Below are 72,089 nucleotides of genomic sequence, written 5' to 3' on the forward strand. Positions count from 1 at the left end.
CCAAACATATCAGCCAGGGATATCTCAATAAAAGTAACACAGAAGTAGAGATTAGGGACAGAATTACTAACTCCGGGAGCTATGGGGGGAAGTGACTTAATTTCAAGCGTTAATGTCTCTGATATGTAGGCTCAGGTGCCCACCTCAGCACTGGATATGAAGATGCCTACCACAATTAATCAGGTCCCAACAGTTCATTTCTAACTGCAGTCTCCCTGAACCTCACTGCGGGTACTTCTGTAGCGTAGCTCTCCATACAAGGCAGGTCTCCGGTAACTGCCTTCTCTGGTTCTTCAGAAAACAGCATGACCTGGCTACACATACTCCTGAAGAAGTTCAAGCGTCTTCTGGAAAAACATAAAATAGAAACTGCCAGCCGAAGTCAAAGTGAGACAATGTCTCAAGCCACACTAAAATGGACTATAAAAAATACAGAGATCTAGAAACTACCTCTAAACGACGCCAGCACCAGACACACCTCACCATGTAGCCAACACTCTTGGCCGGGATACACGGATACACCCGTGTCTACAGCATGCAACCCTGCCATGTAGCGGACAGACACTGACCAAGCTGGGTCTTGTACAGCCTCTGCCACGGGGACAGAAAGGCCCAGAGAAGGGCGCTGAGTCGCTTAAACCCACCAGTGTGGGAAGAAGCACCACGTCCACCCATTGAGAAGGCCACCCCTATTTGCCTTGACTCTTTCTCTTCCTGTTAAAAATTATCCGACTTTCACCAAAAGAATACACAACACTAACTTTCTGCAAACTCCTGCCCCTGTGGGGAACGGCATTCCTGGAGACAAAAAAGCTGGAATCAGTAACCAAGGTTCTAATTCAAATCCGGTCTAATTCAAATCCATTAACCCCTGTGATCCGTTGCCGATCTACAAAAAGAGCCTAACAGCACATTAGTCGTTTGACCAGCCAGCGTCCAGCCCTTTTTCTGGTAATAAAAGCCCACAAATTCCCTCAGAGTAGGTACCTCTCCCCGCCTCTCAGTCAGCGTGGCTCCGGTGGGCTCGACTCCGCCAAAGAGCCACGGGTGACACGTGACCAGAACTGGCCAATCCCAGTCTCACAGCCTCAAACAGCGATTGGCTCCAGGTCAGACATGTGACCCCATAAGAGCCAATGAGACATCATGAGACTTTTGCTGAGGCTTCTGGGAAAGAGACAGGCGCTCTTTCCGGCTGAATCTAAACGCTGACAGGCTACAGGGGGTGAATATGCTACAGCCAAGTTTCTAACATACAGTTCCGACAACTGAAGTCCATACAGGAAAAGGCAGAGTTGACTCGTGGGGAGAACCTGAGTCCTGATGACTTTACTTGAGCCCTGAATCCAGCTAGCTGTGCCTGACTTTGCAGTTAGGTGAGCCTAACTCAAATTTCTTTCCAGCTTAAGCCAATTTAGGTTGATATTTCAGGCAGCTGAAGCGAACTGATGTATATGTGTATATCTGATTAGTACCTCACAGGATGTGAAAAATGGAATGAACTGATAGCTGGCTTGTAAAACAGTGTATATATACATGATTATTAAAAACACTGGTCACAGGTATTGATTAATAATAACAAGTGCCAAGAGAAAAAAGTGGGCATGGGAGAGAAATGACTTAGTGTGATATGTGGTTATCCTGACTCTTGAAAATATTCCAAAACATTTGTTTAAACAATTTTATCATAAAGCTATTTCAGCAATAAGAATAAGAATAATAACAAGAGCCATTTGCTGAATGCTTCCTGCGGGCCAGAGGCCGTTGAAATGACTATATTATGTAATCTGCTTGAGTCCTCATAATGACCTTACAAGGTGGATGTTATTAGTATCATTCCCACTAACAGACAAGGAAACTGAAGCACAGACAAGTTAAGTTACTCACCCACAGTTACACTGTAAATAAAAGGCAGGATTCAAATGCAGACATTCTGATGCAGCTCGTGCTTTTAGCCATGACACTGAATCTGAACCTACACTCAGAGTTCTAATGCTGTTCCAGTGAAGCAGAAACTCAAACTCAGGCACTCCCCAAAGCATCAAATGGGAATGTAATATACCACTATTTTAACCCTGGAAGAGTCTTAAGGACTAATTCCTACATAGTTCTGCATTATGAAAGTATACATATTTAACCACATTAGTGATCATCATTTTTTTAAAAAGTGTGAAAACCCTCACAAACCTCAACCAATTGCATTCTTTGGTTAAACAAAAGTCCTAGATGTTCCCAAGACTAAGAGGTATATTAATTAGTACTACCTTTCCAGAAAATAACATTTGCACCTTCCACAAAGTCAACTTTATGAGGACATTCCCATCACTAAGTTACTTTTCACCACTTTTATAGAACAGAAACTTATTTTAAAATCTACCCATCTTAGTATAATATAAAAAAGAAAAAAATTTATGACTGGACTTTCTCAAAATTAAACCTTTTTCCTCTTTGGAAGACACTATTATGTTAGAAGGATACGAAGCCAAGCTAAAGACTGAGAAAAAACCAACGGCAAATCACATACCTGAAAAAGGATTTGTATCCAAATATATAAAGAATTCTCAAAACTCAACAGTAAGAAAACAACCCAATTAAAAGCTAGGCAAAAGATTTCAATGGCACTCCACCAAGAGGATCTAATGATGGCAAATAAGCACATGAAAAGATGTCCAATGGCATTAGTCATCAGAGAAATGCAAATTAAAACCATGATAAGATACTACCACATACCTATTAGAATGGCTAAATTAAAATCACTGATAGTGTCAGTGATGTGGAATAGGTGGAATTCTCGTACATTGCTAGTGGGAGAGTATAAAATGGTACAGACACTCTGGAAAAAGGGTTGACAGTTTCTTATAAAGTTAAAAATATACTCACTATACCATCCAGCAATCCCCTCTCCCCAGAGACAGCTACCCTAGAGATAGAGAAATGAAAACTATGTTTGCACAAAAGTCTGTACACAAATGTTTACAGCAGCTCTATTCCTAAATGTTAAAAATTGGAAACAACGCAAATGTCCTTTAATGAGTGACAATGGAAAACTACTCAGTAATAAAAAGGAATAAACTTTCAATACATGCAATAACTTAGATGAATCTCAAAGACAGAGTAAAAGAACCCAGTCTCAAAAGCTTACATGTATGATTCCATGTATAGGACATTCTCAAAAAGACAAAACTATAGGGATGGAGAAAAGGTCAGAGGTTGCAGAGGTTATAGGATGGGGACAGTTAACTATAAAAGGATAGCATCAGGGAATTCTGGGGGGTGATAATATTATTCTGTATTCTGATTGTAGTGATGGTTGCACAAACTACACGTGTTAAATTAACAGGATAAAAGAAAAAAGTTAGTTTTACTGTATGATAATTTTAAGAATAAAATTTTAAAATTATGTTTAAATATGAATCTCAATGTCACAATGGACACGGTTTTTAAAAACTGGAAAGAAATAAAGAAGGATAAGTTTGTTAATAAAAGGTAAACCTGGGCTTCCCTGGTGGCGCAGTGGTTGAGAGTCTGCCTGCCGATGGGGGGGACACGGGTTCGAGACCTGGAATGGGAGGATCCCACATGCCACGGGGCAACTGGGCCCGTGAGCCACAACTACTGAGCATGCGCATCTAGAGCCTGTGCTCCGCAACAAGAGGGGCCACGGCAGTGAGAGGCCCACGCACCATGATGAGGAGTGGCCCCCGCTCGCCACAACTAGAGAAGGCCCTTGCACAGAAACGAAGACCCAACACAGACAAAAATAAATAAAAAATAAATAAAAATAAATACATTGAAAAGGAGAACCTATACATTTCCCTTTCTGCAAATGTAGGTTTTCGAGGCAAGAGTAGAGCCTCAGAAAGAATGTCTGCAAACAGAACAATCACTAGTTCAACTAAGTACAAAATGTAGGATACTTATGAAGAATCCCATCACAGCTAGATAATTGGTCCAGGACCAAAAGTAAATACTGGAAGAAAAATGAAATCAACAGTGTTCCACAGAGGTGGTAGGCAGACTGGCCTGGACTAAGACATGTTCAGTAATAGATAATAAGGGTGCTGATTTGTAAGCATCATTCTCGTCCCACTGTGGACTTCCTTCTGCGACAGTATAAGGATACCACCAGATCATCTTGAAATCAAGTCATGAAATGTACTTTTATGTTTTTAAAAATCAATTCTTGTCCTTAAATTAACTTTTCTTATTAGTTTAGTCATGGTCCTCTATTACTTCTAAAACATTAAATCTTATTTGATTAGAGACAGACTTCAAAAAATAAAAATAAACTGTGATCAAATAGCAGGAACAAAGAGTAGTAACTAAAATTTCTTCAATCTAAACTGAAGATGATTTCTGTATCTCTGTCTTTTACATTTGTCTCCATTAAGGGAAAAAAATGATGTACCTCATAATTAACTTGGCTGGAATGAATCAGACTGCATTTGCAAAGGTTTCAGAAGACCAATGAGCTGTGCTAAACAGTACCACTATCCACCTGAGCAGAAATTACTATCCATAAGTTTCTTTACATAACTAACGAAACAAAAATTTAAACAAAAGAAGAACTACTAGAAAAATATTAGAGATTCATTTTTTAAGTCAATAATTTGCCTCACACATTATTATTTTCCCTGTGGAAACCCAATTATTACCCTGAAAACAAGACCACGTTAGAAAGTAAATGCATTGTGACAAAAGAAAGAAAAGGCAGATTGATACGTTATTAAAATAACTCACACGCCATACCCTGAGGAGTAAGGAAGCCATGGCAGAGCAGGCCCCCTTCTCCTCAATGGACAGCACAGCTGTGGGGAAGACATTGCAGCTAGCACAAGCGTGTCACACTTCCTCAGGGAGGAAGCAAGTTACACACCACTCTAGAGAGGGCGCCCATAAACTGACGGCCACGCTCATTACCCAACGTCCAGGCCACCCACAGGCTGACTGCAACCCAACTTTCCCACCATTCCCACACAGGCCCCAGGAACCGTCAGGCCTCTGAGGCTCTGCCAATGCCCTTCCCTCTACCCAAATATCCTTTCCCTCCTCTCTCCGGACCTCAATCCTGCCCAGCTCTAAATGAACACTTCAAGGCCTATTTCCCTAAGAATGCCTCTCTCAAAACCAAAATTACTTCCTAGACAATGATCTGCCTCTTACTCATCCATTATCTTGGATTAAATACATCATGTAAGATGCCTTATCTGACCAACACAACTATTTTATAAATAGGAGTCATGTTTTATATCATCTATGACATGACATGACAACCAATCAGCTCACTAAAACCATTCAATAAATACTCTAATTGAATTTCCCAAAGAGTTGACCTAAAATAACCTAAATGCTAAGCAGTTCAAGAACTGTCCTGAACCAAATTCACTTCTCATTTGAATGCCAATGTCATAGACAGGGATGTTGTATTGTCTTTAAATGTACTTGCCTTTATCCAAAACTAGAATCTCTGATGAATCTATGGGACACACATGTAAAATATTCTGCAAAGGAAAAAAGCTTTATTTAGTGTACTGTGCTTAATATTCAGCCAGACTTGCATTTTTCTCTAAAACTTATACAATTACTGAGTATGCAAGAAGCATTAGAAGAGAGACTAAGTCTATTGAGAAGAAAACTGGAAGCGAAGGTCATCAATCATTTTCTACTTTGAATCATCTCTTTCATAAAGAGGTAAATTCTCCTAAATTCCAGAATGAATGGAATTCAATACAGCAAAGTAAAATGCTTTAAATACATAAAATAAATATCTTGATGGACCTTCCACCATCTGTTTTAGTAACTTAAATTATAAAAAAGAACCCTAACTTTAAGAAAAGTTATATCAAGAGCTAAAATTGAGATTGTTTTTCCATCTATTACTTTGATTTTCCTGACCCATTTTTGAGAACTGTCAGCATTCTGGATCAATAATTCCAAATTATTTCTTGAAGAGAGTGAGATTCCTCCCAAGTCATTTACTATGCTTACTAATCAATAAAGATATGAAAAAACAAAAAATCCATATTTATGAGGCAAGCAAATTATATTAAAAGACTGACTTTGAGAAAAGGTTGCTGCTTGCCAAGAAAATTTTATTATTATAAAATATTTTCTGTCATTTGTATTTCTTCATTTTCCCTTCCAGATTATCTGTGTAGCCTTGTAAACACATCATAATCCAAAGCAGTGGAGCTTTACCAATAAAATGTAAATCAACACAAGAGAGCCAACTGCATAATTAAAACAAAAGTGTACCGGGCTTCCCTGGTGGCGCAGTGGTTGAGAGTCTGCCTGCCGATGCAGGGGACACGGGTTCGTGCCCCAGTCCGGGAAGATCCCACATGCCGTGGAGCGGCTGGGCCCGTGAGCCATGGCCATTGAGCCTGCGCGTCCGGCGCCTGTGCTCCACAACAGGAGAGGCCACAACAGTGAGAGGCCCGCGTACCGCAAAAAAATAAAAAATGGGCTTCCCTGGTGGCGCAGTGGTTGAGAGTCCGCCTGCCGATGCAGGGGACACGGGTTTGTGTCCCGGTTCAGGAAGATACCACATGCCGCAGAGTGGCTGGGCCCATGAGCCATGGCTGCTGTGCCTGCGCGTCCGGAGTCTGTGCTGCGCAACGGGAGAGGCCACAACAGTGAGAGGCCCGCGTACCGCAAAAAAAAAAAAAAAAAGAAAAAAAACCAGAAGGTGCAAAACTGTTTCCTATCCCAGACTCCTATCTTCCGTCTTACAATACTGTAACTGACACTTCAGAGAATCAAAGTCCACACCGTGTAGGACTTTTCCCACCAGTACAAAACACTGGCTCAAGGGCAAGTTCGAACTGGCTATTAATTCAGTTCAGCAAACATTTCCTGAGGCCAGGCCCTGTGTTAGCAGCACTAAACGCAAAGAGGAAGCATGCCATCACTGCTTTCAAAAAACTCAGACTCTAGCAAGACAGGCAAAGCACAAATGAAAAATAGCAAGAAATACCTTCCATCTGCCGAAAGGCATGAGCTGCCCTCAAAAGAAGAACACAAGTTCACTGTGCAGAGATGATAGGGAGAGCACAGGGGAGTTTATCAGAGAGAATGCACAAGAAGTCACCAAGACAAGAAAAAGCACATGATACACTCCAGGTGTGTCAGAGAAAGAGGGAAAGGAGCTAAGAATGCCCTCCAGTGCCACAGGAAGTGAGGGCTTTATTCCATAGCAATGGAGCATGATGGGAGGTGTTTAAATAAAGGAGGAACCTATCGGGCAGTGCAGTGGTTGGGACTCCGCGCTTCCTCCACGGCGGAAAGGGGCGGGGAGAGGGTTTGATCCCTAGTCGGGGAACTAAGATCCCGCAGGCGGCATGGTGTGGTCAAAAAAAAAAAAAGAAGGAACCTATCATGTAGAAGTCCTGTGAACAACTGGTGATAAGCAGGCATTGCCATTAAGAACAGACCACTAAGCAGTCCAAGTAATAGAGATTGAGAATTCAAGCGCAGCCTCTCCTGAGCTATACCACTCATAATGCAGGGAGCAGCAATCCTGGGCAAAGAAGACCTAAGATCCTCTGACCTGACAGTCACAACATTGCTCCGGCGGACCACGCTTGCAGACCTCCCACCACCATCTCTGTTGGTTCCGAGACTGCTCTTCTTGCCTCTTCCCACCCTCGCTCACTCTCCCCACTTTCTACCTCACCAAACGGCCCCAAGGTACAGGTCTCCTCCATCCTTCCAAAGCTCAATTTATGCCACTTCGCTTTTAAGAAAGACCCACGTTAGCGCCTGTTTTCCCAACCAAAAGAAATCCAAAGAGGTATCTATTTTCACAAAAAAGGGGGGAAAATGAGAACAGTGCCCGGCACGTGTTGTGCAGCAGCCCGTACAGAGGCAATTCGCACTGTGCGCTGCAAAAGCGGGTGCAAGGGGCACCACCCAGCTCCTTCCTGGGAACCACACTCAGCACCTCAGCATCAAGCCACCATAGCTTTGAACTGTCACTGAGCTTCCGTACTTTAGCTCAATTTATTCTGTGCATCCGTTAGCAAGATGTGTCCTATGGTCACTGCTTCTTCGCTTTACGCCACTTCGGCTTATGAAAGGTTTCATGGGAACGCTCTGCTTTCAGTCATTGGGGGAAACCCATACTTATTGTCCTCCCGCCTCCCTCCAGCCTACGCATCCACTCTCGGCCTGGCCTTTCCAGCTTTGAAAAGACAACCTGGCTCCGCCCTCTACCGCCTATATACTGCAGTGAAAGATGAGGGGAGAAGCTGACAGGCAGACAAAAGGCAGCAGCAGTGAGTGAGGCCTGACGACAGACAACGGAAGAGTTCCAGGCCCCTTCAACTTTTGAGATGTTTGGTATAATAAACAATGTAGAAACACCTAAGGGATGGGATGAGAAAGAGCTCAAAATGGACTTCAGTATTTGTTAGCATTTGTTAAATATGGGTGGTACATACACGGGGTACAATGTAAGATTCTCCACTTTTCTCAGTATGAAATTTTTAATTAAAAATATACCAAAACACGGTTTTAAAAATTACAGGATATTTAAAATGTTTATACATTTGACAAGTTAATACAACACAAAAAATGAATTCTAATTGTGTAATTCACAAGGTAATCCAACAAATATTTAGAGTATTGTATCCTCAGGCATTACATGGCCTCCCTTTAAACTTCCTCAGCTCTCCCTCAGTGGGCTATAATTCCCAGTTTACTTTAAGGGAACTTCAATATTTAAGTTATGGTTGGTGTTTATGTCCCTTATACAAACATGCATTCATTTGGGGAAATCAATTATCAAACAAACATCAAAAGTAATCATTTCTACATTACTAATGTGACTTTGCCCGTTAGAGATCAGAATGGCATTACAAGATCATCAGTCACTTATTCTATAGGCCAGAGTTGATGCTATTGACATTTTGGGCTGAACAATTCTTTGTTGCGGAAGGCTGTCCTGTGCTTCATAAATGTTTCAGCAGCATCCTGGCCTCTGACCACTAGGTGCCAGGAGCACGTCTCCTGACTTACGACAACTAAAGATGTCTGTCTCCAGACATCAGCAAATGTCCCCTGGGGGGCAAAATCATTCCTGGTTGACACCTACTGATCTAAACAAGCATAGAGTGTTTGCTTGCCAAATAACAGCAACAGAAGATGGATAAATCCATGGATTCCAAAGGTCCTAGAATTAGCAAATCTTCTCTATAAAACTCCTAGCCCACATCTAGAAAATATTACAAAAAGAAGCAAAATGAAAAGAAAAACTAACAACACATGAGCTAAAATCTTTACTAGGGACAGAACACAGCATAGTGATCCAAAGCACAGGCTTGGAGCCAGAGGACTTACATTCAGAACTCACCAGCTGTCACTCACCAACTGTGTCACTCACCAGCTGTGTGACCTGGAGCAAATGACTTAGCCTCAAGTATCTCAACTTGCTCACCTCTAAAATGGCAAGGAGACAACTAATACCTACCTCCTATGGTTATTTATTTTCACTTAAGAATTAAGCGAAATAATACGTGTAAAGTGCTTAAAAGAATGCCTGGCATACAGTGAGTGCTCAGTAAGTGTTAGCTATTGTTATTTCACTAAAATTCCATATTTTCAATTTATACAAAGTGGAAATCACTTTACAGATTTCAACATACAACACTCTATTTTTAGAAAATAAAATACCATGCTATGTAACTACTTTATCTACTTGACAGAGGAATTATTTTCACCCATTTTCACCATCTCGGTAAAATAATAATGGTTATGATTATGCAATCATAAGAGTGATTATGCTCTCCAATAGCCATTGGAGAAACAAGTGTACTTGTACATCACTGACAAACACAAGCTAACCCCTAAAACTGGCTCTGAGGGGAGATCACAAAGCCTACCATCAACATTAATCACCAAACATATCAGCCAGGGATATCTCAATAAAAGTAACACAGAAGTAGAGATTAGGGACAGAATTACTAACTCCGGGAGCTATGGGGGGAACTGACTTAATTTCAAGAGTTAATGTCTCTGATATGTAGGCTCAGGTGCCCACCTCAGCACTGGATATGAAGATGCCTACCACAATTAATCAGGTCCCAACAGTTCATTTCTAACTGCGGTCTCCCTGAACCTCACTGCGGGTACTTCTGTAGCGTAGCTCTCCATACAAGGCAGGTCTCTGGTAACTGCCTTCTCTGGTTCTTCAGAAAACAGCATGACCTGGCTACACATACTCCTGAAGAAGTTCAAGCGTCTTCTTGAAAAACATAAAATAGAAACTGCCAGCCGAAGTCAAAGTGAGACAATGTCTCAAGCCACACTAAAATGGACTATAAAAAATACAGAGATCTAGGGCTTCCCTGGTGGCGCAGTGGTTGAGAGTCCGCCTGCCGATGTAGGGGACACGGATTCGTGCCCCGGTCCGGGAAGATCCCACAAGCCGCGGAGCGGCTGGGCCCGTGAGCGATGGCTGCTGGGCCTGCGCGTCCGGAGCCTGTGCTCCGCAACGGGAGAGGCCACAACAGTGAGAGGCCCGCGTATCACAAAAAAAAAAAAAAAAATACAGAGATCTAGAAACTACCTCTAAACGACGCCAGCACCAGACACACCTCACCATGTAGCCAACACTCTTGGCCGGGATACACGGATACACCCGTGTCTACAGCATGCAACCCTGCCATGTAGCGGACAGACACTGACCAAGCTGGGTCTTGTACAGCCTCTGCCACGGGGACAGAAAGGCCCGGAGAAGGGCGCTGAGTCGCTTAAACCCACCAGTGTGGGAAGAAGCACCACGTCCACCCATTGAGAAGGCCACCCCTATTTGCCTTGACTCTTTCTCTTCCTGTTAAAAATTATCCGACTTTCACCAAAAGAATACACAACACTAACTTTCTGCAAACTCCTGCCCCTGTGGGGAACGGCATTCCTGGAGACAAAAAAGCTGGAATCAGTAACCAAGGTTCTAATTCAAATCCGGTCTAATTCAAATCCATTAACCCCTGTGATCCGTTGCCGATCTACAAAAAGAGCCTAACAGCACATTAGTCGTTTGACCAGCCAGCGTCCAGCCCTTTTTCTGGTAATAAAAGCCCACAAATTCCCTCAGAGTAGGTACCTCTCCCCGCCTCTCAGTCAGCGTGGCTCCGGTGGGCTCGACTCCGCCAAAGAGCCACGGGTGACACGTGACCAGAACTGGCCAATCCCAGTCTCACAGCCTCAAACAGCGATTGGCTCCAGGTCAGACATGTGACCCCATAAGAGCCAATGAGACATCATGAGACTTTTGCTGAGGCTTCTGGGAAAGAGACAGGCGCTCTTTCCGGCTGAATCTAAACGCTGACAGGCTACAGGGGGTGAATATGCTACAGCCAAGTTTCTAACATACAGTTCCGACAACTGAAGTCCATACAGGAAAAGGCAGAGTTGACTCGTGGGGAGAACCTGAGTCCTGATGACTTTACTTGAGCCCTGAATCCAGCTAGCTGTGCCTGACTTTGCAGTTAGGTGAGCCTAACTCAAATTTCTTTCCAGCTTAAGCCAATTTAGGTTGATATTTCAGGCAGCTGAAGCGAACTGATGTATATGTGTATATCTGATTAGTACCTCACAGGATGTGAAAAATGGAATGAACTGATAGCTGGCTTGTAAAACAGTGTATATATACATGATTATTAAAAACACTGGTCACAGGTATTGATTAATAATAACAAGTGCCAAGAGAAAAAAGTGGGCATGGGAGAGAAATGACTTAGTGTGATATGTGGTTATCCTGACTCTTGAAAATATTCCAAAACATTTGTTTAAACAATTTTATCATAAAGCTATTTCAGCAATAAGAATAAGAATAATAACAAGAGCCATTTGCTGAATGCTTCCTGCGGGCCAGAGGCCGTTGAAATGACTATATTATGTAATCTGCTTGAGTCCTCATAATGACCTTACAAGGTGGATGTTATTAGTATCATTCCCACTAACAGACAAGGAAACTGAAGCACAGACAAGTTAAGTTACTCACCCACAGTTACACTGTAAATAAAAGGCAGGATTCAAATGCAGACATTCTGATGCAGCTCGTGCTTTTAGCCATGACACTGAATCTGAACCTACACTCAGAGTTCTAATGCTGTTCCAGTGAAGCAGAAACTCAAACTCAGGCACTCCCCAAAGCATCAAATGGGAATGTAATATACCACTATTTTAACCCTGGAAGAGTCTTAAGGACTAATTCCTACATAGTTCTGCATTATGAAAGTATACATATTTAACCACATTAGTGATCATCATTTTTTTAAAAAGTGTGAAAACCCTCACAAACCTCAACCAATTGCATTCTTTGGTTAACCAAAAGTCCTAGATGTTCCCAAGACTAAGAGGTATATTAATTAGTACTACCTTTCCAGAAAATAACATTTGCACCTTCCACAAAGTCAACTTTATGAGGACATTCCCATCACTAAGTTACTTTTCACCACTTTTATAGAACAGAAACTTATTTTAAAATCTACCCATCTTAGTATAATATAAAAAAGAAAAAAATTTATGACTGGACTTTCTCAAAATTAAACCTTTTTCCTCTTTGGAAGACACTATTATGTTAGAAGGATACGAAGCCAAGCTAAAGACTGAGAAAAAACCAACGGCAAATCACATACCTGAAAAAGGATTTGTATCCAAATATATAAAGAATTCTCAAAACTCAACAGTAAGAAAACAACCCAATTAAAAGCTAGGCAAAGATTTCAATGGCACTCCACCAAGAGGATCTAATGATGGCAAATAAGCACATGAAAAGATGTCCAATGGCATTAGTCATCAGAGAAATGCAAATTAAAACCATGATAAGATACTACCACATACCTATTAGAATGGCTAAATTAAAATCACTGATAGTGTCAGTGATGTGGAATAGGTGGAATTCTCGTACATTGCTAGTGGGAGAGTATAAAATGGTACAGACACTCTCGAAAAAGGGTTGACAGTTTCTTATAAAGTTAAAAATATACTCACTATACCATCCAGCAATCCCCTCTCCCCAGAGACAGCTACCCTAGAGATAGAGAAATGAAAACTATGTTTGCACAAAAGTCTGTACACAAATGTTTACAGCAGCTCTATTCCTAAATGTTAAAAATTGGAAACAACGCAAATGTCCTTTAATGAGTGACAATGGAAAACTACTCAGTAATAAAAAGGAATAAACTTTCAATACATGCAATAACTTAGATGAATCTCAAAGACAGAGTAAAAGAACCCAGTCTCAAAAGCTTACATGTATGATTCCATGTATAGGACATTCTCAAAAAGACAAAACTATAGGGATGGAGAAAAGGTCAGAGGTTGCAGAGGTTATAGGATGGGGACAGTTAACTATAAAAGGATAGCATCAGGGAATTCTGGGGGGTGATAATATTATTCTGTATTCTGATTGTAGTGATGGTTGCACAAACTACACGTGTTAAATTAACAGGATAAAAGAAAAAAGTTACTTTTACTGTATGATAATTTTAAGAATAAAATTTTAAAATTATGTTTAAATATGAATCTCAATGTCACAATGGACACGGTTTTTAAAAACTGGAAAGAAATAAAGAAGGATAAGTTTGTTAATAAAAGGTAAACCTGGGCTTCCCTGGTGGCGCAGTGGTTGAGAGTCTGCCTGCCGATGGGGGGGGCACGGGTTCGAGACCTGGAATGGGAGGATCCCACATGCCACGGGGCAACTGGGCCCGTGAGCCACAACTACTGAGCATGCGCATCTAGAGCCTGTGCTCCGCAACAAGAGGGGCCACGGCAGTGAGAGGCCCACGCACCATGATGAGGAGTGGCCCCCGCTCGCCACAACTAGAGAAGGCCCTTGCACAGAAACGAAGACCCAACACAGACAAAAATAAATAAAAAATAAATAAAAATAAATACATTGAAAAGGAGAACCTATACATTTCCCTTTCTGCAAATGTAGGTTTTCGAGGCAAGAGTAGAGCCTCAGAAAGAATGTCTGCAAACAGAACAATCACTAGTTCAACTAAGTACAAAATGTAGGATACTTATGAAGAATCCCATCACAGCTAGATAATTGGTCCAGGACCAAAAGTAAATACTGGAAGAAAAATGAAATCAACAGTGTTCCACAGAGGTGGTAGGCAGACTGGCCTGGACTAAGACATGTTCAGTAATAGATAATAAGGGTGCTGATTTGTAAGCATCATTCTCGTCCCACTGTGGACTTCCTTCTGCGACAGTATAAGGATACCACCAGATCATCTTGAAATCAAGTCATGAAATGTACTTTTATGTTTTTAAAAATCAATTCTTGTCCTTAAATTAACTTTTCTTATTAGTTTAGTCATGGTCCTCTATTACTTCTAAAACATTAAATCTTATTTGATTAGAGACAGACTTCAAAAAATAAAAATAAACTGTGATCAAATAGCAGGAACAAAGAGTAGTAACTAAAATTTCTTCAATCTAAACTGAAGATGATTTCTGTATCTCTGTCTTTTACATTTGTCTCCATTAAGGGAAAAAAATGATGTACCTCATAATTAACTTGGCTGGAATGAATCAGACTGCATTTGCAAAGGTTTCAGAAGACCAATGAGCTGTGCTAAACAGTACCACTATCCACCTGAGCAGAAATTACTATCCATAAGTTTCTTTACATAACTAACGAAACAAAAATTTAAACAAAAGAAGAACTACTAGAAAAATATTAGAGATTCATTTTTTAAGTCAATAATTTGCCTCACACATTATTATTTTCCCTGTGGAAACCCAATTATTACCCTGAAAACAAGACCACGTTAGAAAGTAAATGCATTGTGACAAAAGAAAGAAAAGGCAGATTGATACGTTATTAAAATAACTCACACGCCATACCCTGAGGAGTAAGGAAGCCATGGCAGAGCAGGCCCCCTTCTCCTCAATGGACAGCACAGCTGTGGGGAAGACATTGCAGCTAGCACAAGCGTGTCACACTTCCTCAGGGAGGAAGCAAGTTACACACCACTCTAGAGAGGGCGCCCATAAACTGACGGCCACGCTCATTACCCAACGTCCAGGCCACCCACAGGCTGACTGCAACCCAACTTTCCCACCATTCCCACACAGGCCCCAGGAACCGTCAGGCCTCTGAGGCTCTGCCAATGCCCTTCCCTCTACCCAAATATCCTTTCCCTCCTCTCTCCGGACCTCAATCCTGCCCAGCTCTAAATGAACACTTCAAGGCCTATTTCCCTAAGAATGCCTCTCTCAAAACCAAAATTACTTCCTAGACAATGATCTGCCTCTTACTCATCCATTATCTTGGATTAAATACATCATGTAAGATGCCTTATCTGACCAACACAACTATTTTATAAATAGGAGTCATGTTTTATATCATCTATGACATGACATGACAACCAATCAGCTCACTAAAACCATTCAATAAATACTCTAATTGAATTTCCCAAAGAGTTGACCTAAAATAACCTAAATGCTAAGCAGTTCAAGAACTGTCCTGAACCAAATTCACTTCTCATTTGAATGCCAATGTCAAAGACAGGGATGTTGTATTGTCTTTAAATGTACTTGCCTTTATCCAAAACTAGAATCTCTGATGAATCTATGGGACACACATGTAAAATATTCTGCAAAGGAAAAAAGCTTTATTTAGTGTACTGTGCTTAATATTCAGCCAGACTTGCATTTTTCTCTAAAACTTATACAATTACTGAGTATGCAAGAAGCATTAGAAGAGAGACTAAGTCTATTGAGAAGAAAACTGGAAGCGAAGGTCATCAATCATTTTCTACTTTGAATCATCTCTTTCATAAAGAGGTAAATTCTCCTAAATTCCAGAATGAATGGAATTCAATACAGCAAAGTAAAATGCTTTAAATACATAAAATAAATATCTTGATGGACCTTCCACCATCTGTTTTAGTAACTTAAATTATAAAAAAGAACCCTAACTTTAAGAAAAGTTATATCAAGAGCTAAAATTGAGATTGTTTTTCCATCTATTACTTTGATTTTCCTGACCCATTTTTGAGAACTGTCAGCATTCTGGATCAATAATTCCAAATTATTTCTTGAAGAGAGTGAGATTCCTCCCAAGTCATTTACTATGCTTACTAATCAATAAAGATATGAAAAAACAAAAAATCCATATTTATGAGGCAAGCAAATTATATTAAAAGACTGACTTTGAGAAAAGGTTGCTGCTTGCCAAGAAAATTTTATTATTATAAAATATTTTCTGTCATTTGTATTTCTTCATTTTCCCTTCCAGATTATCTGTGTAGCCTTGTAAACACATCATAATCCAAAGCAGTGGAGCTTTACCAATAAAATGTAAATCAACACAAGAGAGCCAACTGCATAATTAAAACAAAAGTGTACCGGGCTTCCCTGGTGGCGCAGTGGTTGAGAGTCTGCCTGCCGATGCAGGGGACACGGGTTCGTGCCCCAGTCCGGGAAGATCCCACATGCCGTGGAGCGGCTGGGCCCGTGAGCCATGGCCATTGAGCCTGCGCGTCCGGCGCCTGTGCTCCACAACAGGAGAGGCCACAACAGTGAGAGGCCCGCGTACCGCAAAAAAATAAAAAATGGGCTTCCCTGGTGGCGCAGTGGTTGAGAGTCCGCCTGCCGATGCAGGGGACACGGGTTTGTGTCCCGGTTCAGGAAGATACCACATGCCGCAGAGTGGCTGGGCCCATGAGCCATGGCTGCTGTGCCTGCGCGTCCGGAGTCTGTGCTGCGCAACGGGAGAGGCCACAACAGTGAGAGGCCCGCGTACCGCAAAAAAAAAAAAAAAAACAAAAAAAACCAGAAGGTGCAAAACTGTTTCCTATCCCAGACTCCTATCTTCCGTCTTACAATACTGTAACTGACACTTCAGAGAATCAAAGTCCACACCGTGTAGGACTTTTCCCACCAGTACAAAACACTGGCTCAAGGGCAAGTTCGAACTGGCTATTAATTCAGTTCAGCAAACATTTCCTGAGGCCAGGCCCTGTGTTAGCAGCACTAAACGCAAAGAGGAAGCATGCCATCACTGCTTTCAAAAAACTCAGACTCTAGCAAGACAGGCAAAGCACAAATGAAAAATAGCAAGAAATACCTTCCATCTGCCGAAAGGCATGAGCTGCCCTCAAAAGAAGAACACAAGTTCACTGTGCAGAGATGATAGGGAGAGCACAGGGGAGTTTATCAGAGAGAATGCACAAGAAGTCACCAAGACAAGAAAAAGCACATGATACACTCCAGGTGTGTCAGAGAAAGAGGGAAAGGAGCTAAGAATGCCCTCCAGTGCCACAGGAAGTGAGGGCTTTATTCCATAGCAATGGAGCATGATGGGAGGTGTTTAAATAAAGGAGGAACCTATCGGGCAGTGCAGTGGTTGGGACTCCGCGCTTCCTCCACGGCGGAAAGGGGCGGGGAGAGGGTTTGATCCCTAGTCGGGGAACTAAGATCCCGCAGGCGGCATGGTGTGGTCAAAAAAAAAAAAAAAAAAAAAAAAAGAAGGAACCTATCATGTAGAAGTCCTGTGAACAACTGGTGATAAGCAGGCATTGCCATTAAGAACAGACCACTAAGCAGTCCAAGTAATAGAGATTGAGAATTCAAGCGCAGCCTCTCCTGAGCTATACCACTCATAATGCAGGGAGCAGCAATCCTGGGCAAAGAAGACCTAAGATCCTCTGACCTGACAGTCACAACATTGCTCCGGCGGACCACGCTTGCAGACCTCCCACCACCATCTCTGTTGGTTCCGAGACTGCTCTTCTTGCCTCTTCCCACCCTCGCTCACTCTCCCCACTTTCTACCTCACCAAACGGCCCCAAGGTACAGGTCTCCTCCATCCTTCCAAAGCTCAATTTATGCCACTTCGCTTTTAAGAAAGACCCACGTTAGCGCCTGTTTTCCCAACCAAAAGAAATCCAAAGAGGTATCTATTTTCACAAAAAAGGGGGGAAAATGAGAACAGTGCCCGGCACGTGTTGTGCAGCAGCCCGTACAGAGGCAATTCGCACTGTGCGCTGCAAAAGCGGGTGCAAGGGGCACCACCCAGCTCCTTCCTGGGAACCACACTCAGCACCTCAGCATCAAGCCACCATAGCTTTGAACTGTCACTGAGCTTCCGTACTTTAGCTCAATTTATTCTGTGCATCCGTTAGCAAGATGTGTCCTATGGTCACTGCTTCTTCGCTTTACGCCACTTCGGCTTATGAAAGGTTTCATGGGAACGCTCTGCTTTCAGTCATTGGGGGAAACCCATACTTATTGTCCTCCCGCCTCCCTCCAGCCTACGCATCCACTCTCGGCCTGGCCTTTCCAGCTTTGAAAAGACAACCTGGCTCCGCCCTCTACCGCCTATATACTGCAGTGAAAGATGAGGGGAGAAGCTGACAGGCAGACAAAAGGCAGCAGCAGTGAGTGAGGCCTGACGACAGACAACGGAAGAGTTCCAGGCCCCTTCAACTTTTGAGATGTTTGGTATAATAAAAAATGTAGAAACACCTAAGGGATGGGATGAGAAAGAGCTCAAAATGGACTTCAGTATTTGTTAGCATTTGTTAAATATGGGTGGTACATACACGGGGTACAATGTAAGATTCTCCACTTTTCTCAGTATGAAATTTTTAATTAAAAATATACCAAAACACGGTTTTAAAAATTACAGGATATTTAAAATGTTTATACATTTGACAAGTTAATACAACACAAAAAATGAATTCTAATTGTGTAATTCACAAGGTAATCCAACAAATATTTAGAGTATTGTATCCTCAGGCATTACATGGCCTCCCTTTAAACTTCCTCAGCTCTCCCTCAGTGGGCTATAATTCCCAGTTTACTTTAAGGGAACTTCAATATTTAAGTTATGGTTGGTGTTTATGTCCCTTATACAAACATGCATTCATTTGGGGAAATCAATTATCAAACAAACATCAAAAGTAATCATTTCTACATTACTAATGTGACTTTGCCCGTTAGAGATCAGAATGGCATTACAAGATCATCAGTCACTTATTCTATAGGCCAGAGTTGATGCTATTGACATTTTGGGCTGAACAATTCTTTGTTGCGGAAGGCTGTCCTGTGCTTCATAAATGTTTCAGCAGCATCCTGGCCTCTGACCACTAGGTGCCAGGAGCACGTCTCCTGACTTACGACAACTAAAGATGTCTGTCTCCAGACATCAGCAAATGTCCCCTGGGGGGCAAAATCATTCCTGGTTGACACCTACTGATCTAAACAAGCATAGAGTGTTTGCTTGCCAAATAACAGCAACAGAAGATGGATAAATCCATGGATTCCAAAGGTCCTAGAATTAGCAAATCTTCTCTATAAAACTCCTAGCCCACATCTAGAAAATATTACAAAAAGAAGCAAAATGAAAAGAAAAACTAACAACACATGAGCTAAAATCTTTACTAGGGACAGAACACAGCATAGTGATCCAAAGCACAGGCTTGGAGCCAGAGGACTTACATTCAGAACTCACCAGCTGTCACTCACCAACTGTGTCACTCACCAGCTGTGTGACCTGGAGCAAATGACTTAGCCTCAAGTATCTCAACTTGCTCACCTCTAAAATGGCAAGGAGACAACTAATACCTACCTCCTATGGTTATTTATTTTCACTTAAGAATTAAGCGAAATAATACGTGTAAAGTGCTTAAAAGAATGCCTGGCATACAGTGAGTGCTCAGTAAGTGTTAGCTATTGTTATTTCACTAAAATTCCATATTTTCAATTTATACAAAGTGGAAATCACTTTACAGATTTCAACATACAACACTCTATTTTTAGAAAATAAAATACCATGCTATGTAACTACTTTATCTACTTGACAGAGGAATTATTTTCACCCATTTTCACCATCTCGGTAAAATAATAATGGTTATGATTATGCAATCATAAGAGTGATTATGCTCTCCAATAGCCATTGGAGAAACAAGTGTACTTGTACATCACTGACAAACACAAGCTAACCCCTAAAACTGGCTCTGAGGGGAGATCACAAAGCCTACCATCAACATTAATCACCAAACATATCAGCCAGGGATATCTCAATAAAAGTAACACAGAAGTAGAGATTAGGGACAGAATTACTAACTCCGGGAGCTATGGGGGGAACTGACTTAATTTCAAGAGTTAATGTCTCTGATATGTAGGCTCAGGTGCCCACCTCAGCACTGGATATGAAGATGCCTACCACAATTAATCAGGTCCCAACAGTTCATTTCTAACTGCGGTCTCCCTGAACCTCACTGCGGGTACTTCTGTAGCGTAGCTCTCCATACAAGGCAGGTCTCTGGTAACTGCCTTCTCTGGTTCTTCAGAAAACAGCATGACCTGGCTACACATACTCCTGAAGAAGTTCAAGCGTCTTCTTGAAAAACATAAAATAGAAACTGCCAGCCGAAGTCAAAGTGAGACAATGTCTCAAGCCACACTAAAATGGACTATAAAAAATACAGAGATCTAGGGCTTCCCTGGTGGCGCAGTGGTTGAGAGTCCGCCTGCCGATGTAGGGGACACGGATTCGTGCCCCGGTCCGGGAAGATCCCACAAGCCGCGGAGCGGCTGGGCCCGTGAGCGATGGCTGCTGGGCCTGCGCGTCCGGAGCCTGTGCTCCGCAACGGGAGAGGCCACAACAGTGAGAGGCCCGCGTATCACAAAAAAAAAAAAAAAAAAAAAAAAAAATACAGAGATCTAGAAACTACCTCTAAACGACGCCAGCACCAGACACACCTCACCATGTAGCCAACACTCTTGGCCGGGATACACGGATACACCCGTGTCTACAGCATGCAACCCTGCCATGTAGCGGACAGACACTGACCAAGCTGGGTCTTGTACAGCCTCTGCCACGGGGACAGAAAGGCCCGGAGAAGGGCGCTGAGTCGCTTAAACCCACCAGTGTGGGAAGAAGCACCACGTCCACCCATTGAGAAGGCCACCCCTATTTGCCTTGACTCTTTCTCTTCCTGTTAAAAATTATCCGACTTTCACCAAAAGAATACACAACACTAACTTTCTGCAAACTCCTGCCCCTGTGGGGAACGGCATTCCTGGAGACAAAAAAGCTGGAATCAGTAACCAAGGTTCTAATTCAAATCCGGTCTAATTCAAATCCATTAACCCCTGTGATCCGTTGCCGATCTACAAAAAGAGCCTAACAGCACATTAGTCGTTTGACCAGCCAGCGTCCAGCCCTTTTTCTGGTAATAAAAGCCCACAAAGTCCCTCAGAGTAGGTACCTCTCCCCGCCTCTCAGTCAGCGTGGCTCCGGTGGGCTCGACTCCGCCAAAGAGCCACGGGTGACACGTGACCAGAACTGGCCAATCCCAGTCTCACAGCCTCAAACAGCGATTGGCTCCAGGTCAGACATGTGACCCCATAAGAGCCAATGAGACATCATGAGACTTTTGCTGAGGCTTCTGGGAAAGAGACAGGCGCTCTTTCCGGCTGAATCTAAACGCTGACAGGCTACAGGCGGTGAATATGCTACAGCCAAGTTTCTAACATACAGTTCCGACAACTGAAGTCCATACAGGAAAAGGCAGAGTTGACTCGTGGGGAGAACCTGAGTCCTGATGACTTTACTTGAGCCCTGAATCCAGCTAGCTGTGCCTGACTTTGCAGTTAGGTGAGCCTAACTCAAATTTCTTTCCAGCTTAAGCCAATTTAGGTTGATATTTCAGGCAGCTGAAGCGAACTGATGTATATGTGTATATCTGATTAGTACCTCACAGGATGTGAAAAATGGAATGAACTGATAGCTGGCTTGTAAAACAGTGTATATATACATGATTATTAGAAACACTGGTCACAGGTATTGATTAATAATAACAAGTGCCAAGAGAAAAAAGTGGGCATGGGAGAGAAATGACTTAGTGTGATATGTGGTTATCCTGACTCTTGAAAATATTCCAAAACATTTGTTTAAACAATTTTATCATAAAGCTATTTCAGCAATAAGAATAAGAATAATAACAAGAGCCATTTGCTGAATGCTTCCTGCGGGCCAGAGGCCGTTGAAATGACTATATTATGTAATCTGCTTGAGTCCTCATAATGACCTTACAAGGTGGATGTTATTAGTATCATTCCCACTAACAGACAAGGAAACTGAAGCACAGACAAGTTAAGTTACTCACCCACAGTTACACTGTAAATAAAAGGCAGGATTCAAATGCAGACATTCTGATGCAGCTCGTGCTTTTAGCCATGACACTGAATCTGAACCTACACTCAGAGTTCTAATGCTGTTCCAGTGAAGCAGAAACTCAAACTCAGGCACTCCCCAAAGCATCAAATGGGAATGTAATATACCACTATTTTAACCCTGGAAGAGTCTTAAGGACTAATTCCTACATAGTTCTGCATTATGAAAGTATACATATTTAACCACATTAGTGATCATCATTTTTTTAAAAAGTGTGAAAACCCTCACAAACCTCAACCAATTGCATTCTTTGGTTAAACAAAAGTCCTAGATGTTCCCAAGACTAAGAGGTATATTAATTAGTACTACCTTTCCAGAAAATAACATTTGCACCTTCCACAAAGTCAACTTTATGAGGACATTCCCATCACTAAGTTACTTTTCACCACTTTTATAGAACAGAAACTTATTTTAAAATCTACCCATCTTAGTATAATATAAAAAAGAAAAAAATTTATGACTGGACTTTCTCAAAATTAAACCTTTTTCCTCTTTGGAAGACACTATTATGTTAGAAGGATACGAAGCCAAGCTAAAGACTGAGAAAAAACCAACGGCAAATCACATACCTGAAAAAGGATTTGTATCCAAATATATAAAGAATTCTCAAAACTCAACAGTAAGAAAACAACCCAATTAAAAGCTAGGCAAAAGATTTCAATGGCACTCCACCAAGAGGATCTAATGATGGCAAATAAGCACATGAAAAGATGTCCAATGGCATTAGTCATCAGAGAAATGCAAATTAAAACCATGATAAGATACTACCACATACCTATTAGAATGGCTAAATTAAAATCACTGATAGTGTCAGTGATGTGGAATAGGTGGAATTCTCGTACATTGCTAGTGGGAGAGTATAAAATGGTACAGACACTCTGGAAAAAGGGTTGACAGTTTCTTATAAAGTTAAAAATATACTCACTATACCATCCAGCAATCCCCTCTCCCCAGAGACAGCTACCCTAGAGATAGAGAAATGAAAACTATGTTTGCACAAAAGTCTGTACACAAATGTTTACAGCAGCTCTATTCCTAAATGTTAAAAACTGGAAACAACGCAAATGTCCTTTAATGAGTGACAATGGAAAACTACTCAGTAATAAAAAGGAATAAACTTTCAATACATGCAATAACTTAGATGAATCTCAAAGACAGAGTAAAAGAACCCAGTCTCAAAAGCTTACATGTATGATTCCATGTATAGGACATTCTCAAAAAGACAAAACTATAGGGATGGAGAAAAGGTCAGAGGTTGCAGAGGTTATAGGATGGGGACAGTTAACTATAAAAGGATAGCATCAGGGAATTCTGGGGGGTGATAATATTATTCTGTATTCTGATTGTAGTGATGGTTGCACAAACTACACGTGTTAAATTAACAGGATAAAAGAAAAAAGTTAGTTTTACTGTATGATAATTTTAAGAATAAAATTTTAAAATTATGTTTAAATATGAATCTCAATGTCACAATGGACACGGTTTTTAAAAACTGGAAAGAAATAAAGAAGGATAAGTTTGTTAATAAAAGGTAAACCTGGGCTTCCCTGGTGGCGCAGTGGTTGAGAGTCTGCCTGCCGATGGGGGGGACACGGGTTCGAGACCTGGAATGGGAGGATCCCACATGCCACGGGGCAACTGGGCCCGTGAGCCACAACTACTGAGCATGCGCATCTAGAGCCTGTGCTCCGCAACAAGAGGGGCCACGGCAGTGAGAGGCCCACGCACCATGATGAGGAGTGGCCCCCGCTCGCCACAACTAGAGAAGGCCCTTGCACAGAAACGAAGACCCAACACAGACAAAAATAAATAAAAAATAAATAAAAATAAATACATTGAAAAGGAGAACCTATACATTTCCCTTTCTGCAAATGTAGGTTTTCGAGGCAAGAGTAGAGCCTCAGAAAGAATGTCTGCAAACAGAACAATCACTAGTTCAACTAAGTACAAAATGTAGGATACTTATGAAGAATCCCATCACAGCTAGATAATTGGTCCAGGACCAAAAGTAAATACTGGAAGAAAAATGAAATCAACAGTGTTCCACAGAGGTGGTAGGCAGACTGGCCTGGACTAAGACATGTTCAGTAATAGATAATAAGGGTGCTGATTTGTAAGCATCATTCTCGTCCCACTGTGGACTTCCTTCTGCGACAGTATAAGGATACCACCAGATCATCTTGAAATCAAGTCATGAAATGTACTTTTATGTTTTTAAAAATCAATTCTTGTCCTTAAATTAACTTTTCTTATTAGTTTAGTCATGGTCCTCTATTACTTCTAAAACATTAAATCTTATTTGATTAGAGACAGACTTCAAAAAATAAAAATAAACTGTGATCAAATAGCAGGAACAAAGAGTAGTAACTAAAATTTCTTCAATCTAAACTGAAGATGATTTCTGTATCTCTGTCTTTTACATTTGTCTCCATTAAGGGAAAAAAATGATGTACCTCATAATTAACTTGGCTGGAATGAATCAGACTGCATTTGCAAAGGTTTCAGAAGACCAATGAGCTGTGCTAAACAGTACCACTATCCACCTGAGCAGAAATTACTATCCATAAGTTTCTTTACATAACTAACGAAACAAAAATTTAAACAAAAGAAGAACTACTAGAAAAATATTAGAGATTCATTTTTTAAGTCAATAATTTGCCTCACACATTATTATTTTCCCTGTGGAAACCCAATTATTACCCTGAAAACAAGACCACGTTAGAAAGTAAATGCATTGTGACAAAAGAAAGAAAAGGCAGATTGATACGTTATTAAAATAACTCACACGCCATACCCTGAGGAGTAAGGAAGCCATGGCAGAGCAGGCCCCCTTCTCCTCAATGGACAGCACAGCTGTGGGGAAGACATTGCAGCTAGCACAAGCGTGTCACACTTCCTCAGGGAGGAAGCAAGTTACACACCACTCTAGAGAGGGCGCCCATAAACTGACGGCCACGCTCATTACCCAACGTCCAGGCCACCCACAGGCTGACTGCAACCCAACTTTCCCACCATTCCCACACAGGCCCCAGGAACCGTCAGGCCTCTGAGGCTCTGCCAATGCCCTTCCCTCTACCCAAATATCCTTTCCCTCCTCTCTCCGGACCTCAATCCTGCCCAGCTCTAAATGAACACTTCAAGGCCTATTTCCCTAAGAATGCCTCTCTCAAAACCAAAATTACTTCCTAGACAATGATCTGCCTCTTACTCATCCATTATCTTGGATTAAATACATCATGTAAGATGCCTTATCTGACCAACACAACTATTTTATAAATAGGAGTCATGTTTTATATCATCTATGACATGACATGACAACCAATCAGCTCACTAAAACCATTCAATAAATACTCTAATTGAATTTCCCAAAGAGTTGACCTAAAATAACCTAAATGCTAAGCAGTTCAAGAACTGTCCTGAACCAAATTCACTTCTCATTTGAATGCCAATGTCATAGACAGGGATGTTGTATTGTCTTTAAATGTACTTGCCTTTATCCAAAACTAGAATCTCTGATGAATCTATGGGACACACATGTAAAATATTCTGCAAAGGAAAAAAGCTTTATTTAGTGTACTGTGCTTAATATTCAGCCAGACTTGCATTTTTCTCTAAAACTTATACAATTACTGAGTATGCAAGAAGCATTAGAAGAGAGACTAAGTCTATTGAGAAGAAAACTGGAAGCGAAGGTCAGCAATCATTTTCTACTTTGAATCATCTCTTTCATAAAGAGGTAAATTCTCCTAAATTCCAGAATGAATGGAATTCAATACAGCAAAGTAAAATGCTTTAAATACATAAAATAAATATCTTGATGGACCTTCCACCATCTGTTTTAGTAACTTAAATTATAAAAAAGAACCCTAACTTTAAGAAAAGTTATATCAAGAGCTAAAATTGAGATTGTTTTTCCATCTATTACTTTGATTTTCCTGACCCATTTTTGAGAACTGTCAGCATTCTGGATCAATAATTCCAAATTATTTCTTGAAGAGAGTGAGATTCCTCCCAAGTCATTTACTATGCTTACTAATCAATAAAGATATGAAAAAACAAAAAATCCATATTTATGAGGCAAGCAAATTATATTAAAAGACTGACTTTGAGAAAAGGTTGCTGCTTGCCAAGAAAATTTTATTATTATAAAATATTTTCTGTCATTTGTATTTCTTCATTTTCCCTTCCAGATTATCTGTGTAGCCTTGTAAACACATCATAATCCAAAGCAGTGGAGCTTTACCAATAAAATGTAAATCAACACAAGAGAGCCAACTGCATAATTAAAACAAAAGTGTACCGGGCTTCCCTGGTGGCGCAGTGGTTGAGAGTCTGCCTGCCGATGCAGGGGACACGGGTTCGTGCCCCAGTCCGGGAAGATCCCACATGCCGTGGAGCGGCTGGGCCCGTGAGCCATGGCCATTGAGCCTGCGCGTCCGGCGCCTGTGCTCCACAACAGGAGAGGCCACAACAGTGAGAGGCCCGCGTACCGCAAAAAAATAAAAAATGGGCTTCCCTGGTGGCGCAGTGGTTGAGAGTCCGCCTGCCGATGCAGGGGACACGGGTTTGTGTCCCGGTTCAGGAAGATACCACATGCCGCAGAGTGGCTGGGCCCATGAGCCATGGCTGCTGTGCCTGCGCGTCCGGAGTCTGTGCTGCGCAACGGGAGAGGCCACAACAGTGAGAGGCCCGCGTACCGCAAAAAAAAAAAAAAAACAAAAAAAACCAGAAGGTGCAAAACTGTTTCCTATCCCAGACTCCTATCTTCCGTCTTACAATACTGTAACTGACACTTCAGAGAATCAAAGTCCACACCGTGTAGGATTTTTCCCACCAGTACAAAACACTGGCTAAAGGGCAAGTTCGAACTGGCTATTAATTCAGTTCAGCAAACATTTCCTGAGGCCAGGCCCTGTGTTAGCAGCACTAAACGCAAAGAGGAAGCATGCCATCACTGCTTTCAAAAAACTCAGACTCTAGCAAGACAGGCAAAGCACAAATGAAAAATAGCAAGAAATACCTTCCATCTGCCGAAAGGCATGAGCTGCCCTCAAAAGAAGAACACAAGTTCACTGTGCAGAGATGATAGGGAGAGCACAGGGGAGTTTATCAGAGAGAATGCACAAGAAGTCACCAAGACAAGAAAAAGCACATGATACACTCCAGGTGTGTCAGAGAAAGAGGGAAAGGAGCTAAGAATGCCCTCCAGTGCCACAGGAAGTGAGGGCTTTATTCCATAGCAATGGAGCATGATGGGAGGTGTTTAAATAAAGGAGGAACCTATCGGGCAGTGCAGTGGTTGGGACTCCGCGCTTCCTCCACGGCGGAAAGGGGCGGGGAGAGGGTTTGATCCCTAGTCGGGGAACTAAGATCCCGCAGGCGGCATGGTGTGGTCAAAAAAAAAAAAAAAAAAAAAAAAGAAGGAACCTATCATGTAGAAGTCCTGTGAACAACTGGTGATAAGCAGGCATTGCCATTAAGAACAGACCACTAAGCAGTCCAAGTAATAGAGATTGAGAATTCAAGCGCAGCCTCTCCTGAGCTATACCACTCATAATGCAGGGAGCAGCAATCCTGGGCAAAGAAGACCTAAGATCCTCTGACCTGACAGTCACAACATTGCTCCGGCGGACCACGCTTGCAGACCTCCCACCACCATCTCTGTTGGTTCCGAGACTGCTCTTCTTGCCTCTTCCCACCCTCGCTCACTCTCCCCACTTTCTACCTCACCAAACGGCCCCAAGGTACAGGTCTCCTCCATCCTTCCAAAGCTCAATTTATGCCACTTCGCTTTTAAGAAAGACCCACGTTAGCGCCTGTTTTCCCAACCAAAAGAAATCCAAAGAGGTATCTATTTTCACAAAAAAGGGGGGAAAATGAGAACAGTGCCCGGCACGTGTTGTGCAGCAGCCCGTACAGAGGCAATTCGCACTGTGCGCTGCAAAAGCGGGTGCAAGGGGCACCACCCAGCTCCTTCCTGGGAACCACACTCAGCACCTCAGCATCAAGCCACCATAGCTTTGAACTGTCACTGAGCTTCCATACTTTAGCTCAATTTATTCTGTGCATCCGTTAGCAAGATGTGTCCTATGGTCACTGCTTCTTCGCTTTACGCCACTTCGGCTTATGAAAGGTTTCATGGGAACGCTCTGCTTTCAGTCATTGGGGGAAACCCATACTTATTGTCCTCCCGCCTCCCTCCAGCCTACGCATCCACTCTCGGCCTGGCCTTTCCAGCTTTGAAAAGACAACCTGGCTCCGCCCTCTACCGCCTATATACTGCAGTGAAAGATGAGGGGAGAAGCTGACAGGCAGACAAAAGGCAGCAGCAGTGAGTGAGGCCTGACGACAGACAACGGAAGAGTTCCAGGCCCCTTCAACTTTTGAGATGTTTGGTATAATAAACAATGTAGAAACACCTAAGGGATGGGATGAGAAAGAGCTCAAAATGGACTTCAGTATTTGTTAGCATTTGTTAAATATGGGTGGTACATACACGGGGTACAATGTAAGATTCTCCACTTTTCTCAGTATGAAATTTTTAATTAAAAATATACCAAAACACGGTTTTAAAAATTACAGGATATTTAAAATGTTTATACATTTGACAAGTTAATACAACACAAAAAATGAATTCTAATTGTGTAATTCACAAGGTAATCCAACAAATATTTAGAGTATTGTATCCTCAGGCATTACATGGCCTCCCTTTAAACTTCCTCAGCTCTCCCTCAGTGGGCTATAATTCCCAGTTTACTTTAAGGGAACTTCAATATTTAAGTTATGGTTGGTGTTTATGTCCCTTATACAAACATGCATTCATTTGGGGAAATCAATTATCAAACAAACATCAAAAGTAATCATTTCTACATTACTAATGTGACTTTGCCCGTTAGAGATCAGAATGGCATTACAAGATCATCAGTCACTTATTCTATAGGCCAGAGTTGATGCTATTGACATTTTGGGCTGAACAATTCTTTGTTGCGGAAGGCTGTCCTGTGCTTCATAAATGTTTCAGCAGCATCCTGGCCTCTGACCACTAGGTGCCAGGAGCACGTCTCCTGACTTACGACAACTAAAGATGTCTGTCTCCAGACATCAGCAAATGTCCCCTGGGGGGCAAAATCATTCCTGGTTGACACCTACTGATCTAAACAAGCATAGAGTGTTTGCTTGCCAAATAACAGCAACAGAAGATGGATAAATCCATGGATTCCAAAGGTCCTAGAATTAGCAAATCTTCTCTATAAAACTCCTAGCCCACATCTAGAAAATATTACAAAAAGAAGCAAAATGAAAAGAAAAACTAACAACACATGAGCTAAAATCTTTACTAGGGACAGAACACAGCATAGTGATCCAAAGCACAGGCTTGGAGCCAGAGGACTTACATTCAGAACTCACCAGCTGTCACTCACCAACTGTGTCACTCACCAGCTGTGTGACCTGGAGCAAATGACTTAGCCTCAAGTATCTCAACTTGCTCACCTCTAAAATGGCAAGGAGACAACTAATACCTACCTCCTATGGTTATTTATTTTCACTTAAGAATTAAGCGAAATAATACGTGTAAAGTGCTTAAAAGAATGCCTGGCATACAGTGAGTGCTCAGTAAGTGTTAGCTATTGTTATTTCACTAAAATTCCATATTTTCAATTTATACAAAGTGGAAATCACTTTACAGATTTCAACATACAACACTCTATTTTTAGAAAATAAAATATCATGCTATGTAACTACTTTATCTACTTGACAGAGGAATTATTTTCACCCATTTTCACCATCTCGGTAAAATAATAATGGTTATGATTATGCAATCATAAGAGTGATTATGCTCTCCAATAGCCATTGGAGAAACAAGTGTACTTGTACATCACTGACAAACACAAGCTAACCCCTAAAACTGGCTCTGAGGGGAGATCACAAAGCCTACCATCAACATTAATCACCAAACATATCAGCCAGGGATATCTCAATAAAAGTAACACAGAAGTAGAGATTAGGGACAGAATTACTAACTCCGGGAGCTATGGGGGGAACTGACTTAATTTCAAGAGTTAATGTCTCTGATATGTAGGCTCAGGTGCCCACCTCAGCACTGGATATGAAGATGCCTACCACAATTAATCAGGTCCCAACAGTTCATTTCTAACTGCGGTCTCCCTGAACCTCACTGCGGGTACTTCTGTAGCGTAGCTCTCCATACAAGGCAGGTCTCTGGTAACTGCCTTCTCTGGTTCTTCAGAAAACAGCATGACCTGGCTACACATACTCCTGAAGAAGTTCAAGCGTCTTCTTGAAAAACATAAAATAGAAACTGCCAGCCGAAGTCAAAGTGAGACAATGTCTCAAGCCACACTAAAATGGACTATAAAAAATACAGAGATCTAGGGCTTCCCTGGTGGCGCAGTGGTTGAGAGTCCGCCTGCCGATGTAGGGGACACGGATTCGTGCCCCGGTCCGGGAAGATCCCACAAGCCGCGGAGCGGCTGGGCCCGTGAGCGATGGCTGCTGGGCCTGCGCGTCCGGAGCCTGTGCTCCGCAACGGGAGAGGCCACAACAGTGAGAGGCCCGCGTATCACAAAAAAAAAAAAAAAAAAAAAAAAAATACAGAGATCTAGAAACTACCTCTAAACGACGCCAGCACCAGACACACCTCACCATGTAGCCAACACTCTTGGCCGGGATACACGGATACACCCGTGTCTACAGCATGCAACCCTGCCATGTAGCGGACAGACACTGACCAAGCTGGGTCTTGTACAGCCTCTGCCACGGGGACAGAAAGGCCCGGAGAAGGGCGCTGAGTCGCTTAAACCCACCAGTGTGGGAAGAAGCACCACGTCCACCCATTGAGAAGGCCACCCCTATTTGCCTTGACTCTTTCTCTTCCTGTTAAAAATTATCCGACTTTCACCAAAAGAATACACAACACTAACTTTCTGCAAACTCCTGCCCCTGTGGGGAACGGCATTCCTGGAGACAAAAAAGCTGGAATCAGTAACCAAGGTTCTAATTCAAATCCGGTCTAATTCAAATCCATTAACCCCTGTGATCCGTTGCCGATCTACAAAAAGAGCCTAACAGCACATTAGTCGTTTGACCAGCCAGCGTCCAGCCCTTTTTCTGGTAATAAAAGCCCACAAAGTCCCTCAGAGTAGGTACCTCTCCCCGCCTCTCAGTCAGCGTGGCTCCGGTGGGCTCGACTCCGCCAAAGAGCCACGGGTGACACGTGACCAGAACTGGCCAATCCCAGTCTCACAGCCTCAAACAGCGATTGGCTCCAGGTCAGACATGTGACCCCATAAGAGCCAATGAGACATCATGAGACTTTTGCTGAGGCTTCTGGGAAAGAGACAGGCGCTCTTTCCGGCTGAATCTAAACGCTGACAGGCTACAGGGGGTGAATATGCTACAGCCAAGTTTCTAACATACAGTTCCGACAACTGAAGTCCATACAGGAAAAGGCAGAGTTGACTCGTGGGGAGAACCTGAGTCCTGATGACTTTACTTGAGCCCTGAATCCAGCTAGCTGTGCCTGACTTTGCAGTTAGGTGAGCCTAACTCAAATTTCTTTCCAGCTTAAGCCAATTTAGGTTGATATTTCAGGCAGCTGAAGCGAACTGATGTATATGTGTATATCTGATTAGTACCTCACAGGATGTGAAAAATGGAATGAACTGATAGCTGGCTTGTAAAACAGTGTATATATACATGATTATTAAAAACACTGGTCACAGGTATTGATTAATAATAACAAGTGCCAAGAGAAAAAAGTGGGCATGGGAGAGAAATGACTTAGTGTGATATGTGGTTATCCTGACTCTTGAAAATATTCCAAAACATTTGTTTAAACAATTTTATCATAAAGCTATTTCAGCAATAAGAATAAGAATAATAACAAGAGCCATTTGCTGAATGCTTCCTGCGGGCCAGAGGCCGTTGAAATGACTATATTATGTAATCTGCTTGAGTCCTCATAATGACCTTACAAGGTGGATGTTATTAGTATCATTCCCACTAACAGACAAGGAAACTGAAGCACAGACAAGTTAAGTTACTCACCCACAGTTACACTGTAAATAAAAGGCAGGATTCAAATGCAGACATTCTGATGCAGCTCGTGCTTTTAGCCATGACACTGAATCTGAACCTACACTCAGAGTTCTAATGCTGTTCCAGTGAAGCAGAAACTCAAACTCAGGCACTCCCCAAAGCATCAAATGGGAATGTAATATACCACTATTTTAACCCTGGAAGAGTCTTAAGGACTAATTCCTACATAGTTCTGCATTATGAAAGTATACATATTTAACCACATTAGTGATCATCATTTTTTTAAAAAGTGTGAAAACCCTCACAAACCTCAACCAATTGCATTCTTTGGTTAAACAAAAGTCCTAGATGTTCCCAAGACTAAGAGGTATATTAATTAGTACTACCTTTCCAGAAAATAACATTTGCACCTTCCACAAAGTCAACTTTATGAGGACATTCCCATCACTAAGTTACTTTTCACCACTTTTATAGAACAGAAACTTATTTTAAAATCTACCCATCTTAGTATAATATAAAAAAGAAAAAAATTTATGACTGGACTTTCTCAAAATTAAACCTTTTTCCTCTTTGGAAGACACTATTATGTTAGAAGGATACGAAGCCAAGCTAAAGACTGAGAAAAAACCAACGGCAAATCACATACCTGAAAAAGGATTTGTATCCAAATATATAAAGAATTCTCAAAACTCAACAGTAAGAAAACAACCCAATTAAAAGCTAGGCAAAAGATTTCAATGGCACTCCACCAAGAGGATCTAATGATGGCAAATACGCACATGAAAAGATGTCCAATGGCATTAGTCATCAGAGAAATGCAAATTAAAACCATGATAAGATACTACCACATACCTATTAGAATGGCTAAATTAAAATCACTGATAGTGTCAGTGATGTGGAATAGGTGGAATTCTCGTACATTGCTAGTGGGAGAGTATAAAATGGTACAGACACTCTGGAAAAAGGGTTGACAGTTTCTTATAAAGTTAAAAATATACTCACTATACCATCCAGCAATCCCCTCTCCCCAGAGACAGCTACCCTAGAGATAGAGAAATGAAAACTATGTTTGCACAAAAGTCTGTACACAAATGTTTACAGCAGCTCTATTCCTAAATGTTAAAAATTGGAAACAACGCAAATGTCCTTTAATGAGTGACAATGGAAAACTACTCAGTAATAAAAAGGAATAAACTTTCAATACATGCAATAACTTAGATGAATCTCAAAGACAGAGTAAAAGAACCCAGTCTCAAAAGCTTACATGTATGATTCCATGTATAGGACATTCTCAAAAAGACAAAACTATAGGGATGGAGAAAAGGTCAGAGGTTGCAGAGGTTATAGGATGGGGACAGTTAACTATAAAAGGATAGCATCAGGGAATTCTGGGGGGTGATAATATTATTCTGTATTCTGATTGTAGTGATGGTTGCACAAACTACACGTGTTAAATTAACAGGATAAAAGAAAAAAGTTAGTTTTACTGTATGATAATTTTAAGAATAAAATTTTAAAATTATGTTTAAATATGAATCTCAATGTCACAATGGACACGGTTTTTAAAAACTGGAAAGAAATAAAGAAGGATAAGTTTGTTAATAAAAGGTAAACCTGGGCTTCCCTGGTGGCGCAGTGGTTGAGAGTCTGCCTGCCGATGGGGGGGACACGGGTTCGAGACCTGGAATGGGAGGATCCCACATGCCACGGGGCAACTGGGCCCGTGAGCCACAACTACTGAGCATGCGCATCTAGAGCCTGTGCTCCGCAACAAGAGGGGCCACGGCAGTGAGAGGCCCACGCACCATGATGAGGAGTGGCCCCCGCTCGCCACAACTAGAGAAGGCCCTTGCACAGAAACGAAGACCCAACACAGACAAAAATAAATAAAAAATAAATAAAAATAAATACATTGAAAAGGAGAACCTATACATTTCCCTTTCTGCAAATGTAGGTTTTCGAGGCAAGAGTAGAGCCTCAGAAAGAATGTCTGCAAACAGAACAATCACTAGTTCAACTAAGTACAAAATGTAGGATACTTATGAAGAATCCCATCACAGCTAGATAATTGGTCCAGGACCAAAAGTAAATACTGGAAGAAAAATGAAATCAACAGTGTTCCACAGAGGTGGTAGGCAGACTGGCCTGGACTAAGACATGTTCAGTAATAGATAATAAGGGTGCTGATTTGTAAGCATCATTCTCGTCCCACTGTGGACTTCCTTCTGCGACAGTATAAGGATACCACCAGATCATCTTGAAATCAAGTCATGAAATGTACTTTTATGTTTTTAAAAATCAATTCTTGTCCTTAAATTAACTTTTCTTATTAGTTTAGTCATGGTCCTCTATTACTTCTAAAACATTAAATCTTATTTGATTAGAGACAGACTTCAAAAAATAAAAATAAACTGTGATCAAATAGCAGGAACAAAGAGTAGTAACTAAAATTTCTTCAATCTAAACTGAAGATGATTTCTGTATCTCTGTCTTTTACATTTGTCTCCATTAAGGGAAAAAAATGATGTACCTCATAATTAACTTGGCTGGAATGAATCAGACTGCATTTGCAAAGGTTTCAGAAGACCAATGAGCTGTGCTAAACAGTACCACTATCCACCTGAGCAGAAATTACTATCCATAAGTTTCTTTACATAACTAACGAAACAAAAATTTAAACAAAAGAAGAACTACTAGAAAAATATTAGAGATTCATTTTTTAAGTCAATAATTTGCCTCACACATTATTATTTTCCCTGTGGAAACCCAATTATTACCCTGAAAACAAGACCACGTTAGAAAGTAAATGCATTGTGACAAAAGAAAGAAAAGGCAGATTGATACGTTATTAAAATAACTCACACGCCATACCCTGAGGAGTAAGGAAGCCATGGCAGAGCAGGCCCCCTTCTCCTCAATGGACAGCACAGCTGTGGGGAAGACATTGCAGCTAGCACAAGCGTGTCACACTTCCTCAGGGAGGAAGCAAGTTACACACCACTCTAGAGAGGGCGCCCATAAACTGACGGCCACGCTCATTACCCAACGTCCAGGCCACCCACAGGCTGACTGCAACCCAACTTTCCCACCATTCCCACACAGGCCCCAGGAACCGTCAGGCCTCTGAGGCTCTGCCAATGCCCTTCCCTCTACCCAAATATCCTTTCCCTCCTCTCTCCGGACCTCAATCCTGCCCAGCTCTAAATGAACACTTCAAGGCCTATTTCCCTAAGAATGCCTCTCTCAAAACCAAAATTACTTCCTAGACAATGATCTGCCTCTTACTCATCCATTATCTTGGATTAAATACATCATGTAAGATGCCTTATCTGACCAACACAACTATTTTATAAATAGGAGTCATGTTTTATATCATCTATGACATGACATGACAACCAATCAGCTCACTAAAACCATTCAATAAATACTCTAATTGAATTTCCCAAAGAGTTGACCTAAAATAACCTAAATGCTAAGCAGTTCAAGAACTGTCCTGAACCAAATTCACTTCTCATTTGAATGCCAATGTCATAGACAGGGATGTTGTATTGTCTTTAAATGTACTTGCCTTTATCCAAAACTAGAATCTCTGATGAATCTATGGGACACACATGTAAAATATTCTGCAAAGGAAAAAAGCTTTATTTAGTGTACTGTGCTTAATATTCAGCCAGACTTGCATTTTTCTCTAAAACTTATACAATTACTGAGTATGCAAGAAGCATTAGAAGAGAGACTAAGTCTATTGAGAAGAAAACTGGAAGCGAAGGTCAGCAATCATTTTCTACTTTGAATCATCTCTTTCATAAAGAGGTAAATTCTCCTAAATTCCAGAATGAATGGAATTCAATACAGCAAAGTAAAATGCTTTAAATACATAAAATAAATATCTTGATGGACCTTCCACCATCTGTTTTAGTAACTTAAATTATAAAAAAGAACCCTAACTTTAAGAAAAGTTATATCAAGAGCTAAAATTGAGATTGTTTTTCCATCTATTACTTTGATTTTCCTGACCCATTTTTGAGAACTGTCAGCATTCTGGATCAATAATTCCAAATTATTTCTTGAAGAGAGTGAGATTCCTCCCAAGTCATTTACTATGCTTACTAATCAATAAAGATATGAAAAAACAAAAAATCCATATTTATGAGGCAAGCAAATTATATTAAAAGACTGACTTTGAGAAAAGGTTGCTGCTTGCCAAGAAAATTTTATTATTATAAAATATTTTCTGTCATTTGTATTTCTTCATTTTCCCTTCCAGATTATCTGTGTAGCCTTGTAAACACATCATAATCCAAAGCAGTGGAGCTTTACCAATAAAATGTAAATCAACACAAGAGAGCCAACTGCATAATTAAAACAAAAGTGTACCGGGCTTCCCTGGTGGCGCAGTGGTTGAGAGTCTGCCTGCCGACGCAGGGGACACGGGTTCGTGCCCCAGTCCGGGAAGATCCCACATGCCGTGGAGCGGCTGGGCCCGTGAGCCATGGCCATTGAGCCTGCGCGTCCGGCGCCTGTGCTCCACAACAGGAGAGGCGACAACAGTGAGAGGCCCGCGTACCGCAAAAAAATAAAAAATGGGCTTCCCTGGTGGCGCAGTGGTTGAGAGTCCGCCTGCCGATGCAGGGGACACGGGTTTGTGTCCCGGTTCAGGAAGATACCACATGCCGCAAGAGTGGCTGGGCCCATGAGCCATGGCTGCTGTGCCTGCGCGTCCGGAGTCTGTGCTGCGCAACGGGAGAGGCCACAACAGTGAGAGGCCCGCGTACCGCAAAAAAAAAAAAAAAACAAAAAAAACCAGAAGGTGCAAAACTGTTTCCTATCCCAGACTCCTATCTTCCGTCTTACAATACTGTAACTGACACTTCAGAGAATCAAAGTCCACACCGTGTAGGATTTTTCCCACCAGTACAAAACACTGGCTCAAGGGCAAGTTCGAACTGGCTATTAATTCAGTTCAGCAAACATTTCCTGAGGCCAGGCCCTGTGTTAGCAGCACTAAACGCAAAGAGGAAGCATGCCATCACTGCTTTCAAAAAACTCAGACTCTAGCAAGACAGGCAAAGCACAAATGAAAAATAGCAAGAAATACCTTCCATCTGCCGAAAGGCATGAGCTGCCCTCAAAAGAAGAACACAAGTTCACTGTGCAGAGATGATAGGGAGAGCACAGGGGAGTTTATCAGAGAGAATGCACAAGAAGTCACCAAGACAAGAAAAAGCACATGATACACTCCAGGTGTGTCAGAGAAAGAGGGAAAGGAGCTAAGAATGCCCTCCAGTGCCACAGGAAGTGAGGGCTTTATTCCATAGCAATGGAGCATGATGGGAGGTGTTTAAATAAAGGAGGAACCTATCGGGCAGTGCAGTGGTTGGGACTCCGCGCTTCCTCCACGGCGGAAAGGGGCGGGGAGAGGGTTTGATCCCTAGTCGGGGAACTAAGATCCCGCAGGCGGCATGGTGTGGTCAAAAAAAAAAAAAAAAAAAAAAAAAGAAGGAACCTATCATGTAGAAGTCCTGTGAACAACTGGTGATAAGCAGGCATTGCCATTAAGAACAGACCACTAAGCAGTCCAAGTAATAGAGATTGAGAATTCAAGCGCAGCCTCTCCTGAGCTATACCACTCATAATGCAGGGAGCAGCAATCCTGGGCAAAGAAGACCTAAGATCCTCTGACCTGACAGTCACAACATTGCTCCGGCGGACCACGCTTGCAGACCTCCCACCACCATCTCTGTTGGTTCCGAGACTGCTCTTCTTGCCTCTTCCCACCCTCGCTCACTCTCCCCACTTTCTACCTCACCAAACGGCCCCAAGGTACAGGTCTCCTCCATCCTTCCAAAGCTCAATTTATGCCACTTCGCTTTTAAGAAAGACCCACGTTAGCGCCTGTTTTCCCAACCAAAAGAAATCCAAAGAGGTATCTATTTTCACAAAAAAGGGGGGAAAATGAGAACAGTGCCCGGCACGTGTTGTGCAGCAGCCCGTACAGAGGCAATTCGCACTGTGCGCTGCAAAAGCGGGTGCAAGGGGCACCACCCAGCTCCTTCCTGGGAACCACACTCAGCACCTCAGCATCAAGCCACCATAGCTTTGAACTGTCACTGAGCTTCCGTACTTTAGCTCAATTTATTCTGTGCATCCGTTAGCAAGATGTGTCCTATGGTCACTGCTTCTTCGCTTTACGCCACTTCGGCTTATGAAAGGTTTCATGGGAACGCTCTGCTTTCAGTCATTGGGGGAAACCCATACTTATTGTCCTCCCGCCTCCCTCCAGCCTACGCATCCACTCTCGGCCTGGCCTTTCCAGCTTTGAAAAGACAACCTGGCTCCGCCCTCTACCGCCTATATACTGCAGTGAAAGATGAGGGGAGAAGCTGACAGGCAGACAAAAGGCAGCAGCAGTGAGTGAGGCCTGACGACAGACAACGGAAGAGTTCCAGGCCCCTTCAACTTTTGAGATGTTTGGTATAATAAACAATGTAGAAACACCTAAGGGATGGGATGAGAAAGAGCTCAAAATGGACTTCAGTATTTGTTAGCATTTGTTAAATATGGGTGGTACATACACGGGGTACAATGTAAGATTCTCCACTTTTCTCAGTATGAAATTTTTAATTAAAAATATACCAAAACACGGTTTTAAAAATTACAGGATATTTAAAATGTTTATACATTTGACAAGTTAATACAACACAAAAAATGAATTCTAATTGTGTAATTCACAAGGTAATCCAACAAATATTTAGAGTATTGTATCCTCAGGCATTACATGGCCTCCCTTTAAACTTCCTCAGCTCTCCCTCAGTGGGCTATAATTCCCAGTTTACTTTAAGGGAACTTCAATATTTAAGTTATGGTTGGTGTTTATGTCCCTTATACAAACATGCATTCATTTGGGGAAATCAATTATCAAACAAACATCAAAAGTAATCATTTCTACATTACTAATGTGACTTTGCCCGTTAGAGATCAGAATGGCATTACAAGATCATCAGTCACTTATTCTATAGGCCAGAGTTGATGCTATTGACATTTTGGGCTGAACAATTCTTTGTTGCGGAAGGCTGTCCTGTGCTTCATAAATGTTTCAGCAGCATCCTGGCCTCTGACCACTAGGTGCCAGGAGCACGTCTCCTGACTTACGACAACTAAAGATGTCTGTCTCCAGACATCAGCAAATGTCCCCTGGGGGGCAAAATCATTCCTGGTTGACACCTACTGATCTAAACAAGCATAGAGTGTTTGCTTGCCAAATAACAGCAACAGAAGATGGATAAATCCATGGATTCCAAAGGTCCTAGAATTAGCAAATCTTCTCTATAAAACTCCTAGCCCACATCTAGAAAATATTACAAAAAGAAGCAAAATGAAAAGAAAAACTAACAACACATGAGCTAAAATCTTTACTAGGGACAGAACACAGCATAGTGATCCAAAGCACAGGCTTGGAGCCAGAGGACTTACATTCAGAACTCACCAGCTGTCACTCACCAACTGTGTCACTCACCAGCTGTGTGACCTGGAGCAAATGACTTAGCCTCAAGTATCTCAACTTGCTCACCTCTAAAATGGCAAGGAGACAACTAATACCTACCTCCTATGGTTATTTATTTTCACTTAAGAATTAAGCGAAATAATACGTGTAAAGTGCTTAAAAGAATGCCTGGCATACAGTGAGTGCTCAGTAAGTGTTAGCTATTGTTATTTCACTAAAATTCCATATTTTCAATTTATACAAAGTGGAAATCACTTTACAGATTTCAACATACAACACTCTATTTTTAGAAAATAAAATATCATGCTATGTAACTACTTTATCTACTTGACAGAGGAATTATTTTCACCCATTTTCACCATCTCGGTAAAATAATAATGGTTATGATTATGCAATCATAAGAGTGATTATGCTCTCCAATAGCCATTGGAGAAACAAGTGTACTTGTACATCACTGACAAACACAAGCTAACCCCTAAAACTGGCTCTGAGGGGAGATCACAAAGCCTACCATCAACATTAATCACCAAACATATCAGCCAGGGATATCTCAATAAAAGTAACACAGAAGTAGAGATTAGGGACAGAATTACTAACTCCGGGAGCTATGGGGGGAACTGACTTAATTTCAAGCGTTAATGTCTCTGATATGTAGGCTCAGGTGCCCACCTCAGCACTGGATATGAAGATGCCTACCACAATTAATCAGGTCCCAACAGTTCATTTCTAACTGCGGTCTCCCTGAACCTCACTGCGGGTACTTCTGTAGCGTAGCTCTCCATACAAGGCAGGTCTCTGGTAACTGCCTTCTCTGGTTCTTCAGAAAACAGCATGACCTGGCTACACATACTCCTGAAGAAGTTCAAGCGTCTTCTTGAAAAACATAAAATAGAAACTGCCAGCCGAAGTCAAAGTGAGACAATGTCTCAAGCCACACTAAAATGGACTATAAAAAATACAGAGATCTAGGGCTTCCCTGGTGGCGCAGTGGTTGAGAGTCCGCCTGCCGATGTAGGGGACACGGATTCGTGCCCCGGTCCGGGAAGATCCCACAAGCCGCGGAGCGGCTGGGCCCGTGAGCGATGGCTGCTGGGCCTGCGCGTCCGGAGCCTGTGCTCCGCAACGGGAGAGGCCACAACAGTGAGAGGCCCGCGTATCACAAAAAAAAAAAAAAAAAAAAAAAAAAATACAGAGATCTAGAAACTACCTCTAAACGACGCCAGCACCAGACACACCTCACCATGTAGCCAACACTCTTGGCCGGGATACACGGATACACCCGTGTCTACAGCATGCAACCCTGCCATGTAGCGGACAGACACTGACCAAGCTGGGTCTTGTACAGCCTCTGCCACGGGGACAGAAAGGCCCGGAGAAGGGCGCTGAGTCGCTTAAACCCACCAGTGTGGGAAGAAGCACCACGTCCACCCATTGAGAAGGCCACCCCTATTTGCCTTGACTCTTTCTCTTCCTGTTAAAAATTATCCGACTTTCACCAAAAGAATACACAACACTAACTTTCTGCAAACTCCTGCCCCTGTGGGGAACGGCATTCCTGGAGACAAAAAAGCTGGAATCAGTAACCAAGGTTCTAATTCAAATCCGGTCTAATTCAAATCCATTAACCCCTGTGATCCGTTGCCGATCTACAAAAAGAGCCTAACAGCACATTAGTCGTTTGACCAGCCAGCGTCCAGCCCTTTTTCTGGTAATAAAAGCCCACAAATTCCCTCAGAGTAGGTACCTCTCCCCGCCTCTCAGTCAGCGTGGCTCCGGTGGGCTCGACTCCGCCAAAGAGCCACGGGTGACACGTGACCAGAACTGGCCAATCCCAGTCTCACAGCCTCAAACAGCGATTGGCTCCAGGTCAGACATGTGACCCCATAAGAGCCAATGAGACATCATGAGACTTTTGCTGAGGCTTCTGGGAAAGAGACAGGCGCTCTTTCCGGCTGAATCTAAACGCTGACAGGCTACAGGGGGTGAATATGCTACAGCCAAGTTTCTAACATACAGTTCCGACAACTGAAGTCCATACAGGAAAAGGCAGAGTTGACTCGTGGGGAGAACCTGAGTCCTGATGACTTTACTTGAGCCCTGAATCCAGCTAGCTGTGCCTGACTTTGCAGTTAGGTGAGCCTAACTCAAATTTCTTTCCAGCTTAAGCCAATTTAGGTTGATATTTCAGGCAGCTGAAGCGAACTGATGTATATGTGTATATCTGATTAGTACCTCACAGGATGTGAAAAATGGAATGAACTGATAGCTGGCTTGTAAAACAGTGTATATATACATGATTATTAAAAACACTGGTCACAGGTATTGATTAATAATAACAAGTGCCAAGAGAAAAAAGTGGGCATGGGAGAGAAATGACTTAGTGTGATATGTGGTTATCCTGACTCTTGAAAATATTCCAAAACATTTGTTTAAACAATTTTATCATAAAGCTATTTCAGCAATAAGAATAAGAATAATAACAAGAGCCATTTGCTGAATGCTTCCTGCGGGCCAGAGGCCGTTGAAATGACTATATTATGTAATCTGCTTGAGTCCTCATAATGACCTTACAAGGTGGATGTTATTAGTATCATTCCCACTAACAGACAAGGAAACTGAAGCACAGACAAGTTAAGTTACTCACCCACAGTTACACTGTAAATAAAAGGCAGGATTCAAATGCAGACATTCTGATGCAGCTCGTGCTTTTAGCCATGACACTGAATCTGAACCTACACTCAGAGTTCTAATGCTGTTCCAGTGAAGCAGAAACTCAAACTCAGGCACTCCCCAAAGCATCAAATGGGAATGTAATATACCACTATTTTAACCCTGGAAGAGTCTTAAGGACTAATTCCTACATAGTTCTGCATTATGAAAGTATACATATTTAACCACATTAGTGATCATCATTTTTTTAAAAAGTGTGAAAACCCTCACAAACCTCAACCAATTGCATTCTTTGGTTAAACAAAAGTCCTAGATGTTCCCAAGACTAAGAGGTATATTAATTAGTACTACCTTTCCAGAAAATAACATTTGCACCTTCCACAAAGTCAACTTTATGAGGACATTCCCATCACTAAGTTACTTTTCACCACTTTTATAGAACAGAAACTTATTTTAAAATCTACCCATCTTAGTATAATATAAAAAAGAAAAAAATTTATGACTGGACTTTCTCAAAATTAAACCTTTTTCCTCTTTGGAAGACACTATTATGTTAGAAGGATACGAAGCCAAGCTAAAGACTGAGAAAAAACCAACGGCAAATCACATACCTGAAAAAGGATTTGTATCCAAATATATAAAGAATTCTCAAAACTCAACAGTAAGAAAACAACCCAATTAAAAGCTAGGCAAAAGATTTCAATGGCACTCCACCAAGAGGATCTAATGATGGCAAATAAGCACATGAAAAGATGTCCAATGGCATTAGTCATCAGAGAAATGCAAATTAAAACCATGATAAGATACTACCACATACCTATTAGAATGGCTAAATTAAAATCACTGATAGTGTCAGTGATGTGGAATAGGTGGAATTCTCGTACATTGCTAGTGGGAGAGTATAAAATGGTACAGACACTCTGGAAAAAGGGTTGACAGTTTCTTATAAAGTTAAAAATATACTCACTATACCATCCAGCAATCCCCTCTCCCCAGAGACAGCTACCCTAGAGATAGAGAAATGAAAACTATGTTTGCACAAAAGTCTGTACACAAATGTTTACAGCAGCTCTATTCCTAAATGTTAAAAATTGGAAACAACGCAAATGTCCTTTAATGAGTGACAATGGAAAACTACTCAGTAATAAAAAGGAATAAACTTTCAATACATGCAATAACTTAGATGAATCTCAAAGACAGAGTAAAAGAACCCAGTCTCAAAAGCTTACATGTATGATTCCATGTATAGGACATTCTCAAAAAGACAAAACTATAGGGATGGAGAAAAGGTCAGAGGTTGCAGAGGTTATAGGATGGGGACAGTTAACTATAAAAGGATAGCATCAGGGAATTCTGGGGGGGTGATAATATTATTCTGTATTCTGATTGTAGTGATGGTTGCACAAACTACACGTGTTAAATTAACAGGATAAAAGAAAAAAGTTAGTTTTACTGTATGATAATTTTAAGAATAAAATTTTAAAATTATGTTTAAATATGAATCTCAATGTCACAATGGACACGGTTTTTAAAAACTGGAAAGAAATAAAGAAGGATAAGTTTGTTAATAAAAGGTAAACCTGGGCTTCCCTGGTGGCGCAGTGGTTGAGAGTCTGCCTGCCGATGGGGGGGACACGGGTTCGAGACCTGGAATGGGAGGATCCCACATGCCACGGGGCAACTGGGCCCGTGAGCCACAACTACTGAGCATGCGCATCTAGAGCCTGTGCTCCGCAACAAGAGGGGCCACGGCAGTGAGAGGCCCACGCACCATGATGAGGAGTGGCCCCCGCTCGCCACAACTAGAGAAGGCCCTTGCACAGAAACGAAGACCCAACACAGACAAAAATAAATAAAAAATAAATAAAAATAAATACATTGAAAAGGAGAACCTATACATTTCCCTTTCTGCAAATGTAGGTTTTCGAGGCAAGAGTAGAGCCTCAGAAAGAATGTCTGCAAACAGAACAATCACTAGTTCAACTAAGTACAAAATGTAGGATACTTATGAAGAATCCCATCACAGCTAGATAATTGGTCCAGGACCAAAAGTAAATACTGGAAGAAAAATGAAATCAACAGTGTTCCACAGAGGTGGTAGGCAGACTGGCCTGGACTAAGACATGTTCAGTAATAGATAATAAGGGTGCTGATTTGTAAGCATCATTCTCGTCCCACTGTGGACTTCCTTCTGCGACAGTATAAGGATACCACCAGATCATCTTGAAATCAAGTCATGAAATGTACTTTTATGTTTTTAAAAATCAATTCTTGTCCTTAAATTAACTTTTCTTATTAGTTTAGTCATGGTCCTCTATTACTTCTAAAACATTAAATCTTATTTGATTAGAGACAGACTTCAAAAAATAAAAATAAACTGTGATCAAATAGCAGGAACAAAGAGTAGTAACTAAAATTTCTTCAATCTAAACTGAAGATGATTTCTGTATCTCTGTCTTTTACATTTGTCTCCATTAAGGGAAAAAAATGATGTACCTCATAATTAACTTGGCTGGAATGAATCAGACTGCATTTGCAAAGGTTTCAGAAGACCAATGAGCTGTGCTAAACAGTACCACTATCCACCTGAGCAGAAATTACTATCCATAAGTTTCTTTACATAACTAACGAAACAAAAATTTAAACAAAAGAAGAACTACTAGAAAAATATTAGAGATTCATTTTTTAAGTCAATAATTTGCCTCACACATTATTATTTTCCCTGTGGAAACCCAATTATTACCCTGAAAACAAGACCACGTTAGAAAGTAAATGCATTGTGACAAAAGAAAGAAAAGGCAGATTGATACGTTATTAAAATAACTCACACGCCATACCCTGAGGAGTAAGGAAGCCATGGCAGAGCAGGCCCCCTTCTCCTCAATGGACAGCACAGCTGTGGGGAAGACATTGCAGCTAGCACAAGCGTGTCACACTTCCTCAGGGAGGAAGCAAGTTACACACCACTCTAGAGAGGGCGCCCATAAACTGACGGCCACGCTCATTACCCAACGTCCAGGCCACCCACAGGCTGACTGCAACCCAACTTTCCCACCATTCCCACACAGGCCCCAGGAACCGTCAGGCCTCTGAGGCTCTGCCAATGCCCTTCCCTCTACCCAAATATCCTTTCCCTCCTCTCTCCGGACCTCAATCCTGCCCAGCTCTAAATGAACACTTCAAGGCCTATTTCCCTAAGAATGCCTCTCTCAAAACCAAAATTACTTCCTAGACAATGATCTGCCTCTTACTCATCCATTATCTTGGATTAAATACATCATGTAAGATGCCTTATCTGACCAACACAACTATTTTATAAATAGGAGTCATGTTTTATATCATCTATGACATGACATGACAACCAATCAGCTCACTAAAACCATTCAATAAATACTCTAATTGAATTTCCCAAAGAGTTGACCTAAAATAACCTAAATGCTAAGCAGTTCAAGAACTGTCCTGAACCAAATTCACTTCTCATTTGAATGCCAATGTCAAAGACAGGGATGTTGTATTGTCTTTAAATGTACTTGCCTTTATCCAAAACTAGAATCTCTGATGAATCTATGGGACACACATGTAAAATATTCTGCAAAGGAAAAAAGCTTTATTTAGTGTACTGTGCTTAATATTCAGCCAGACTTGAATTTTTCTCTAAAACTTATACAATTACTGAGTATGCAAGAAGCATTAGAAGAGAGACTAAGTCTATTGAGAAGAAAACTGGAAGCGAAGGTCAGCAATCATTTTCTACTTTGAATCATCTCTTTCATAAAGAGGTAAATTCTCCTAAATTCCAGAATGAATGGAATTCAATACAGCAAAGTAAAATGCTTTAAATACATAAAATAAATATCTTGATGGACCTTCCACCATCTGTTTTAGTAACTTAAATTATAAAAAAGAACCCTAACTTTAAGAAAAGTTATATCAAGAGCTAAAATTGAGATTGTTTTTCCATCTATTACTTTGATTTTCCTGACCCATTTTTGAGAACTGTCAGCATTCTGGATCAATAATTCCAAATTATTTCTTGAAGAGAGTGAGATTCCTCCCAAGTCATTTACTATGCTTACTAATCAATAAAGATATGAAAAAACAAAAAATCCATATTTATGAGGCAAGCAAATTATATTAAAAGACTGACTTTGAGAAAAGGTTGCTGCTTGCCAAGAAAATTTTATTATTATAAAATATTTTCTGTCATTTGTATTTCTTCATTTTCCCTTCCAGATTATCTGTGTAGCCTTGTAAACACATCATAATCCAAAGCAGTGGAGCTTTACCAATAAAATGTAAATCAACGCAAGAGAGCCAACTGCATAATTAAAACAAAAGTGTACCGGGCTTCCCTGGTGGCGCAGTGGTTGAGAGTCCACCTGCCGATGCAGGGGACACGGGTTTGTGTCCCGGTTCAGGAAGATACCACATGCCGCAGAGTGGCTGGGCCCATGAGCCATGGCTGCTGTGCCTGCGCGTCCGGAGTCTGTGCTGCGCAACGGGAGAGGCCACAACAATGAGAGCCCCGCGTACCGCAAAAAAAAAAAAAAAAAAAACAAAAAAAAAAACAAACAAACAAAAAAAAAAAACCAGGAGGTGCAAAACTGTTTCCTATCCCAGGCTCCTATCTTCCGTCTTACAATACTGTAACTGACACTTCAGAGAATCAAAGTCCACACCGTGTAGGATTTTTCCCACCAGTACAAAACACTGGCTCAAGGGCAAGTTCGAACTGGCTATTAATTCAGTTCAGCAAACATTTCCTGAGGCCAGGCCCTGTGTTAGCAGCACTAAACGCAAAGAGGAAGCATGCCATCACTGCTTTCAAGAAACTCAGATTCTAGCAAGACAGGCAAAGCACAAATGAAAAATAGCAAGAAATACCTTCCATCTGCCGAAAGGCATGAGCTGCCCTCAAAAGAAGAACACAAGTTCACTGTGCAGAGATGATAGGGAGAGCACAGGGGAGTTTATCAGAGAGAATGCACAAGAAGTCACCAAGACAAGAAAAAGCACATGATACACTCCAGGTGTGTCAGAGAAAGAGGGAAAGGAGCTAAGAATGCCCTCCAGTGCCACAGGAAGTGAGGGCTTTATTCCATAGCAATGGAGCATGATGGGAGGTGTTTAAGTAAAGGAGGAACCTATCGGGCAGTGCAGTGGTTGGGACTCCGCGCTTCCTCCATGGCGGAAAGGGGCGGGGAGAGGGTTTGATCCCTGGTCGGGGAACTAAGATCCCGCAGGCGGCATGGTGTGGTCAAAAAAAAAGGAACCTATCATGTAGAAGTCCTGTGAACAACTGGTGATAAGCAGGCATTGCCATTAAGAACAGACCACTAAGCAGTCCAAGTAATAGAGATTGAGAATTCAAGCGCAGCCTCTCCTGAGCTATACCACTCATAATGCAGGGAGCAGCAATCCTGGGCAAAGAAGACCTAAGATCCTCTGACCTGACAGTCACAACATTGCTCCGGCGGACCACGCTTGCAGACCTCCCACCACCATCTCTGTTGGTTCCGAGACTGCTCTTCTTGCCTCTTCCCACCCTCGCTCACTCTCCCCACTTTCTACCTCACCAAACGGCCCCAAGGTACAGGTCTCCTCCATCCTTCCAAAGCTCAATTTATGCCACTTCGCTTTTAAGAAAGACCCACGTTAGCGCCTGTTTTCCCAACCAAAAGAAATCCAAAGAGGTATCTATTTTCACAAAAAAGGGGGGAAAATGAGAACAGTGCCCGGCACGTGTTGTGCAGCAGCCCGTACAGAGGCAATTCGCACTGTGCGCTGCAAAAGCGGGTGCAAGGGGCACCACCCAGCTCCTTCCTGGGAACCACACTCAGCACCTCAGCATCAAGCCACCATAGCTTTGAACTGTCACTGAGCTTCCGTACTTTAGCTCAATTTATTCTGTGCATCCGTTAGCAAGATGTGTCCTATGGTCACTGCTTCTTCGCTTTACGCCACTTCGGCTTATGAAAGGTTTCATGGGAACGCTCTGCTTTCAGTCATTGGGGGAAACCCATACTTATTGTCCTCCCGCCTCCCTCCAGCCTACGCATCCACTCTCGGCCTGGCCTTTCCAGCTTTGAAAAGACAACCTGGCTCCGCCCTCTACCGCCTATATACTGCAGTGAAAGATGAGGGGAGAAGCTGACAGGCAGACAAAAGGCAGCAGCAGTGAGTGAGGCCTGACGACAGACAACGGAAGAGTTCCAGGCCCCTTCAACTTTTGAGATGTTTGGTATAATAAACAATGTAGAAACACCTAAGGGATGGGATGAGAAAGAGCTCAAAATGGACTTCAGTATTTGTTAGCATTTGTTAAATATGGGTGGTACATACACGGGGTACAATGTAAGATTCTCCACTTTTCTCAGTATGAAATTTTTAATTAAAAATATACCAAAACACGGTTTTAAAAATTACAGGATATTTAAAATGTTTATACATTTGACAAGTTAATACAACACAAAAAATGAATTCTAATTGTGTAATTCACAAGGTAATCCAACAAATATTTAGAGTATTGTATCCTCAGGCATTACATGGCCTCCCTTTAAACTTCCTCAGCTCTCCCTCAGTGGGCTATAATTCCCAGTTTACTTTAAGGGAACTTCAATATTTAAGTTATGGTTGGTGTTTATGTCCCTTATACAAACATGCATTCATTTGGGGAAATCAATTATCAAACAAACATCAAAAGTAATCATTTCTACATTACTAATGTGACTTTGCCCGTTAGAGATCAGAATGGCATTACAAGATCATCAGTCACTTATTCTATAGGCCACAGTTGATGCTATTGACATTTTGGGCTGAACAATTCTTTGTTGCGGAAGGCTGTCCTGTGCTTCATAAATGTTTCAGCAGCATCCTGGCCTCTGACCACTAGGTGCCAGGAGCACGTCTCCTGACTTACGACAACTAAAGATGTCTGTCTCCAGACATCAGCAAATGTCCCCTGGGGGGCAAAATCATTCCTGGTTGACACCTACTGATCTAAACAAGCATAGAGTGTTTGCTTGCCAAATAACAGCAACAGAAGATGGATAAATCCATGGATTCCAAAGGTCCTAGAATTAGCAAATCTTCTCTATAAAACTCCTAGCCCACATCTAGAAAATATTACAAAAAGAAGCAAAATGAAAAGAAAAACTAACAACACATGAGCTAAAATCTTTACTAGGGACAGAACACAGCATAGTGATCCAAAGCACAGGCTTGGAGCCAGAGGACTTACATTCAGAACTCACCAGCTGTCACTCACCAACTGTGTCACTCACCAGCTGTGTGACCTGGAGCAAATGACTTAGCCTCAAGTATCTCAACTTGCTCACCTCTAAAATGGCAAGGAGACAACTAATACCTACCTCCTATGGTTATTTATTTTCACTTAAGAATTAAGCGAAATAATACGTGTAAAGTGCTTAAAAGAATGCCTGGCATACAGTGAGTGCTCAGTAAGTGTTAGCTATTGTTATTTCACTAAAATTCCATATTTTCAATTTATACAAAGTGGAAATCACTTTACAGATTTCAACATACAACACTCTATTTTTAGAAAATAAAATACCATGCTATGTAACTACTTTATCTACTTGACAGAGGAATTATTTTCACCCATTTTCACCATCTCGGTAAAATAATAATGGTTATGATTATGCAATCATAAGAATGATTATGCTCTCCAATAGCCATTGGAGAAACAAGTGTACTTGTACATCACTGACAAACACAAGCTAACCCCTAAAACTGGCTCTGAGGGGAGATCACAAAGCCTACCATCAACATTAATCACCAAACATATCAGCCAGGGATATCTCAATAAAAGTAACACAGAAGTAGAGATTAGGGACAGAATTACTAACTCCGGGAGCTATGGGGGAAACTGACTTAATTTCAAGAGTTAATGTCTCTGATATGTAGGCTCAGGTGCCCACCTCAGCACTGGATATGAAGATGCCTACCACAATTAATCAGGTCCCAACAGTTCATTTCTAACTGCGGTCTCCCTGAACCTCACTGCGGGTACTTCTGTAGCGTAGCTCTCCATACAAGGCAGGTCTCTGGTAACTGCCTTCTCTGGTTCTTCAGAAAACAGCATGACCTGGCTACACATACTCCTGAAGAAGTTCAAGCGTCTTCTTGAAAAACATAAAATAGAAACTGCCAGCCGAAGTCAAAGTGAGACAATGTCTCAAGCCACACTAAAATGGACTATAAAAAATACAGAGATCTAGGGCTTCCCTGGTGGCGCAGTGGTTGAGAGTCCGCCTGCCGATGTAGGGGACACGGATTCGTGCCCCGGTCCGGGAAGATCCCACAAGCCGCGGAGCGGCTGGGCCCGTGAGCGATGGCTGCTGGGCCTGCGCGTCCGGAGCCTGTGCTCCGCAACGGGAGAGGCCACAACAGTGAGAGGCCCGCGTATCACAAAAAAAAAAAAAAAAAAAAAAAAAAATACAGAGATCTAGAAACTACCTCTAAACGACGCCAGCACCAGACACACCTCACCATGTAGCCAACACTCTTGGCCGGGATACACGGATACACCCGTGTCTACAGCATGCAACCCTGCCATGTAGCGGACAGACACTGACCAAGCTGGGTCTTGTACAGCCTCTGCCACGGGGACAGAAAGGCCCGGAGAAGGGCGCTGAGTCGCTTAAACCCACCAGTGTGGGAAGAAGCACCACGTCCACCCATTGAGAAGGCCACCCCTATTTGCCTTGACTCTTTCTCTTCCTGTTAAAAATTATCCGACTTTCACCAAAAGAATACACAACACTAACTTTCTGCAAACTCCTGCCCCTGTGGGGAACGGCATTCCTGGAGACAAAAAAGCTGGAATCAGTAACCAAGGTTCTAATTCAAATCCGGTCTAATTCAAATCCATTAACCCCTGTGATCCGTTGCCGATCTACAAAAAGAGCCTAACAGCACATTAGTCGTTTGACCAGCCAGCGTCCAGCCCTTTTTCTGGTAATAAAAGCCCACAAATTCCCTCAGAGTAGGTACCTCTCCCCGCCTCTCAGTCAGCGTGGCTCCGGTGGGCTCGACTCCGCCAAAGAGCCACGGGTGACACGTGACCAGAACTGGCCAATCCCAGTCTCACAGCCTCAAACAGCGATTGGCTCCAGGTCAGACATGTGACCCCATAAGAGCCAATGAGACATCATGAGACTTTTGCTGAGGCTTCTGGGAAAGAGACAGGCGCTCTTTCCGGCTGAATCTAAACGCTGACAGGCTACAGGGGGTGAATATGCTACAGCCAAGTTTCTAACATACAGTTCCGACAACTGAAGTCCATACAGGAAAAGGCAGAGTTGACTCGTGGGGAGAACCTGAGTCCTGATGACTTTACTTGAGCCCTGAATCCAGCTAGCTGTGCCTGACTTTGCAGTTAGGTGAGCCTAACTCAAATTTCTTTCCAGCTTAAGCCAATTTAGGTTGATATTTCAGGCAGCTGAAGCGAACTGATGTATATGTGTATATCTGATTAGTACCTCACAGGATGTGAAAAATGGAATGAACTGATAGCTGGCTTGTAAAACAGTGTATATATACATGATTATTAAAAACACTGGTCACAGGTATTGATTAATAATAACAAGTGCCAAGAGAAAAAAGTGGGCATGGGAGAGAAATGACTTAGTGTGATATGTGGTTATCCTGACTCTTGAAAATATTCCAAAACATTTGTTTAAACAATTTTATCATAAAGCTATTTCAGCAATAAGAATAAGAATAATAACAAGAGCCATTTGCTGAATGCTTCCTGCGGGCCAGAGGCCGTTGAAATGACTATATTATGTAATCTGCTTGAGTCCTCATAATGACCTTACAAGGTGGATGTTATTAGTATCATTCCCACTAACAGACAAGGAAACTGAAGCACAGACAAGTTAAGTTACTCACCCACAGTTACACTGTAAATAAAAGGCAGGATTCAAATGCAGACATTCTGATGCAGCTCGTGCTTTTAGCCATGACACTGAATCTGAACCTACACTCAGAGTTCTAATGCTGTTCCAGTGAAGCAGAAACTCAAACTCAGGCACTCCCCAAAGCATCAAATGGGAATGTAATATACCACTATTTTAACCCTGGAAGAGTCTTAAGGACTAATTCCTACATAGTTCTGCATTATGAAAGTATACATATTTAACCACATTAGTGATCATCATTTTTTTAAAAAGTGTGAAAACCCTCACAAACCTCAACCAATTGCATTCTTTGGTTAAACAAAAGTCCTAGATGTTCCCAAGACTAAGAGGTATATTAATTAGTACTACCTTTCCAGAAAATAACATTTGCACCTTCCACAAAGTCAACTTTATGAGGACATTCCCATCACTAAGTTACTTTTCACCACTTTTATAGAACAGAAACTTATTTTAAAATCTACCCATCTTAGTATAATATAAAAAAGAAAAAAATTTATGACTGGACTTTCTCAAAATTAAACCTTTTTCCTCTTTGGAAGACACTATTATGTTAGAAGGATACGAAGCCAAGCTAAAGACTGAGAAAAAACCAACGGCAAATCACATACCTGAAAAAGGATTTGTATCCAAATATATAAAGAATTCTCAAAACTCAACAGTAAGAAAACAACCCAATTAAAAGCTAGGCAAAAGATTTCAATGGCACTCCACCAAGAGGATCTAATGATGGCAAATAAGCACATGAAAAGATGTCCAATGGCATTAGTCATCAGAGAAATGCAAATTAAAACCATGATAAGATACTACCACATACCTATTAGAATGGCTAAATTAAAATCACTGATAGTGTCAGTGATGTGGAATAGGTGGAATTCTCGTACATTGCTAGTGGGAGAGTATAAAATGGTACAGACACTCTGGAAAAAGGGTTGACAGTTTCTTATAAAGTTAAAAATATACTCACTATACCATCCAGCAATCCCCTCTCCCCAGAGACAGCTACCCTAGAGATAGAGAAATGAAAACTATGTTTGCACAAAAGTCTGTACACAAATGTTTACAGCAGCTCTATTCCTAAATGTTAAAAATTGGAAACAACGCAAATGTCCTTTAATGAGTGACAATGGAAAACTACTCAGTAATAAAAAGGAATAAACTTTCAATACATGCAATAACTTAGATGAATCTCAAAGACAGAGTAAAAGAACCCAGTCTCAAAAGCTTACATGTATGATTCCATGTATAGGACATTCTCAAAAAGACAAAACTATAGGGATGGAGAAAAGGTCAGAGGTTGCAGAGGTTATAGGATGGGGACAGTTAACTATAAAAGGATAGCATCAGGGAATTCTGGGGGGTGATAATATTATTCTGTATTCTGATTGTAGTGATGGTTGCACAAACTACACGTGTTAAATTAACAGGATAAAAGAAAAAAGTTAGTTTTACTGTATGATAATTTTAAGAATAAAATTTTAAAATTATGTTTAAATATGAATCTCAATGTCACAATGGACACGGTTTTTAAAAACTGGAAAGAAATAAAGAAGGATAAGTTTGTTAATAAAAGGTAAACCTGGGCTTCCCTGGTGGCGCAGTGGTTGAGAGTCTGCCTGCCGATGGGGGGGACACGGGTTCGAGACCTGGAATGGGAGGATCCCACATGCCACGGGGCAACTGGGCCCGTGAGCCACAACTACTGAGCATGCGCATCTAGAGCCTGTGCTCCGCAACAAGAGGGGCCACGGCAGTGAGAGGCCCACGCACCATGATGAGGAGTGGCCCCCGCTCGCCACAACTAGAGAAGGCCCTTGCACAGAAACGAAGACCCAACACAGACAAAAATAAATAAAAAATAAATAAAAATAAATACATTGAAAAGGAGAACCTATACATTTCCCTTTCTGCAAATGTAGGTTTTCGAGGCAAGAGTAGAGCCTCAGAAAGAATGTCTGCAAACAGAACAATCACTAGTTCAACTAAGTACAAAATGTAGGATACTTATGAAGAATCCCATCACAGCTAGATAATTGGTCCAGGACCAAAAGTAAATACTGGAAGAAAAATGAAATCAACAGTGTTCCACAGAGGTGGTAGGCAGACTGGCCTGGACTAAGACATGTTCAGTAATAGATAATAAGGGTGCTGATTTGTAAGCATCATTCTCGTCCCACTGTGGACTTCCTTCTGCGACAGTATAAGGATACCACCAGATCATCTTGAAATCAAGTCATGAAATGTACTTTTATGTTTTTAAAAATCAATTCTTGTCCTTAAATTAACTTTTCTTATTAGTTTAGTCATGGTCCTCTATTACTTCTAAAACATTAAATCTTATTTGATTAGAGACAGACTTCAAAAAATAAAAATAAACTGTGATCAAATAGCAGGAACAAAGAGTAGTAACTAAAATTTCTTCAATCTAAACTGAAGATGATTTCTGTATCTCTGTCTTTTACATTTGTCTCCATTAAGGGAAAAAAATGATGTACCTCATAATTAACTTGGCTGGAATGAATCAGACTGCATTTGCAAAGGTTTCAGAAGACCAATGAGCTGTGCTAAACAGTACCACTATCCACCTGAGCAGAAATTACTATCCATAAGTTTCTTTACATAACTAACGAAACAAAAATTTAAACAAAAGAAGAACTACTAGAAAAATATTAGAGATTCATTTTTTAAGTCAATAATTTGCCTCACACATTATTATTTTCCCTGTGGAAACCCAATTATTACCCTGAAAACAAGACCACGTTAGAAAGTAAATGCATTGTGACAAAAGAAAGAAAAGGCAGATTGATACGTTATTAAAATAACTCACACGCCATACCCTGAGGAGTAAGGAAGCCATGGCAGAGCAGGCCCCCTTCTCCTCAATGGACAGCACAGCTGTGGGGAAGACATTGCAGCTAGCACAAGCGTGTCACACTTCCTCAGGGAGGAAGCAAGTTACACACCACTCTAGAGAGGGCGCCCATAAACTGACGGCCACGCTCATTACCCAACGTCCAGGCCACCCACAGGCTGACTGCAACCCAACTTTCCCACCATTCCCACACAGGCCCCAGGAACCGTCAGGCCTCTGAGGCTCTGCCAATGCCCTTCCCTCTACCCAAATATCCTTTCCCTCCTCTCTCCGGACCTCAATCCTGCCCAGCTCTAAATGAACACTTCAAGGCCTATTTCCCTAAGAATGCCTCTCTCAAAACCAAAATTACTTCCTAGACAATGATCTGCCTCTTACTCATCCATTATCTTGGATTAAATACATCATGTAAGATGCCTTATCTGACCAACACAACTATTTTATAAATAGGAGTCATGTTTTATATCATCTATGACATGACATGACAACCAATCAGCTCACTAAAACCATTCAATAAATACTCTAATTGAATTTCCCAAAGAGTTGACCTAAAATAACCTAAATGCTAAGCAGTTCAAGAACTGTCCTGAACCAAATTCACTTCTCATTTGAATGCCAATGTCATAGACAGGGATGTTGTATTGTCTTTAAATGTACTTGCCTTTATCCAAAACTAGAATCTCTGATGAATCTATGGGACACACATGTAAAATATTCTGCAAAGGAAAAAAGCTTTATTTAGTGTACTGTGCTTAATATTCAGCCAGACTTGCATTTTTCTCTAAAACTTATACAATTACTGAGTATGCAAGAAGCATTAGAAGAGAGACTAAGTCTATTGAGAAGAAAACTGGAAGCGAAGGTCAGCAATCATTTTCTACTTTGAATCATCTCTTTCATAAAGAGGTAAATTCTCCTAAATTCCAGAATGAATGGAATTCAATACAGCAAAGTAAAATGCTTTAAATACATAAAATAAATATCTTGATGGACCTTCCACCATCTGTTTTAGTAACTTAAATTATAAAAAAGAACCCTAACTTTAAGAAAAGTTATATCAAGAGCTAAAATTGAGATTGTTTTTCCATCTATTACTTTGATTTTCCTGACCCATTTTTGAGAACTGTCAGCATTCTGGATCAATAATTCCAAATTATTTCTTGAAGAGAGTGAGATTCCTCCCAAGTCATTTACTATGCTTACTAATCAATAAAGATATGAAAAAACAAAAAATCCATATTTATGAGGCAAGCAAATTATATTAAAAGACTGACTTTGAGAAAAGGTTGCTGCTTGCCAAGAAAATTTTATTATTATAAAATATTTTCTGTCATTTGTATTTCTTCATTTTCCCTTCCAGATTATCTGTGTAGCCTTGTAAACACATCATAATCCAAAGCAGTGGAGCTTTACCAATAAAATGTAAATCAACACAAGAGAGCCAACTGCATAATTAAAACAAAAGTGTACCGGGCTTCCCTGGTGGCGCAGTGGTTGAGAGTCTGCCTGCCGATGCAGGGGACACGGGTTCGTGCCCCAGTCCGGGAAGATCCCACATGCCGTGGAGCGGCTGGGCCCGTGAGCCATGGCCATTGAGCCTGCGCGTCCGGCGCCTGTGCTCCACAACAGGAGAGGCCACAACAGTGAGAGGCCCGCGTACCGCAAAAAAATAAAAAATGGGCTTCCCTGGTGGCGCAGTGGTTGAGAGTCCGCCTGCCGATGCAGGGGACACGGGTTTGTGTCCCGGTTCAGGAAGATACCACATGCCGCAGAGTGGCTGGGCCCATGAGCCATGGCTGCTGTGCCTGCGCGTCCGGAGTCTGTGCTGCGCAACGGGAGAGGCCACAACAGTGAGAGGCCCGCGTACCGCAAAAAAAAAAAAAAAACAAAAAAAACCAGAAGGTGCAAAACTGTTTCCTATCCCAGACTCCTATCTTCCGTCTTACAATACTGTAACTGACACTTCAGAGAATCAAAGTCCACACCGTGTAGGATTTTTCCCACCAGTACAAAACACTGGCTCAAGGGCAAGTTCGAACTGGCTATTAATTCAGTTCAGCAAACATTTCCTGAGGCCAGGCCCTGTGTTAGCAGCACTAAACGCAAAGAGGAAGCATGCCATCACTGCTTTCAAAAAACTCAGACTCTAGCAAGACAGGCAAAGCACAAATGAAAAATAGCAAGAAATACCTTCCATCTGCCGAAAGGCATGAGCTGCCCTCAAAAGAAGAACACAAGTTCACTGTGCAGAGATGATAGGGAGAGCACAGGGGAGTTTATCAGAGAGAATGCACAAGAAGTCACCAAGACAAGAAAAAGCACATGATACACTCCAGGTGTGTCAGAGAAAGAGGGAAAGGAGCTAAGAATGCCCTCCAGTGCCACAGGAAGTGAGGGCTTTATTCCATAGCAATGGAGCATGATGGGAGGTGTTTAAATAAAGGAGGAACCTATCGGGCAGTGCAGTGGTTGGGACTCCGCGCTTCCTCCACGGCGGAAAGGGGCGGGGAGAGGGTTTGATCCCTAGTCGGGGAACTAAGATCCCGCAGGCGGCATGGTGTGGTCAAAAAAAAAAAAAAAAAAAAAAAAAGAAGGAACCTATCATGTAGAAGTCCTGTGAACAACTGGTGATAAGCAGGCATTGCCATTAAGAACAGACCACTAAGCAGTCCAAGTAATAGAGATTGAGAATTCAAGCGCAGCCTCTCCTGAGCTATACCACTCATAATGCAGGGAGCAGCAATCCTGGGCAAAGAAGACCTAAGATCCTCTGACCTGACAGTCACAACATTGCTCCGGCGGACCACGCTTGCAGACCTCCCACCACCATCTCTGTTGGTTCCGAGACTGCTCTTCTTGCCTCTTCCCACCCTCGCTCACTCTCCCCACTTTCTACCTCACCAAACGGCCCCAAGGTACAGGTCTCCTCCATCCTTCCAAAGCTCAATTTATGCCACTTCGCTTTTAAGAAAGACCCACGTTAGCGCCTGTTTTCCCAACCAAAAGAAATCCAAAGAGGTATCTATTTTCACAAAAAAGGGGGGAAAATGAGAACAGTGCCCGGCACGTGTTGTGCAGCAGCCCGTACAGAGGCAATTCGCACTGTGCGCTGCAAAAGCGGGTGCAAGGGGCACCACCCAGCTCCTTCCTGGGAACCACACTCAGCACCTCAGCATCAAGCCACCATAGCTTTGAACTGTCACTGAGCTTCCGTACTTTAGCTCAATTTATTCTGTGCATCCGTTAGCAAGATGTGTCCTATGGTCACTGCTTCTTCGCTTTACGCCACTTCGGCTTATGAAAGGTTTCATGGGAACGCTCTGCTTTCAGTCATTGGGGGAAACCCATACTTATTGTCCTCCCGCCTCCCTCCAGCCTACGCATCCACTCTCGGCCTGGCCTTTCCAGCTTTGAAAAGACAACCTGGCTCCGCCCTCTACCGCCTATATACTGCAGTGAAAGATGAGGGGAGAAGCTGACAGGCAGACAAAAGGCAGCAGCAGTGAGTGAGGCCTGACGACAGACAACGGAAGAGTTCCAGGCCCCTTCAACTTTTGAGATGTTTGGTATAATAAACAATGTAGAAACACCTAAGGGATGGGATGAGAAAGAGCTCAAAATGGACTTCAGTATTTGTTAGCATTTGTTAAATATGGGTGGTACATACACGGGGTACAATGTAAGATTCTCCACTTTTCTCAGTATGAAATTTTTAATTAAAAATATACCAAAACACGGTTTTAAAAATTACAGGATATTTAAAATGTTTATACATTTGACAAGTTAATACAACACAAAAAATGAATTCTAATTGTGTAATTCACAAGGTAATCCAACAAATATTTAGAGTATTGTATCCTCAGGCATTACATGGCCTCCCTTTAAACTTCCTCAGCTCTCCCTCAGTGGGCTATAATTCCCAGTTTACTTTAAGGGAACTTCAATATTTAAGTTATGGTTGGTGTTTATGTCCCTTATACAAACATGCATTCATTTGGGGAAATCAATTATCAAACAAACATCAAAAGTAATCATTTCTACATTACTAATGTGACTTTGCCCGTTAGAGATCAGAATGGCATTACAAGATCATCAGTCACTTATTCTATAGGCCAGAGTTGATGCTATTGACATTTTGGGCTGAACAATTCTTTGTTGCGGAAGGCTGTCCTGTGCTTCATAAATGTTTCAGCAGCATCCTGGCCTCTGACCACTAGGTGCCAGGAGCACGTCTCCTGACTTACGACAACTAAAGATGTCTGTCTCCAGACATCAGCAAATGTCCCCTGGGGGGCAAAATCATTCCTGGTTGACACCTACTGATCTAAACAAGCATAGAGTGTTTGCTTGCCAAATAACAGCAACAGAAGATGGATAAATCCATGGATTCCAAAGGTCCTAGAATTAGCAAATCTTCTCTATAAAACTCCTAGCCCACATCTAGAAAATATTACAAAAAGAAGCAAAATGAAAAGAAAAACTAACAACACATGAGCTAAAATCTTTACTAGGGACAGAACACAGCATAGTGATCCAAAGCACAGGCTTGGAGCCAGAGGACTTACATTCAGAACTCACCAGCTGTCACTCACCAACTGTGTCACTCACCAGCTGTGTGACCTGGAGCAAATGACTTAGCCTCAAGTATCTCAACTTGCTCACCTCTAAAATGGCAAGGAGACAACTAATACCTACCTCCTATGGTTATTTATTTTCACTTAAGAATTAAGCGAAATAATACGTGTAAAGTGCTTAAAAGAATGCCTGGCATACAGTGAGTGCTCAGTAAGTGTTAGCTATTGTTATTTCACTAAAATTCCATATTTTCAATTTATACAAAGTGGAAATCACTTTACAGATTTCAACATACAACACTCTATTTTTAGAAAATAAAATACCATGCTATGTAACTACTTTATCTACTTGACAGAGGAATTATTTTCACCCATTTTCACCATCTCGGTAAAATAATAATGGTTATGATTATGCAATCATAAGAGTGATTATGCTCTCCAATAGCCATTGGAGAAACAAGTGTACTTGTACATCACTGACAAACACAAGCTAACCCCTAAAACTGGCTCTGAGGGGAGATCACAAAGCCTACCATCAACATTAATCACCAAACATATCAGCCAGGGATATCTCAATAAAAGTAACACAGAAGTAGAGATTAGGGACAGAATTACTAACTCCGGGAGCTATGGGGGGAACTGACTTAATTTCAAGAGTTAATGTCTCTGATATGTAGGCTCAGGTGCCCACCTCAGCACTGGATATGAAGATGCCTACCACAATTAATCAGGTCCCAACAGTTCATTTCTAACTGCGGTCTCCCTGAACCTCACTGCGGGTACTTCTGTAGCGTAGCTCTCCATACAAGGCAGGTCTCTGGTAACTGCCTTCTCTGGTTCTTCAGAAAACAGCATGACCTGGCTACACATACTCCTGAAGAAGTTCAAGCGTCTTCTTGAAAAACATAAAATAGAAACTGCCAGCCGAAGTCAAAGTGAGACAATGTCTCAAGCCACACTAAAATGGACTATAAAAAATACAGAGATCTAGGGCTTCCCTGGTGGCGCAGTGGTTGAGAGTCCGCCTGCCGATGTAGGGGACACGGATTCGTGCCCCGGTCCGGGAAGATCCCACAAGCCGCGGAGCGGCTGGGCCCGTGAGCGATGGCTGCTGGGCCTGCGCGTCCGGAGCCTGTGCTCCGCAACGGGAGAGGCCACAACAGTGAGAGGCCCGCGTATCACAAAAAAAAAAAAAAAAAAAATACAGAGATCTAGAAACTACCTCTAAACGACGCCAGCACCAGACACACCTCACCATGTAGCCAACACTCTTGGCCGGGATACACGGATACACCCGTGTCTACAGCATGCAACCCTGCCATGTAGCGGACAGACACTGACCAAGCTGGGTCTTGTACAGCCTCTGCCACGGGGACAGAAAGGCCCGGAGAAGGGCGCTGAGTCGCTTAAACCCACCAGTGTGGGAAGAAGCACCACGTCCACCCATTGAGAAGGCCACCCCTATTTGCCTTGACTCTTTCTCTTCCTGTTAAAAATTATCCGACTTTCACCAAAAGAATACACAACACTAACTTTCTGCAAACTCCTGCCCCTGTGGGGAACGGCATTCCTGGAGACAAAAAAGCTGGAATCAGTAACCAAGGTTCTAATTCAAATCCGGTCTAATTCAAATCCATTAACCCCTGTGATCCGTTGCCGATCTACAAAAAGAGCCTAACAGCACATTAGTCGTTTGACCAGCCAGCGTCCAGCCCTTTTTCTGGTAATAAAAGCCCACAAATTCCCTCAGAGTAGGTACCTCTCCCCGCCTCTCAGTCAGCGTGGCTCCGGTGGGCTCGACTCCGCCAAAGAGCCACGGGTGACACGTGACCAGAACTGGCCAATCCCAGTCTCACAGCCTCAAACAGCGATTGGCTCCAGGTCAGACATGTGACCCCATAAGAGCCAATGAGACATCATGAGACTTTTGCTGAGGCTTCTGGGAAAGAGACAGGCGCTCTTTCCGGCTGAATCTAAACGCTGACAGGCTACAGGCGGTGAATATGCTACAGCCAAGTTTCTAACATACAGTTCCGACAACTGAAGTCCATACAGGAAAAGGCAGAGTTGACTCGTGGGGAGAACCTGAGTCCTGATGACTTTACTTGAGCCCTGAATCCAGCTAGCTGTGCCTGACTTTGCAGTTAGGTGAGCCTAACTCAAATTTCTTTCCAGCTTAAGCCAATTTAGGTTGATATTTCAGGCAGCTGAAGCGAACTGATGTATATGTGTATATCTGATTAGTACCTCACAGGATGTGAAAAATGGAATGAACTGATAGCTGGCTTGTAAAACAGTGTATATATACATGATTATTAAAAACACTGGTCACAGGTATTGATTAATAATAACAAGTGCCAAGAGAAAAAAGTGGGCATGGGAGAGAAATGACTTAGTGTGATATGTGGTTATCCTGACTCTTGAAAATATTCCAAAACATTTGTTTAAACAATTTTATCATAAAGCTATTTCAGCAATAAGAATAAGAATAATAACAAGAGCCATTTGCTGAATGCTTCCTGCGGGCCAGAGGCCGTTGAAATGACTATATTATGTAATCTGCTTGAGTCCTCATAATGACCTTACAAGGTGGATGTTATTAGTATCATTCCCACTAACAGACAAGGAAACTGAAGCACAGACAAGTTAAGTTACTCACCCACAGTTACACTGTAAATAAAAGGCAGGATTCAAATGCAGACATTCTGATGCAGCTCGTGCTTTTAGCCATGACACTGAATCTGAACCTACACTCAGAGTTCTAATGCTGTTCCAGTGAAGCAGAAACTCAAACTCAGGCACTCCCCAAAGCATCAAATGGGAATGTAATATACCACTATTTTAACCCTGGAAGAGTCTTAAGGACTAATTCCTACATAGTTCTGCATTATGAAAGTATACATATTTAACCACATTAGTGATCATCATTTTTTTAAAAAGTGTGAAAACCCTCACAAACCTCAACCAATTGCATTCTTTGGTTAAACAAAAGTCCTAGATGTTCCCAAGACTAAGAGGTATATTAATTAGTACTACCTTTCCAGAAAATAACATTTGCACCTTCCACAAAGTCAACTTTATGAGGACATTCCCATCACTAAGTTACTTTTCACCACTTTTATAGAACAGAAACTTATTTTAAAATCTACCCATCTTAGTATAATATAAAAAAGAAAAAAATTTATGACTGGACTTTCTCAAAATTAAACCTTTTTCCTCTTTGGAAGACACTATTATGTTAGAAGGATACGAAGCCAAGCTAAAGACTGAGAAAAAACCAACGGCAAATCACATACCTGAAAAAGGATTTGTATCCAAATATATAAAGAATTCTCAAAACTCAACAGTAAGAAAACAACCCAATTAAAAGCTAGGCAAAAGATTTCAATGGCACTCCACCAAGAGGATCTAATGATGGCAAATAAGCACATGAAAAGATGTCCAATGGCATTAGTCATCAGAGAAATGCAAATTAAAACCATGATAAGATACTACCACATACCTATTAGAATGGCTAAATTAAAATCACTGATAGTGTCAGTGATGTGGAATAGGTGGAATTCTCGTACATTGCTAGTGGGAGAGTATAAAATGGTACAGACACTCTGGAAAAAGGGTTGACAGTTTCTTATAAAGTTAAAAATATACTCACTATACCATCCAGCAATCCCCTCTCCCCAGAGACAGCTACCCTAGAGATAGAGAAATGAAAACTATGTTTGCACAAAAGTCTGTACACAAATGTTTACAGCAGCTCTATTCCTAAATGTTAAAAATTGGAAACAACGCAAATGTCCTTTAATGAGTGACAATGGAAAACTACTCAGTAATAAAAAGGAATAAACTTTCAATACATGCAATAACTTAGATGAATCTCAAAGACAGAGTAAAAGAACCCAGTCTCAAAAGCTTACATGTATGATTCCATGTATAGGACATTCTCAAAAAGACAAAACTATAGGGATGGAGAAAAGGTCAGAGGTTGCAGAGGTTATAGGATGGGGACAGTTAACTATAAAAGGATAGCATCAGGGAATTCTGGGGGGTGATAATATTATTCTGTATTCTGATTGTAGTGATGGTTGCACAAACTACACGTGTTAAATTAACAGGATAAAAGAAAAAAGTTAGTTTTACTGTATGATAATTTTAAGAATAAAATTTTAAAATTATGTTTAAATATGAATCTCAATGTCACAATGGACACGGTTTTTAAAAACTGGAAAGAAATAAAGAAGGATAAGTTTGTTAATAAAAGGTAAACCTGGGCTTCCCTGGTGGCGCAGTGGTTGAGAGTCTGCCTGCCGATGGGGGGGACACGGGTTCGAGACCTGGAATGGGAGGATCCCACATGCCACGGGGCAACTGGGCCCGTGAGCCACAACTACTGAGCATGCGCATCTAGAGCCTGTGCTCCGCAACAAGAGGGGCCACGGCAGTGAGAGGCCCACGCACCATGATGAGGAGTGGCCCCCGCTCGCCACAACTAGAGAAGGCCCTTGCACAGAAACGAAGACCCAACACAGACAAAAATAAATAAAAAATAAATAAAAATAAATACATTGAAAAGGAGAACCTATACATTTCCCTTTCTGCAAATGTAGGTTTTCGAGGCAAGAGTAGAGCCTCAGAAAGAATGTCTGCAAACAGAACAATCACTAGTTCAACTAAGTACAAAATGTAGGATACTTATGAAGAATCCCATCACAGCTAGATAATTGGTCCAGGACCAAAAGTAAATACTGGAAGAAAAATGAAATCAACAGTGTTCCACAGAGGTGGTAGGCAGACTGGCCTGGACTAAGACATGTTCAGTAATAGATAATAAGGGTGCTGATTTGTAAGCATCATTCTCGTCCCACTGTGGACTTCCTTCTGCGACAGTATAAGGATACCACCAGATCATCTTGAAATCAAGTCATGAAATGTACTTTTATGTTTTTAAAAATCAATTCTTGTCCTTAAATTAACTTTTCTTATTAGTTTAGTCATGGTCCTCTATTACTTCTAAAACATTAAATCTTATTTGATTAGAGACAGACTTCAAAAAATAAAAATAAACTGTGATCAAATAGCAGGAACAAAGAGTAGTAACTAAAATTTCTTCAATCTAAACTGAAGATGATTTCTGTATCTCTGTCTTTTACATTTGTCTCCATTAAGGGAAAAAAATGATGTACCTCATAATTAACTTGGCTGGAATGAATCAGACTGCATTTGCAAAGGTTTCAGAAGACCAATGAGCTGTGCTAAACAGTACCACTATCCACCTGAGCAGAAATTACTATCCATAAGTTTCTTTACATAACTAACGAAACAAAAATTTAAACAAAAGAAGAACTACTAGAAAAATATTAGAGATTCATTTTTTAAGTCAATAATTTGCCTCACACATTATTATTTTCCCTGTGGAAACCCAATTATTACCCTGAAAACAAGACCACGTTAGAAAGTAAATGCATTGTGACAAAAGAAAGAAAAGGCAGATTGATACGTTATTAAAATAACTCACACGCCATACCCTGAGGAGTAAGGAAGCCATGGCAGAGCAGGCCCCCTTCTCCTCAATGGACAGCACAGCTGTGGGGAAGACATTGCAGCTAGCACAAGCGTGTCACACTTCCTCAGGGAGGAAGCAAGTTACACACCACTCTAGAGAGGGCGCCCATAAACTGACGGCCACGCTCATTACCCAACGTCCAGGCCACCCACAGGCTGACTGCAACCCAACTTTCCCACCATTCCCACACAGGCCCCAGGAACCGTCAGGCCTCTGAGGCTCTGCCAATGCCCTTCCCTCTACCCAAATATCCTTTCCCTCCTCTCTCCGGACCTCAATCCTGCCCAGCTCTAAATGAACACTTCAAGGCCTATTTCCCTAAGAATGCCTCTCTCAAAACCAAAATTACTTCCTAGACAATGATCTGCCTCTTACTCATCCATTATCTTGGATTAAATACATCATGTAAGATGCCTTATCTGACCAACACAACTATTTTATAAATAGGAGTCATGTTTTATATCATCTATGACATGACATGACAACCAATCAGCTCACTAAAACCATTCAATAAATACTCTAATTGAATTTCCCAAAGAGTTGACCTAAAATAACCTAAATGCTAAGCAGTTCAAGAACTGTCCTGAACCAAATTCACTTCTCATTTGAATGCCAATGTCATAGACAGGGATGTTGTATTGTCTTTAAATGTACTTGCCTTTATCCAAAACTAGAATCTCTGATGAATCTATGGGACACACATGTAAAATATTCTGCAAAGGAAAAAAGCTTTATTTAGTGTACTGTGCTTAATATTCAGCCAGACTTGCATTTTTCTCTAAAACTTATACAATTACTGAGTATGCAAGAAGCATTAGAAGAGAGACTAAGTCTATTGAGAAGAAAACTGGAAGCGAAGGTCAGCAATCATTTTCTACTTTGAATCATCTCTTTCATAAAGAGGTAAATTCTCCTAAATTCCAGAATGAATGGAATTCAATACAGCAAAGTAAAATGCTTTAAATACATAAAATAAATATCTTGATGGACCTTCCACCATCTGTTTTAGTAACTTAAATTATAAAAAAGAACCCTAACTTTAAGAAAAGTTATATCAAGAGCTAAAATTGAGATTGTTTTTCCATCTATTACTTTGATTTTCCTGACCCATTTTTGAGAACTGTCAGCATTCTGGATCAATAATTCCAAATTATTTCTTGAAGAGAGTGAGATTCCTCCCAAGTCATTTACTATGCTTACTAATCAATAAAGATATGAAAAAACAAAAAATCCATATTTATGAGGCAAGCAAATTATATTAAAAGACTGACTTTGAGAAAAGGTTGCTGCTTGCCAAGAAAATTTTATTATTATAAAATATTTTCTGTCATTTGTATTTCTTCATTTTCCCTTCCAGATTATCTGTGTAGCCTTGTAAACACATCATAATCCAAAGCAGTGGAGCTTTACCAATAAAATGTAAATCAACACAAGAGAGCCAACTGCATAATTAAAACAAAAGTGTACCGGGCTTCCCTGGTGGCGCAGTGGTTGAGAGTCTGCCTGCCGACGCAGGGGACACGGGTTCGTGCCCCAGTCCGGGAAGATCCCACATGCCGTGGAGCGGCTGGGCCCGTGAGCCATGGCCATTGAGCCTGCGCGTCCGGCGCCTGTGCTCCACAACAGGAGAGGCGACAACAGTGAGAGGCCCGCGTACCGCAAAAAAATAAAAAATGGGCTTCCCTGGTGGCGCAGTGGTTGAGAGTCCGCCTGCCGATGCAGGGGACACGGGTTTGTGTCCCGGTTCAGGAAGATACCACATGCCGCAAGAGTGGCTGGGCCCATGAGCCATGGCTGCTGTGCCTGCGCGTCCGGAGTCTGTGCTGCGCAACGGGAGAGGCCACAACAGTGAGAGGCCCGCGTACCGCAAAAAAAAAAAAAAAACAAAAAAAACCAGAAGGTGCAAAACTGTTTCCTATCCCAGACTCCTATCTTCCGTCTTACAATACTGTAACTGACACTTCAGAGAATCAAAGTCCACACCGTGTAGGATTTTTCCCACCAGTACAAAACACTGGCTCAAGGGCAAGTTCGAACTGGCTATTAATTCAGTTCAGCAAACATTTCCTGAGGCCAGGCCCTGTGTTAGCAGCACTAAACGCAAAGAGGAAGCATGCCATCACTGCTTTCAAAAAACTCAGACTCTAGCAAGACAGGCAAAGCACAAATGAAAAATAGCAAGAAATACCTTCCATCTGCCGAAAGGCATGAGCTGCCCTCAAAAGAAGAACACAAGTTCACTGTGCAGAGATGATAGGGAGAGCACAGGGGAGTTTATCAGAGAGAATGCACAAGAAGTCACCAAGACAAGAAAAAGCACATGATACACTCCAGGTGTGTCAGAGAAAGAGGGAAAGGAGCTAAGAATGCCCTCCAGTGCCACAGGAAGTGAGGGCTTTATTCCATAGCAATGGAGCATGATGGGAGGTGTTTAAATAAAGGAGGAACCTATCGGGCAGTGCAGTGGTTGGGACTCCGCGCTTCCTCCACGGCGGAAAGGGGCGGGGAGAGGGTTTGATCCCTAGTCGGGGAACTAAGATCCCGCAGGCGGCATGGTGTGGTCAAAAAAAAAAAAAAAAAAAAAAAAAGAAGGAACCTATCATGTAGAAGTCCTGTGAACAACTGGTGATAAGCAGGCATTGCCATTAAGAACAGACCACTAAGCAGTCCAAGTAATAGAGATTGAGAATTCAAGCGCAGCCTCTCCTGAGCTATACCACTCATAATGCAGGGAGCAGCAATCCTGGGCAAAGAAGACCTAAGATCCTCTGACCTGACAGTCACAACATTGCTCCGGCGGACCACGCTTGCAGACCTCCCACCACCATCTCTGTTGGTTCCGAGACTGCTCTTCTTGCCTCTTCCCACCCTCGCTCACTCTCCCCACTTTCTACCTCACCAAACGGCCCCAAGGTACAGGTCTCCTCCATCCTTCCAAAGCTCAATTTATGCCACTTCGCTTTTAAGAAAGACCCACGTTAGCGCCTGTTTTCCCAACCAAAAGAAATCCAAAGAGGTATCTATTTTCACAAAAAAGGGGGGAAAATGAGAACAGTGCCCGGCACGTGTTGTGCAGCAGCCCGTACAGAGGCAATTCGCACTGTGCGCTGCAAAAGCGGGTGCAAGGGGCACCACCCAGCTCCTTCCTGGGAACCACACTCAGCACCTCAGCATCAAGCCACCATAGCTTTGAACTGTCACTGAGCTTCCGTACTTTAGCTCAATTTATTCTGTGCATCCGTTAGCAAGATGTGTCCTATGGTCACTGCTTCTTCGCTTTACGCCACTTCGGCTTATGAAAGGTTTCATGGGAACGCTCTGCTTTCAGTCATTGGGGGAAACCCATACTTATTGTCCTCCCGCCTCCCTCCAGCCTACGCATCCACTCTCGGCCTGGCCTTTCCAGCTTTGAAAAGACAACCTGGCTCCGCCCTCTACCGCCTATATACTGCAGTGAAAGATGAGGGGAGAAGCTGACAGGCAGACAAAAGGCAGCAGCAGTGAGTGAGGCCTGACGACAGACAACGGAAGAGTTCCAGGCCCCTTCAACTTTTGAGATGTTTGGTATAATAAACAATGTAGAAACACCTAAGGGATGGGATGAGAAAGAGCTCAAAATGGACTTCAGTATTTGTTAGCATTTGTTAAATATGGGTGGTACATACACGGGGTACAATGTAAGATTCTCCACTTTTCTCAGTATGAAATTTTTAATTAAAAATATACCAAAACACGGTTTTAAAAATTACAGGATATTTAAAATGTTTATACATTTGACAAGTTAATACAACACAAAAAATGAATTCTAATTGTGTAATTCACAAGGTAATCCAACAAATATTTAGAGTATTGTATCCTCAGGCATTACATGGCCTCCCTTTAAACTTCCTCAGCTCTCCCTCAGTGGGCTATAATTCCCAGTTTACTTTAAGGGAACTTCAATATTTAAGTTATGGTTGGTGTTTATGTCCCTTATACAAACATGCATTCATTTGGGGAAATCAATTATCAAACAAACATCAAAAGTAATCATTTCTACATTACTAATGTGACTTTGCCCGTTAGAGATCAGAATGGCATTACAAGATCATCAGTCACTTATTCTATAGGCCAGAGTTGATGCTATTGACATTTTGGGCTGAACAATTCTTTGTTGCGGAAGGCTGTCCTGTGCTTCATAAATGTTTCAGCAGCATCCTGGCCTCTGACCACTAGGTGCCAGGAGCACGTCTCCTGACTTACGACAACTAAAGATGTCTGTCTCCAGACATCAGCAAATGTCCCCTGGGGGGCAAAATCATTCCTGGTTGACACCTACTGATCTAAACAAGCATAGAGTGTTTGCTTGCCAAATAACAGCAACAGAAGATGGATAAATCCATGGATTCCAAAGGTCCTAGAATTAGCAAATCTTCTCTATAAAACTCCTAGCCCACATCTAGAAAATATTACAAAAAGAAGCAAAATGAAAAGAAAAACTAACAACACATGAGCTAAAATCTTTACTAGGGACAGAACACAGCATAGTGATCCAAAGCACAGGCTTGGAGCCAGAGGACTTACATTCAGAACTCACCAGCTGTCACTCACCAACTGTGTCACTCACCAGCTGTGTGACCTGGAGCAAATGACTTAGCCTCAAGTATCTCAACTTGCTCACCTCTAAAATGGCAAGGAGACAACTAATACCTACCTCCTATGGTTATTTATTTTCACTTAAGAATTAAGCGAAATAATACGTGTAAAGTGCTTAAAAGAATGCCTGGCATACAGTGAGTGCTCAGTAAGTGTTAGCTATTGTTATTTCACTAAAATTCCATATTTTCAATTTATACAAAGTGGAAATCACTTTACAGATTTCAACATACAACACTCTATTTTTAGAAAATAAAATACCATGCTATGTAACTACTTTATCTACTTGACAGAGGAATTATTTTCACCCATTTTCACCATCTCGGTAAAATAATAATGGTTATGATTATGCAATCATAAGAGTGATTATGCTCTCCAATAGCCATTGGAGAAACAAGTGTACTTGTACATCACTGACAAACACAAGCTAACCCCTAAAACTGGCTCTGAGGGGAGATCACAAAGCCTACCATCAACATTAATCACCAAACATATCAGCCAGGGATATCTCAATAAAAGTAACACAGAAGTAGAGATTAGGGACAGAATTACTAACTCCGGGAGCTATGGGGGGAACTGACTTAATTTCAAGAGTTAATGTCTCTGATATGTAGGCTCAGGTGCCCACCTCAGCACTGGATATGAAGATGCCTACCACAATTAATCAGGTCCCAACAGTTCATTTCTAACTGCGGTCTCCCTGAACCTCACTGCGGGTACTTCTGTAGCGTAGCTCTCCATACAAGGCAGGTCTCTGGTAACTGCCTTCTCTGGTTCTTCAGAAAACAGCATGACCTGGCTACACATACTCCTGAAGAAGTTCAAGCGTCTTCTTGAAAAACATAAAATAGAAACTGCCAGCCGAAGTCAAAGTGAGACAATGTCTCAAGCCACACTAAAATGGACTATAAAAAATACAGAGATCTAGGGCTTCCCTGGTGGCGCAGTGGTTGAGAGTCCGCCTGCCGATGTAGGGGACACGGATTCGTGCCCCGGTCCGGGAAGATCCCACAAGCCGCGGAGCGGCTGGGCCCGTGAGCGATGGCTGCTGGGCCTGCGCGTCCGGAGCCTGTGCTCCGCAACGGGAGAGGCCACAACAGTGAGAGGCCCGCGTATCACAAAAAAAAAAAAAAAAAAAAAAAAAAATACAGAGATCTAGAAACTACCTCTAAACGACGCCAGCACCAGACACACCTCACCATGTAGCCAACACTCTTGGCCGGGATACACGGATACACCCGTGTCTACAGCATGCAACCCTGCCATGTAGCGGACAGACACTGACCAAGCTGGGTCTTGTACAGCCTCTGCCACGGGGACAGAAAGGCCCGGAGAAGGGCGCTGAGTCGCTTAAACCCACCAGTGTGGGAAGAAGCACCACGTCCACCCATTGAGAAGGCCACCCCTATTTGCCTTGACTCTTTCTCTTCCTGTTAAAAATTATCCGACTTTCACCAAAAGAATACACAACACTAACTTTCTGCAAACTCCTGCCCCTGTGGGGAACGGCATTCCTGGAGACAAAAAAGCTGGAATCAGTAACCAAGGTTCTAATTCAAATCCGGTCTAATTCAAATCCATTAACCCCTGTGATCCGTTGCCGATCTACAAAAAGAGCCTAACAGCACATTAGTCGTTTGACCAGCCAGCGTCCAGCCCTTTTTCTGGTAATAAAAGCCCACAAATTCCCTCAGAGTAGGTACCTCTCCCCGCCTCTCAGTCAGCGTGGCTCCGGTGGGCTCGACTCCGCCAAAGAGCCACGGGTGACACGTGACCAGAACTGGCCAATCCCAGTCTCACAGCCTCAAACAGCGATTGGCTCCAGGTCAGACATGTGACCCCATAAGAGCCAATGAGACATCATGAGACTTTTGCTGAGGCTTCTGGGAAAGAGACAGGCGCTCTTTCCGGCTGAATCTAAACGCTGACAGGCTACAGGGGGTGAATATGCTACAGCCAAGTTTCTAACATACAGTTCCGACAACTGAAGTCCATACAGGAAAAGGCAGAGTTGACTCGTGGGGAGAACCTGAGTCCTGATGACTTTACTTGAGCCCTGAATCC

This window comes from Mesoplodon mirus (assembly GCF_964341445.2).
Source record: "Mesoplodon mirus genome assembly, chromosome: 18".
Lineage (NCBI taxonomy): Eukaryota > Metazoa > Chordata > Mammalia > Artiodactyla > Ziphiidae > Mesoplodon > Mesoplodon mirus.